The 61,094-nt window shown below is 47.7% G+C and overlaps 2 protein-coding genes and 1 non-coding gene across 3 annotated transcripts; 1 reads left to right on the top strand and 2 right to left on the bottom strand.

The window, feature by feature from the left end:
- Positions 1 to 13,503: 13,503 nt before the first annotated feature.
- Positions 13,504 to 13,576, bottom strand: TRNAK-CUU (transfer RNA lysine (anticodon CUU)). The gene has a single exon. It is a non-coding gene; the product is annotated as a tRNA-Lys (tRNA).
- Positions 13,577 to 14,785: 1,209 nt separating this feature from the next.
- MESP1 (mesoderm posterior bHLH transcription factor 1) lies at positions 14,786 to 16,083 on the top strand. Its single transcript, XM_052660093.1, has 2 exons — positions 14,786 to 15,481; positions 15,793 to 16,083. Exons 1-2 carry the CDS (start codon positions 14,786 to 14,788, stop codon positions 15,865 to 15,867), a joined length of 771 nt encoding a protein of 256 aa, XP_052516053.1. The 3' UTR covers positions 15,868 to 16,083.
- Positions 16,084 to 21,614: 5,531 nt separating this feature from the next.
- Positions 21,615 to 60,844, bottom strand: WDR93 (WD repeat domain 93). Its single transcript, XM_052660004.1, has 16 exons — positions 60,536 to 60,844; positions 59,073 to 59,265; positions 56,781 to 56,845; positions 49,400 to 49,478; positions 46,886 to 47,004; positions 44,794 to 44,832; positions 42,456 to 42,540; positions 38,177 to 38,348; positions 36,467 to 36,537; positions 35,418 to 35,504; positions 34,036 to 34,155; positions 33,264 to 33,477; positions 31,008 to 31,071; positions 30,445 to 30,601; positions 29,886 to 30,087; positions 21,615 to 21,714 (listed from the first exon to the last, which is right to left on the bottom strand). Exons 1-16 carry the CDS (start codon positions 60,836 to 60,838, stop codon positions 21,615 to 21,617), a joined length of 2,070 nt encoding a protein of 689 aa, XP_052515964.1. The 5' UTR covers positions 60,839 to 60,844.
- Positions 60,845 to 61,094: the final 250 nt, after the last annotated feature.

Raw genomic sequence — 61,094 nt, 5'->3', positions numbered from 1 at the left:
TAGCCTCTCTCGCAGATGGAATCATCAATGAAATGTGAGTAGAAATATAGTATGGGGTTTCTAGGAAAGCTTTTTAAAGCAGAGGTACACTCCTCTGACTCTTACTCTCTCATATCATCATCCTGGAAAATTTAAGTGATGGCTGGCGCTTCAGCAGCTTTTTTGTGACCCTCAAGCAATCTCAAGGACAAAAGTCACATCTAAGGAAAGACTTCCTCGGTAATCAGTGCAAAGAAATAGAGGAAAACAATAGACTGGGGAAGACTAGAGATCTCTTCAAGAAAATTAGAACTACCAAGGGAACATTTCATGCAAAGATGGGAACAATAAAGGACAGAAATGGTATGGACCTAACAGAAGCAGAAGATATTAAGAGGAGGTGGCAAGAATACACAGAAGAACTAGACAAAAAAGATCATCATGATCCAGATAACTACGATGGTCTCACCTAGTGTCAGACATCCTGGAATTTGAAATCAAGTGGGCCTTAGGAAACATCACTATGAACAAAGCTAGTGGAGGTGATGGAATTCCAGTTGAGCTATTTCAAATCCTAAAAGATGATGCTGTGAAAGTGCTGCACCCAATATGCCAGCAAATTTGGAAAGCTCAGCAGTGGCCACAGGAATGGAAAAGGTCAGTTTTCATTCCAATCCCAAAGAGGGGCATTGCCAACGAATGTTCAAACTACTGCATAATTGCACTCTTCTCACACACTAGTGAAGTAATGCTCAAAATTCTCCTAGCCAGGCTTCAGCAATACATGAACCATTAACTTCCATATGTTCAAGCTGGTTTTAGAAAAGGCAGAGGAACCAGAGATCAAATTGCCAACATCTGTTTTATCATCAAAAAAGCAAGAGAGTTCCAGAAAAACATCTATTTCTGCTTTATTGACTATGCCAAAGCCTTTGACTGTGTGAATCACAACAAACTGTGGGAAATTATGAAAGAGATGGGAATACCAGACCACCTGACCTGCCTCCTAAGAAATCTGTGTGCAGATCAAGAAGCAACAGCTAGAACTGGACATGGAACAACAAATTGGTTCCAAATTGGGAAAGGAGTACGTCAAGGCTGTATATTGTCACCCTGCTTATTTAACTTCTATGCACAGTACATCATGAGAAACGCTGGGCAGGATGAAGCACAAGCTGGAATCAAGATTGCTGGGAGAAATATCAATAACCTTAGATAATCAGATGACACCATCCTTATGTCTAGAAGAAGAACTAGAGAGCCTCTTGAAAGAGGAGAGTGAAAAAGTTGGCTTACAACTCAACATTCAGAAGACTAAGATCATGGTATCCAGTCCCATCACTTCATGGCAAATACATGGGGAAACAATGGAAACAGTGACAGACTTTATTTTGGGGGGCTCCAAAATCACTGCAGATGGTGACTGCAGCTATGAAATTAAAAGACGTTTGCTCCTTGGAAGGAAAGCTATGATCAACCTAGACAGCATATTAAAAAGCAGAGACATTACTTTGCCAATAAAGGTCCATCTAGTCAAAAGTATGGTTTTTCCAGTAGTCATGTATGGATGTGAGAGATGGACTATAAAGAAAGCTGAGCACCAAAGAATTGATGCTTTTGAACTGTGGTGTTGAAGACCCTTGAGAGTCCCTTGGACTGCAAGAAAATCCAACCAGTCCATCCTAAAGGAAATCAATCCTGAATATTCATTGGAAGGACTGATGCTGAAGCTGAAACTCCAATACTTTGGCCACCTGATGTGAAGAACTGAGTCATTTGAAAAGACACTGATGCTGGGAAAGATTGAAGATGGGAGGGGATGACAATTCAAAGATTGAAGAAGGGGATGACAGAGGATGAGATGGTTGGATGGCATCACCGACTCAATAGACATGAGTTTGAGTAAGCTCTGGGAGTTGGTAATGGATAGGGAAGCCTGGCGTGCAGCCGTCCATGGGGTCACAAAGAGTTGGACACGACTGAGAGACTGAACTGAACTGAAAGAGATTCTGTTAGGCTGGAATGACTCATGAGATCTAATTACTAATAAGGTGGAATCAACACAGCGCTATGTACCCCCCTTCTAAGTTCAGGGTCAGGAGGCATCGTGTAACCAGCAGCAACTGTGAAACGGGCATGGTTGTTCATTGCTTTCCAGGTACCAAGGGTATGAAAAATGTGATTCTGTTCCTATTTTCAAGAAAAAGGGGATCTTAATCAAGGCGAATGAGATGATCAGATAGCATCACCAACGCAATGAACATGAATCTGAGCAAACTCTGGGAGACAGTGAAGGACAGGGAAGCCTGGCGTACGGCAGTCCATAGGGTCACAAAGAGTCAGACATGGCTCAGGGACTGAACAGCGACAACAGATCAGGAGGCGGTGGTCTTCTACTGCCTACGTGGGGTGAGTGGCCACACCTGGGGGCCACAGTTTATGAGGGCATGGGACAGACCTAGCTTAGGGGAGGGAGCTTAGTGAGGGGGTGTGACTCTGGGTCACCAGAGAAATAGTTGAAGGGCTCGGGGATGTTTCATGCAAAAAGGAAACACGGGATGTGAGCATCGTTTCCAGGTGCTGGAGAAATACTCCAGGGAGAGTCTGAAGGACTTTCTAGATCACAGGGACTGTCTTGTGGGGGAGTGAGTGGCCTATTCCTGGAGGTAATCAAGAAGAGGCCAGATGAAGGGACTTCCCTGGTGGTCCAGTGGCTAAAATTCCATGCTCCCAAAGCAGGGGGCACAGGTTCAATCTCTGGTTGGGGAAGTAGATCCCATATGATGCAACTAAGAGTTCACATACCGCAACTGAAGACCCTGTGTGCTGCAATTAAGACCTGGTGCAGCCAAATAAGTAAATTATATGTGTGTGTGTGTGTGTGTGTGTGTGTATTTTTAAAGAGGCTGGAAGAGTACACTTAGGAGCTGGAGTGGATGGCTGCTACTGCTTCTGCCAACACTGACCAAAAGTACCATAAAATGAGGGGCTTGGACCTGATGACCCCTGAGGAACTTTGAGAGCCGAGGCCAAGAGTCAGCAGCTGTCCCCTCAGGGCCCTGGGCAGTCTCAGGGCCAGGGAGCCACCGGAGACCTGGCTTCAGGACGTCTTGGGCGAGGGGAGGGCAGAGCGAGGCCTCACAAGCGTTTCAGCACTCGGGACACTCCTGCCCCTGCTCTTCTCTGTGCCTGCGGCTTGGGCTCAGCTGGGCCTGCTCTCAGGGCCAGCACCACAAGGCCCTGAGTCAGCTTCGCTCACTCGTGTAGCACCAGTCAGCCGGGCGCAGAGGGGCAGGCCGCGTCCCCGTCAATACTCCGATTATAAGTGTTAGTCGTTCAGCTGTGTCTGACTCTTTGTGATCCCACTGACTGCAGCCTGCCAGGCTCCTCTGTGCATGCGATTCTCCAGGCAAGAATACTGGAGTGGGTTGCCATGCCCTCCTCCAGGGGACCTTTCTGACCCAGGGATCAAACCTGTGTCTCCTATGTCTGCTGCACTGGCAGGTGGGTTCTTTACCACTAGAGGCACCTCAGGCCCCCGTCCATCATCCCCTGATTGATGCCCCAGACCCCGGTCAGAGGAGAAGCGCAGAGAGGCCCAGGTTGGAGTCAGAGTGTGCTTTTAGCTCCGGCCCTGCGAGGGGCTGGGGTAGGCCGTGCCTCTGGTCGGCCTGTGTTCGCTCGGTGGCTCAGCGCAGACCCCAGCCCTGATCCCAGAAGTTCTCCACCTGCTCCTTCCCCCTGGGCAGACAGTGCGGGGCCCTGGGGAACAGGCCCGGGCCCTGGAGTTGGTTGCAGGGCTGGCCTCTGCCCCGCAGGTCTTCTTCCCTCCTGCGTCTCTTCCCGGCCCCGGGGTGGTCAGGCGGTGGGAACGTGGGGGTGTGGGGCAGGGAGGCAGGCTGCTGGGGGCTGCAGGGGCTGCCGTGTGGTATTCTCATTACCAGCCAGCGCGAGGGCTGGCCTGGCCTCCCCCTTGGCCACGGTGGCTGCCTTCACACCTCCTGTTGCCTGTTGACACAAGGCCGCCTCCTCCTCCGGGGCAGAAGGTGTCGACTTGGGAACCAGGGTGTGCAGGGGCCTCCAAAACAGCCTGGCAGCAGGTCCCCTTAGAAACCCCAGAAAGCACTTTGGGGGTAGGGGCGGGAGGCTGCAGGCCCCCCTTGTGGGAGTCTCAGGGTAAGGGCAGAGCCTGTGTCCCTGGGTTGGTGGCGGCGGGGCGGATGTGGTGGGGGTGATACCCAGGGGCCTGCGTGTGCCCCTTGCTTGCTCCAGGAGCCCTGAGTATCCAGCCCAGAACCCTGGACACTCTCCTCCCGTGGCTCCAGGGACGGGCATGTGACTCTGGGCATAGCCAGGGAAGCCCAATGACCAGGCCCTGCCAGGCAGAGCACCATCAGTGTCACCTGGGGGCGCCCAGAGGCTGACAGCCACCCGGGAAGGGCATGGAGCAGCCCTGGGCACTGTACTCACCCCGACCGGGCCTGAGCACTTCCACACCCCACAGTGCCCAGCGTTGCCCACAGAAGTCTGTTCAGTGCTCAAACCCCAGGCATGAGAGCCTGCTATTCCCTGTCTTGCTGAGTGGGAAAATTGGGCCCAGAGAGGCCCCTTCCTTTGCTTTAGGGCATCCCAGAACCAGAATTCAAATCCATAAAGGCCATGCACACCCCCATGAGGAAACATTGTTCCTGACCAGGGGGCTGAGACTCGGGGTAGCGGGGGTTGGGGGAGGTGGTCGAGTCTCTGCTGCTCTCTGGGAGCTGAGAGTTGGAGGAGGAGAAAGACGAGTTGGCTCCAAGAGTCTGTGGGGGCCTGATGTGTTGGGAGGCCATGGGCGACAGAGAGGTGCTACCTGGCCAGGTGATCAGGGCGGTCCCAGGAGGGAGGGCCCTGAAATTGTGGATTTTCTCCAGGTGGGGGTGGGGTCTTCCTGGCCGAGGGGAAAGGTGTGAGCCTGTCTGGAATCAGGGACGCTCAGGGGTAATTTGGGCGATGCCAAGCCGTCTGGAGCCCTGGGACAGAGGTGGGGAGGTTGGGAGGGGTGTGGACAAGAAAGTGGGAGCCAGGTGGGGTTGGAAAGTCCTGCTGAGTGAAGAGTTTGGACTCTTGGGGAGGCAGTGAGATCGCACAGAAATTCTGAGGAGGGGGAGGGGTTGGAAGGTAAAGAGATGGAGGCAGGAAACAGGAGACTGCAGTTACATCAGGGCAAAGGCTGTCTAAATTGGGTACAGGCAGGGGCCCTGGGAGTGGGCCAAGGATACCATAGGAGGTAATGTGGGAAAAGATGGCTGGGGGTGCATGGGAGAGGCTGGGGCCACAGGCATCCAGGGAGTGCCCAGCAGGCTGAGGGCAGGGAGGTGCATGCCATGTTCTTCCTCCAACAAGAAGGGTAGGCCAAGGAGGCTGGTGTGCAAGGGCTTGCAGAGGCCCCAGCGTGGCCTGGTCCAGCTCCTGGGGCAACAAGTCTCAGCAGAGACGGCTCAAGCCTAGGGCCAGCCATGCTTGGGCTCAGTGCCCATCTTTTAGCCTCAGTCTCCTCATCTATGAAATGGGTGTCCTTGCTGGGAGGATTAGATATAGCATCATATGTTCACCATGGGGGACTCCACGAGTATTGCCTGCCTGTCCTGCTGGAGAGGAGAGGCCATCTGTGGTCCTGCAGCTCTTGGGAGGGACAAAGTGGGAGAAGGAGAGGCACTAACTTCTGCAGGTTCTGAAAAGGAGAGCCAGCCACCCCAGCCTGATTACCGAAAGCCTTGAGGGGGCCTGGGTCCACTGTCTCCGCTACCGGAGTGCAAACAACAGAGGCAAAGGGGTTGCGAAGTCTTGTTTCCTTCCCTCCCTTCCTTTTCTTTCTTTTCTAATTTGTCAAACCAATAATAATCATTACAGAGAAGTGAGACTTGGGCTTCCCTAGTGGCTCAGTGGTAAAGAACCTGCCCAATTCAGGAGACGAGGGTTCAATCTCTGGGTCAGGAAGATCCCCTGAAGAAGGCAATGGCAACCCAGTCCAGTATTCTTGCCTGGAGGATCCCATGGACGGAGGAGCCTGGTGGGCTACAGTCCGTGGGGTCTCAAAGAGTCAGACATGACTTAGCGACCAAACATCAAGAACGTATAGACAATCAAAATTAAGGGAATTTTAAAGCCCCCACGTCCATCCACCCAGAGGACCAGGGTCACACTTAGCCTATATCTCTGCATCCTAACCTTTTCTAAGCATCCCTACAAACACAGAACATGGAGATGGAAGCATTAAGGGAGCATACTGAGTTCTTTGGGCTTCCCAAGTGGCACAGAGGTAAAGAATCCACCTGCTAATGCAGGAGACACAAGAGATGTGGGTTCAACCCCTGGGTTGGGAAGATCCCCTGGAGGAGGAAATGGCAACCCATACAGTATTGTCCTTGGTGTGTCTGGCTTATATCACAATGTCATCAAGGTTCATCTGCAGGGTAGCATGTGGCCAAGCTTCATTCATTCCTTCTTATGGTCAAATACTATCCCATTTTACATTTATACCACATTTTGTTCACTCATCACTTGATAGACATTTGGGCTGTTTCCACCTTTTAGGTGTTATGAACAATGCTGCGATGAGCGTTGGCTGACAAACATCTATTTTAGCCTCTGCTTTCAGTTCCTTTGGCTGTATAAAGTGCGTGTTGTTTTGTGACCAACTTCTCTCACTAATGCATTAATAACTTTCAAAAAATTGGAGTGTAATTGCTTTGCTATGTTGTGTTAGTTTCTGCTGTACAACGAAGTGAACGGGTATATGTATACATATGACCCTCCCTCGCGGACCTCCCCCCCACCCCCTCATCCCACCCATCCAGCTCATCACAGAGCACTGAGCTGAGCTTCCTGTGTTACACACAGGCGTGTGAATAACCTTTTCTAGATCGCTAGATTTATTTCTGCAATGAGATTTTAAAGTACTCCCTGGTGTGACAGTAACTGTTTAGGTGACACATTTTCTAGTATATACTAAGATGCCTCCAAGTTTTGCACGTAGGTATACATCCGTATACCTATACTTTTAAATTGCACATGTCGCATGTGAATGCCAACTCCTTGTTAAAATTGTAAACCTTATAGATATGATCTCTTTATATCAGCCCTGAGAACCCAGCCCTGCCCCACCCGCCTGCCAGATAAGTCCTAGATCTTAGCCTTGGTGAGTATGCATTTATGCACACACCTGCTGTGGATCCTTGCAAAATGCACAGTAGGGGTTGGTTTTTAGATTTTTGTTCTCTTTTGCTTTTCCTTATATCAATCAAGTCACATGGAAGGAGTTTTTCTTCAGTTTGGATCTGTCACTCAGCAGCAAGTCTTCACTTGCACCTTTAATCTTTTCTTATCAGGATGAATTCCCCATCAGGGAAATCGCTGGGCAAAGGGCATGCTGAGGCTGTTCTGAAGCCTGGGGCCAGCCTTGGGGAGGGTCGGTGAGGGGGCAGAGGTGGGGGTTGTAGAGGCCAACCTGGTTGTGGGAGGCAAGCAACAGGTGTCAGCACTCCTGGGGGCCTCCGCCAGACGGGCCGCCCATGCTGGGTGCTGACTGTGCACTCCTAGGGCCTGGGGTGAGGCATGATCTCCAAGGGTGAAGGAACTTCCTGGGCTCTCCCAAAGGCTAGACTTGGATTTCTCTTGGTGGGTTTATCCTACCCTCTGCTGCTGCTGCTAAGTTGCTTCAGTCGTGTCCAACTCTGTGCGACCCCATAGATGGCAGCCCACCAGGCTCCGCAGTCCCTGGGATTCTCCAGGCAAGAACACTGGAGTGGGTTGCCATTTTCTTCTCCAATGCATAAAAGTGAAAAGTCAAAATGAGATCGCTCAGTCGTGTCCGACTCTGTGACCCCATGGACTGTAGCCTACCAGGCTTTTCCATCCATGGGATTTTCCAGGCAAGAGTACTGGAGTGGGATGCCATCGCCTTCTCCGTATCCTACCCTCAGTAGGCACATAATCAGTACTGACCATGTAAGACCCTTCTTCTGTTTATAATCTGGTCAACTTAAGCCCTGGCTTCCCACGTGGTGCTAGCAGTAAAGAACCTGCCTGGCAGGTTCTTTGCAAGAGACATAAGAGACGCAAGTTCTAGCCCTGGGTTGGGAAGATCTCCTGGAGGAGGCCTGGCAACCCACCCCAGTATTCTTGCCTAAAAAATCCCATGGATTGAGGAATTTGGAGGGCTACAGTCCATAGGGTTGCAAAGAGACCCGACTGAAGCAACTTGGCATGCATGCACGCAACTTAAGCTTTATCCCCACCCCCTACATGTTCTCCACTCAGTTCAGGGCTGTTTCCCAGTCTCTGACAAAGGATACTATGCTCAGAAGCTCTTCACTTCCCCAGACCCTACACAGACATTGCAGCCCACTCCCAGGAGCCCCCATTCTGCTCTATATTAGGTCTGAAGTTAGATACCCCAGGAGAAGGGAGGTGATGTGCTCCTTCCCCAGCCCTTGGGAAGGACAACCTGGAGCTGACTGAGGCCCGGAGCCACCCAGTGACTTGGCTGGAGCCTCACCATTGTCCTGGTTCCTTACTGTTCTGCTATGCAGTCAGCCAGGGCAGGCATGGGGTTAGAAGCCAGCAACCTGTGTATCCTGCCCAGAGGAAGCGCCATTCTGTGCTTTCTGCAGGTACTGGTGCTGGATGTGCCCAAAGTTGGCCGCTGAGTTGGGCGTGTAAATCCTTAGGGGGAGCTGGTGAGCCTAGAGTTTTGGTCAGCTTATGGTCTGATTGCTTTCAACCTCTGCTTCCAGGGGTATGTAGGGAAGGCAGGGAGACCTGAGCCCTTCTGCCTTCTCCTCATTCCTCTGGGTTCCATCTTGCTTTACCTTTGTGCACACAGGTGTATGTTTTTCCCAGTGGACAGATAAGCAAACTGGGGTCTAGAGAGAACAAATGGACTTTCTGGGGTCACATAGCCCATCACACTGGCACGAAGTCAGCCTCACCCATTTCTTAAGCCAGCCTCAGCGTCTCTGACATATCTGCTTAGCTCCCAGTGCCCACCACCTCCACCCAGCATGGGCCCTGGCCCCAGAAAAACAAATAAATAACGTCTTCTGACAATGGCAGGAGGTCCGCCCAGCCCAGATCTCAAGATCCCAGGTAGCTGGGCAGCGCCCTCTGCTGTCTGTGGCTGGGAATGCAAGGACCCTGGACACCCAGGGGCAGCTCTCTGACCTGAGACCATGCTTTGCAACCAAGGCATGCAGTCTCCCAGGACATCTCAGCAGGCAGTTGGGAGTCCTTGCTCCATTTTACAGCTATACTAACTGAGGGGCCGTGTGACAAGTTTCCCTGTATTCACATGTCTGCATCTTTGCTTTGGGCTGGTTCAGCTACTTACTTCACCCCGTTCATGCCCGGTTTCCCCATGTTTCACTCTAAGGCTCAGAACTTCCTCCACTTACCCAGATGAAGAAGCATAGATGTGACACCTCTAAGGGGAGAGACACGATCTACTTTCCCTGCCTTCTCAGCCTGGCCCGGCTCCCAGAACTGGCACTTCCTCCCCAGCCTTACCAGGAATCTGACAGATCTCTCTCCTTTCTTCCCACCCCCTCCCTCCTCATCACCCCTCTGCCTCCTTCCTGTGACTTTCACTGGCTGTGCATTCCAGCTGATCCATGACCAAGATAATCAGATTATCATGGGTCCAGAATAATCTATTCCATATGGCTTGCCAAGCCAGTGGCTCCGGGAGCTAAAGGTGTGAGGGGAGGGTGGTGATCTCAGTTGGAAGGGGCTTCCTGGGAGCCTTGGGGGCCTTCACTGGGAGCTGATGGGGAAGGAGGGAGGTGGAGGAGAAGCTGGGAGCCTTCCTGCTGGGCCCTCTGATGGCTCTGGGCTCCAGGCGGCTGCAGCCCCACCTCCAACACAAGCATGGCCTCATCTGTCCATGACACAGTGGAGTATAGGCTCCATGGTGGGGGCTGGGCACTCCCCATGCCTCTTCCACTCTCTGGATTCGGGGGGCTCACTGTAGGGCACGGCTTCTCAAAAGTGGCTGAGCTTCATCGTTCTCGGGACATTTCACTTTACATACTCGGAATCTCCTCCAGGGATTCTGGCTCAAGCAGGTCCAGGGTGGATCTGGAAATGCTTTACATTTTTAATATCTCAACAGATCCGGGTGACTTGTAGCGAGGTTTCAGGGGGCCTTGAGGACTAGGGGGCATTGCCCCCTCTCTGCACCCTCATTCTTGAGGCGGCCCTCCAGGAGTAAGGAGCCACTGGAGGTTTCCAGAGGAGACAGGGGAGCTGGTGGGAGGACAGGACACTGGCTTGGGTCCCAAACAGCGCCAGATGGACCCTGGCTCTGCCCCTACTGGCCATGTGACATAGGACCACCCCCTGCGCCTCCATTTCCTTAACTAGCAGGTGAAGCGGTGACATCCACATCACAGCGCGCTTGTGAGCTGCGATCTGGCCGAGGCCAGGCCCCAAGTGGCAGCAGGGACATGCATGGGGCACTGCTGGAAGTATGGTCTGTGCAGGATGACTTGACACCCTTGCAACATCAGCACAGCAGGCAGGACTCATGGAAGGGATGGAGACTGAGTTACCCAAGTGACACAGCTGGTACGTGGCAGAAGAGGGATTCGATTCTAAGCTACACCCCTAGGAGGGGTGTCCTAGGCTGCCTAAAGGTGGGGCTTCATGAACAGCAATTACTCTCCTTGAAAGGGCCTTTCTCTCAGACTTGTGCCGAGGTGTGGTGGGAAGATCCCTGGCAACAGGGAACACCCAAATTAGGAGCCTCCCAGGAGGTGTCCCTGCTGATGCTAAACAGGCTGGCGGTAGGAGAGCCTCTTCCTTCTCCTGGGGCCTCTGGCTTCCTTCTCCTGGGGCCTCTGGCTCCGGCGGGGTCGGGATTAGGGGCTGCGAGGGGAAGACTGACATTGCACCTTTGATTAGCACTCTCCTGTCAGAGGGGCTGGCCGGGGAAATGAGGGCACTGAGGCTGGGAGGTGGGAGGGGGCAGCGCCCAGGATCCAGGCTCGACCCGAGGCAGCCAGCTGGCTCCTAGAAGCAAGGCTGAGACCCAGGCCCCAGCCCAAGGGGGTGCTGCCCTGTCCTGCCTGCCCCCACCCTGGCCTAGGACCCGCTGAACTCTCACCTCCGCTCAGTGGGGCTGCCCCAAGGCCTCATTTCCCAGCCTTACACGTTGGCAGGGGGAGGCAGGCTCGGGCCAGGGGAGCAGGAGCCACTGGTTCTGGCACTTGTCAAAACACAGGCCCCAGAGGTGTGAAGGCCTCAGCCCAGCGGGAGGGCGTGTGGGCCCTGCTGCCCGGAGAACTCATTAACTGGGGCAGCTCCCTAATGAACCCACCGGAGGGGCTGGCGATAAGAAGATCAAAGGTGCGAGAGGCATGGGGACTCGGGGAAGAAGGAGGCCAGCTGATGGGAGCCCGGAGAGCCCGGGCTCCGGCTTGGGGGTCCCTCCTTTCCCCCCACTTGGCTTCAGCAGGCCCATAGCCTTGCACACACTGGGCCTTGAGGGGTCACGGGAGAGGGAGGGATTCCAGCTGGCACCTCCAATTTGTCAGCCTTGGAGCTGAAGATGGAAAGATGAAGACGGAAAGACTGGAGTTGGGGGCGGAACCACCCCGCCTCTCTCATGCCGTTTTTTTGTGTGTGTGAGTTCTTGGCCTCCATGGACACCCCTGAATCCTTTTAACCCTCTCTCAACCCTGACACCAGAGATCTTCCCATCACACGCCACGCATGGTGTCCCTCTCTTGCTCCACAGCTTTCGGTGGTCCCCACATAAGTGAACAATGAATGTTAACTGTTGGCTTTCAGATTTGAGCATCCTCAGGGGCCAGAGCTGTGTTTTCAGGATCAACAGTCTACCTCCCACACACATATGGCCCTTTGTTTAAAGAATGTCTAGTTGATTTTGTACTTAACAAAAATTCATTTTAAGAGCATTGTTGCCCACAAACCAGTCATGATGGTTTCCCCTGGACTAGGAATTGGAGACCTCAGAGGCAGAAGAGTAAAGAGATTTGATATGCCCTCTGTCCTTATTCAACTTTTAATCACATGCATGTATTAGATTTTCAAATAAATAATATAAGAATACAATAAAAGGGTGGCTGATTTCCTAGGAGCTTTTGGTCATTCTGAAAGTGAAAGTATTAGTCACTCAATTGTGTCTGATTCTGTGTGACCCCATGGACTGTAGCCCACTAGGCTCCTATATCCATGGGATCTCCAGGCAAGAATACTGGATCGGGTAGCCATTTCCTTTTCCAGGATATCTTCCCAACCCAGGGATCAAACCCTGGGTCTCCTGCATTGCAAGTGGATTCTTTACTGTCTGAGCCACTCGGGAAGCCTGGTCATTCTGAGTTTTCTCAATTATTAGCTACAAAGTGGAAATCAGAATTGTATGGGAACTGGAGGAATTTGTTGACATTCAGAGGTTGGCAACAGCATGCCCAGAGCCCCCTGGGATCCCACCCCTCCTACCTGACCAGCTTTGACTCTGCACCTCCTCCTACAACCTGTTTCCACTGTTTGTTAGCTCCAGTCAAGTGGGATTTAGGGGGGGTCTAATGCCAGGTTCTTGGCTTGAATCTAGAACCCCATCCATTGTCCAGGATCCAGACAGGGCAGACCATGCTGACAGCTGCAGGCCCGGGAGGGTCCTTGTAGCCCAGGCTCTCCTATGGAGCCAATGGGCCCTGTGGCATGTGCTCATGGCATGGAGTCTACCCCTTCTCTCCAGGGGTGGGTTGGCACTGTCTCTCCTATATGTGATCATGGGCATAAGCATCTGGGGCTGCTGGGACAGACTGCAGAGTAGGGGGTATAGAGGGTGTTAGAAGAGGCCAAGGGCAGTAGAAGAGAAAGGAGACAAGGGGAGATGGGTGGTGGTGAGCAAAGATGCTCAGGAAGAAGCTACCAAGTCACTTGGCTTTCTTTGCTACAAAGCAGCTCACCCATGAGTCTCACAGAACTGGAAGCCTGGGGGACGCAAAACAGTAGACCTCTGAAAGAAACCCTAGACACCACTTCTTTGGAAGACATGATAGCAGACACCAAATACTTCACAGTCCAGCTGGAGAGCAGACTTCCATGCTTGAAGGAGCTATTGTGACAACGTGTAAACTCAGACCCAAGGGGTCAGGCAGGCGATGCAGACACTCTGAGCTTTCCCATGTGGACAATCATGTTGTCCATAAATGCAGACAGTTTTATTTCTTCCTTTCCAATCCATATGCCTTTTATTTCTCTTTCCTTATTCCACAGGTGAGACCCCCATCTCCCAACATTGACAAGCTATGGGTAGGAGCCAACATCCTCGCCTTGTTCTGAGTTTTGAAGGAAATCTTTCAGTCTTTCCCTAGTTAGTATGCTGTGAACTGTAGGTTCCCTGAGGATGCCTTTCATCAGACTGAGAAAGTTCTCCTTTAGCCTAAATTTGCTGAAAAGTTTTATCATGAAGGGGTGTTTTTTGTTTTTTGCCATGCTGTGGCTTGTGGGATCTTATTTCCTGACCAGGGATAGAACCTGGGGCCCCTGCAGTAAGAGTGCTGAGTCCTAACCACTGGACCACCAGGGAATTACTCTGAATTTTCTTAAGTGCTTTTTCTGTGTCATTGTCACTCACATTTCATTGGCAAAACCCGTTATATCTGCCCCAAAGTGGTGGGATACCAGCTAAAGGCCAGAGGTGGCAGCTGTGGCAACAGGCCAAGCCCTTGACCCTGCCAGGCTGAGGGTGTCCTGGAGGGCAGCAGGGCTCCTCTCCTCCAGCTCAGATGGTTCACCAGCCTGCCCAGATCCTGCCAGCTTGCTGGATTTACCTAGGATAGCTTCGTCTCTCCCACTCACCACCACCAGGGAAGGCTGCACCCAGGACCAGTCTGCCCTGGAGGAGGAACGTGGAGTCAGGGCTCCACTCCCTCCTGGCCTCTACAGGAGTCCAGGGACTTGCTGCCACAGTGTGCCTGTTAGTCACTCAGTCATGTCCGACTCTGTGCCACCCCATGGGCTGTATTAACCTGCCAGGCTCCTCTGTCCATGGGAGTCTCCAGGAAAGAATACTGGAGTGGGTTGCCATTTCCTTCTCCCCCATTATACAAACTGGAAACGAAGGTTAAATAAAACTTTTTTTTTAAGCATTTATTTATTTCTGGCTGTGCTGGGTCTTGGTTGCTGCGTGGGCTCTTCTCATTGCGGCGGCTTCTCTTGTTGCAGAGCCCTGGCTCTAGGGTGCGCGGGGGCTTCAGTAGTTGCCGCTCCCAGGCTCTATCTGGAGCACAGGCACAATAGATGTGGTGCACTGAGCTTAGTTACTCCGAGGCGTGTGGGATCTTCCTGGACCAGGGATCGAATCCATGTCTCTTGCATTGGCAGGCAGATTCTTTACCGCTGAGCCACCAGGAAAACCCTCAAGAAAACAAGAAGGCAGACCCAAACCTAGGTACCAGAACTTGCAGTTCCCTGACCTGGCTTCCTTTAGCCTGCTGAGCTGGTCCAACACCCTGGACAGCGCCTGCCACTGGCGCGAGCAGAAGGCCGGAGTGTCCGGGTCAGGTTCCATGCGAGGGCCCAGGTGGGGCCAACCTGGCGCAGCCAACAGGCCGACACCTTCGCCCCCCCGCAACCCCCACCCCGACGTTGGTTCAAAGGGTCAAGCCCCGCCCCCGCCAGGCCCCCCGAGCCCCCTTTGAAGTGCTGATGCGGCCTGGAAGAGGCCACTTCACACTTCGGGGCTCGGGGATAAAGCGGTCGCCGGCCGCCGGCCCCCAGACACGCCGCCGCTGCCATGGCCCAGTCCCTGTGCCCTCCGCTCTCTGAGTCCTGGATGCTCGCGGCAGGCTGGGGCCCAGCTCAGCCGCCGCCGGCCGCCGACGCGGACTGCGGCTGCTCCCCCGCTTCGTCCCCGGACTCTTGGGGCAGCGTCCCGGCCGGCAGCCCCGTGCCGAGCCCCAGGAGCTCGGCCACCCGCGCCGCCCTCCGCGCCCCGGCAGCTGGGAGGCGAGGCGCGCGGGGCGGCCGCCTGGGCGCGGGGCAGCGGCAGAGCGCCAGCGAGCGCGAGAAGCTGCGCATGCGCACGCTCGCCCGCGCCCTCCACGAGCTGCGCCGCTTCCTGCCTCCGTCCGTGGCGCCCGCCGGCCAGAGCCTGACCAAGATCGAGACGCTGCGCCTGGCCATCCGCTACATCGGACACCTGTCGGCCGTGCTGGGCCTCAGCGAGGACAGCCTGCAGCGCCGGCGCCGGCAGCGCGGCGACGCGGCGCCCCCTCGGGGCTGCGCGCTGTGCCCCGACGGCGGCCCCGCGGAGGCGCAGACGCGAGGCTGCTGCTCCGGCCCGGCCGCCGGCGCCGCGGTGTCCTGGGGGTCCCCGCCCGCCCGCCCCGGAGCCCTGGCAGCGCCCGAGCTGCGCGACCCTCCGGTGCTTTACGACCGCGGGGCGGCGTGCCCGGAAGGACCGGCGATGGAGCCGAGCCCCTCATCCCGGGTTAGTATCGCCCTCCTTCGCGCGGAACTCCCTCCCGGCCCAGCGCCGTCGTGGGGTGGCACTACCTACCGTCTCATATCCCCACCTCACACTCCGGGGACCAGCCCCCGTGGGGCTCCCCCACCGGCGGCCCGGCTCGCCTGCTCCCTCTCTGGAGCAACACGGTTGGCGTGCGCGGGGCGCCCGAGCGGCGAGGGGAGGGAGGGGGGCACTGGGGACGCCGAAGGCCCCCGAGAGCGGAGCTCGCGAGCGCGGACACCCAGGCTCGGCGGCCTCACGCTGAGGACCACGCTGTCTCCTGTCTCCTCCAGCTCTTTCCCGGCGACGTACTGGCCCTGCTGGAGACCTCGATGCCCCTCTTGCCCCTGGAGTGGCCGCCGGCCTGAGAAGTTGAAGTGACGGCGAACATCTGGCGCCCGATTCTGTGAGCACCGACGCCTTTTTGGCCTCCGCGCCTTCGAAGCGGTCCCTCTCCAGACTCCCTTTCCTGAAAGAGGGCACCGGAGATACCGGCATGGGCATCGCTGAAAGTGAGAGCCGGTCCCCACCTAGGACGGACTTCCGCAACCCCTTCCGCGATGGAGGGACTCAGAGGGTAGACACTTGGAGACAGGCAGGAGGTCTGCCTAGTATGTATTTATTTATTTGTGAATAAACTCTGTGCTGGTGTCAGTTGGCAAGTTCTTCCTTCACAGGGACACAAAGCTTCCCTCCCCTCCTCCAAAGGACGTCAGGGATTTGGGAGTCCCCAAAGCACACAGCCTCAGACCCCTTCCTCCTTGCCCCCAGCCCCGTTTTAGCACCCCCTCATTCCCGATGGGCCCTCCTGAAGGGGGCGGGGTTTTATTTGAGAAAGCGGCCGCAAGCTGAGTCTGTCCACCTTTTCTTTGAACCTGGATAAAACCAAGTATCTCTGTAGAAAATGCGTTCGTTAGTGCATACTTACTGTGCACCGGGTCTTTACACATTTTATTCCTAAGTAATTATTTTACAGAAGGATAAACCAAGGATCAGCACTCAAACCCAGATATGACTTCCAGAATCCGAGCTCTCGGGCCTGGTTGGGTTTTGCCTGCTCCATTCTTTCTGGGGTCTGGCAGGACGCCAGCTCCAAGGGCTCACTGCATGCCTCTACTGCCCTTGTGCTGGAGCATCAAGGCCTAGACCCTGGGATTCTCCCATCTCCCTTCACTGTGGTTTCTCTCCCATGTTTAGGGACATAACACAGGTGGGTCAGTCCCAATTTTAAATAGCTGTGACCTCCCAGAGGCCTGGCTCAGGCCAAGATGAGAGGTCCATCGGTTGTATCCAGATCCACAGAACTGACCTGGATCTAGGCTTGGATTCAGATGAGGGAAATGCTGTATGGGGGAAGGGGAAACCTGGGTTCAGTCAGGGGGTCTGGTGAGCAGTCAAGCCTGGGGGTTGGTGAGGTGGGTTAAAGGGTCTCTCAGCCGTCTATGAATGCTCAGTTCTCCTCCTCTGCCCCCCTCAAGCATCTTTGAAATACTGACCTTGGCATTTTTAAAAAATACCTTTTTTTTTTTTGACTATTTATTTATTTATTTTAATTTTACAATACTGTATTGGTTTTGCCATACATTGACATGAATCCACTATGGGTGTACATGCGTTCCCAAAAAAATACCTTTATTGAGGTATAATTTATACCATGAAATGCATTCAAGTACATAATTCAATGGTTTTAGTATATTCATAGTTAGGTAACCACTGTCTTATTTTGGGTCATTTTTACTACCCCTCAAAAGAGACCCTGTAACCATTTAGCAGTGATTCCCTGTTACTCCATCCCCCTATTCTCTAGCCCAGCCCACTCATCTGCTTTCTTCTAGCTCTACAGATTTGCCTATTCTGGACTTTCATATGAATGAAAGCATCGTATTTTCTCGTGTATCAGTACTTCATTTATATTTTTTGCTCAGTAATATTCCATTGCATGCGTGTAGCACAGTTTATCTATTTATAGGTTGATATTGATTTGTTTTGAAACCACTTCAGAGATCATTCCCAATGCTCTGGCCCAGGCCAGGAGGGGCAGTAACTCAGAGTGGGGTGGGGGTCACAGTGTGTAATTCAGGAGTCCTGGCGCACCCTCGCCAGCATTTGGTTGTAGGGAGTGGGATCCAAAAGCAGAGGCCCTGCAGGGGGCGGGACCTCACACCTTCACTGATCCACCCCCTTTCCCGCGCCTCCGCCCCCAACTCTCTCTTCCCTCCCAGGGCCCTAAGGAACTGAGTGGGAAGTCTTCTCCAGGACCCTGCCCAGTTTAGAAAAATCTATTTGCATAGTAAAGGCCCCGTGGTTTAGGATGGGGAATTAAAGTTATTAGCAAGTCTTTTCATAGATAAGTGGGGCTCATCGGCCAGCCCCCTCCCCTGGGGTGCGCCTCCCCTCGCTCTCCAGCCCAGGAGCGGCCCACTGTTTATTAGCACCTGGGTGTGAATTTCCATTAACACGTCCCCGCTAATAAGAGGGCTGGAGATGGGAAGGGGCGCCTCCCACCCCTCCGCACCCCACTCCCTTCCTGGGGGGCCCCGCTCGCACCCACCGGGAGGAGGGCAGAGAGCGGCTCCCAGGTAGGTGAGCCCTGGGCGAGGGCGCGCTGTCAGTTCTCTGCTAACCTGTCGAGCTTTTTTAGCGCGGCCGTTTGGAGGATGGGAAGTTGAGGACGATCAGGGGCCGCGTTGAGACTGGGACCTGGGTGTGACTCCGGGGCCGGTGTGCTTCCCCGCGGGCGCATCGCCTATGCGACAGCTGAGCAGGGACAGACGCGCTGGGTGGCGCGTCCCCTCACCGTGGGGGGCTGGTCCGGAGCGGGCTGCGCGCAGGCCTGCTGGAAGTGGGGTGGGCGTGGGGGTGGGGGGGGGGGCGGAGGATGGCATCAGCGGCGGATCTTGCCCGGCTCTTGTCGCCGATGGCCGCCCTCGCAGCTCCCAGGGGTCAGAACTGTCATGGTGGAGAAGCACATATATACGGAGCAACCAGACGAGCCGGGGCTGTGTTTAAGGCTTTAAATTCACCAACTGGGGGCGCTTTCCTGGTGGTTAAGACTCCAGGCTTCCAATGCGGGTTCCATCCAGGGTCAGGAACCTAGATAGAATTGCACATGCCCTGAGGAAAGTTCAAAAGGTTAAAGGAGAATGCTATTTATATATACTGTTAAAAAATAAAATGTTTTTTAAAAATAAATCCAACAACTAATTTCAAATCATTTTAGCCTCAGATCCACAGGCAAGGTGGGCAGGTGGTGGGGCACCTGTAGCTATTTTACAGATGAGGACACTGGAGCACAGAAAAAGAACAAGGAAATTTTCGCAAAGCTAGTATACCTGGTTGCGGCTTCCCTGGTGGTGCAGTGGTAAAGAATCCACCAGCCAATGCAGGAGATGCAAGAGACATGGCCTGAGAAAATCCCCTGGAGAAGGACATGGCAACCCCCTCCACTATCTTTGCCTGGAGAATCCCCATGGATAGAGGAGCCTGGCAGGAGTCCATGGGGTCTCAAAAAGTCGGACACGACTGAGCGACTAAACAACAACAAAGTGTACCTGTTCATTGGGTGGCGACATTGGTGAGTGGTACGCAACAGATCTGGGCTTTGCTGTAGCCTGTCAAGCAAGTAGTATGTATGTGTGTTGAGGGGTCTGAAATAAAGCTCCTAAAGCACATGGGCCACCAGTGCCATCACCGGCAGGGACCTGCCGCTGCCTGCTGACCACATGTGTTGCTCCCGTGAGACAGCCGTATTTTGTAGATGCTGCTCTCCCTTCCTTAGTTCGGGTGGCCATGACCTCCATGCCCCTCTAGGGATGGGCGCGTGTGCAGGTTTAAATGGTCATCACAGTGAGTGGTTCAGGGACGTGACCACGTGCAGGCCAGTGAGGAGCAGGCTCAGGACTTTGCTGGAACCACTGAAAAAGGGACAGTCACCGTGGGTGCTGTTAGTGGTCATTTTGCCACCCAAGCAGAAGGGCCTACCTGAAAAAGGGAATCAAAACTGGGGGTTGGGGACTTCCCTGGTGGTCCAGTAGCTAAGACTCTATGCTCCCAATGCAGGGGACCCAGGTTCAATCCCTGGTCAGGGAACTAGATCCTGCATGCTGAAACTAAGACCTGGTGTAGCCAAATAAGTAAATAAAGAAAAATAGATACGAAAACAAAACAAAACAAAAATAAACAACCTGACCTGGGGCCAACCACATGGAAACATTATGTCTAGACTTTTACACTCCATGAGCCAACAAATTCTCCTTGTTGCTGAAGTTAGTTTGAGTTGGGTTTCTGACTTTTGCTATTGAAAAAGTCCACCAGGATTTGATAAGATTGTTCCAAGTCTTAACTGCAGTCTCAATTTCCCTCCTTGGTAGATGGGGATAATCATACTTACATTTCACAAAGTGACTTAAGGCTTTTATCTAAAATACAGAGACCCCGGTAGATGCCCTGTAAATGTCAGTTCCCCGTCACATTTAGGTGGCGTGTAAAGCCAAGACAATCATCCTAAATTTTCCTTCCTCATCCCAGAGAGACCTGCCAGCCACCATGCCTACTGTGTAGAGGAAAAGGATACTGTAGAGCGTTCTGTTTTTGTGGGGTTTTTTCCTGCTGTGTTTTCATTCTCATGGAGAGGATGGCGAGCGGCAGAGTGTCTCGGGTGGGGATCTCTTCATCCAGGGGGCATTCAACTAGTCAGGTGTCATGCCCCCTGCCATGAGGCAGGGGTCATGCCAACAAAGACTGTGTATGACTCAGGGGAGAAGGTGGATGGGGACACAGAAACAGTTCAGTTCAGTGCAGTCGCTTAGTCGTGTCCGACTCTTTGTGACCCCATGGACTACAGCACACCAGGCCTCCCTGTCCATCACCAACTCAAATTCATGTCCATTGAGTCAGTGATGCCATCCAACCATTTCATCCTCTGTTGTCCCCTTCCCCTCCCATCTTCAAACTTTTCCAGCATCAGGGTCTTTTCAAATGAGTGAGTTCTTCACATCAGGTGGCCAAAGTATTGGAGTTTCAGCTTCAACATCAGTCCTTCCAGTGAATATTCAGGACTGATTTCCTTTAGGATGGACTGGTTGGATCTGCTTGCAGTCCAAGGGACTCTCAAGAGTCTTCTCCAACACCACAGCTCAAAAGCATCAATTCTTTGGCACTCAACTTTCTTTATAGTCCAACTCTCACATCCATACATGACTACTGGAAAAACCATAGCCTTGAATAGACAGACCTTTGATGACAAAGTAATGTCTCTGCTTTTTAATATGATGTCTAGGTTGGTCACAAACCATGCAAGCATTCAGCCTTGGGAGAGGCTGGGGCGCACTAACCACCTGCAGTTCTCAAAGGCACCACACGGTGTCCTCAGAGAGACAGGCCTAAGCTTTGAGCGGCAGGGGACTGACTCCACCCAATTTTCCTGGGAAGTGCAGTTTCTAGAAAAGAAAAAGGTAGGGCCCAGCCCCCTAGTCTCCTCTAGGGTTCCCAGGCAGCAGACAAGAGGCAGCAGTGGCAAAATTCCTGCGTGCACCCACTTTGCCTCTCACACCTGTGTGACCTCAGGCAATCAACCACTCTGAGCCTCAGCCTCTCCAGAGCGATTCCACAAAGGTTATGAAACAGCAAAGAGAGGGCAAACAAGTGGGCCAAGAGAAAAGGGGGCCATACAGAGCCCGGTGGACTGGGTGTCTTGCTTATTTGAGCAGAGTGGCTTCTGCTCTCCTTGTGGGCCTATGAGGCAAACGGCCTCACCAGGCCTGGGACTCTGGCTGACCTCATTGTCTGGGGCCTGCTGGGGGTCTGGACTGAGTGGGAACGAAGGATACACACCACAGCAGCTTTGGAGTCTGGAAACAATATCGCTGTTTATTTAGGTGACATCTGCTCTCCTGAGCATTCTGACAAGTGGCTTATAGGTTGAAGACCCCCCCCCCCCACCCCGCCACCCCGAAATCATGTCTCTCCCCTTGCTGGCTTGCAGAGGTCCCAGACTGCAAGGCAGGCCCCTGAGGCCTACTGAGCTGCAGCCCTTTGTCTTGTCTCTTGATCTCAGAGCATTCAGGGCAAAGCCTGCCTGCTGCCAACCTCTTCGGAGCCTAGGGCCGCAGCCCGATCACTTCTTAAGGTCCTCTTTTTGGAGAAGCAAGGAATACCTCCGCAGCCGGGTCCAGTGCTCTTCCTCTTTCACCTTGTACTTCGCCAGGTTCTGAATACTGTGGGACAGGCCATTGATGAGAGGAACCAGCTTTGTACCGCGTCCCCCCACTCCCTATTCCCCCCCACCCCACCCCCCACTCAGGGCTTCTAGGTCCCCAGGGCAGACCCTGACCACCCTGGGCTGATATGAGAAACTCCCCAGATGACACTTCTGCTTCCTGTCTGTGTTCTCAGGACTTGGCCTGGAGCACAGAAGGTACCTGAATCAGCTTTGCAGAAGGAATAATGGGAGAGATGGAAGGTGAATTTATGATCTAAAAGTCTATTTGCAGGACCAACGTTAAATACATCCGAATGCCACTAGTTACGTGTCACATTTCTTGAGCACGTACTAGTGACCAGCACTGGGGGAAGTGTTGGAAAGATCAAAGTGACTAAAACGGCTGCCCTCTCCCCGACCACAGTTTAGTGAGGTGATCAGTCACTAAGTCGTGTCCGACTCTTTGCGACCCCATGGACTGTTAGCCCGCCAGGCTCCTCTGTCCATGGAATTTCCCAGGCAAGAATATTGGAATGGGTTGCCATTTCCTACTCTAGAGGATCTTCCTAATCCAGGGATCAAACTCTTGTCTCTTGCTGTCTCCCGCATTGGCAGGCAGATTCTTTACCACTAGTGCCACCTGGGAAGCCCAGTTTAGTGAGGTGACAAGAGGAAAAGAACATTCATAACAGGAGGCAGTTAGAAGCAATAGAAGAGAGCTGTAGAGGAGGGCACCTCCTGCCTGGGGAGTGCTCCCAGAGGATAAGATTTCGGAGCTGAGTCTTTAAAAACATAAATGCACAGTCAGTGTTGCAGAATCAGAGAGCCCAGGGTCGCCCTTCAGGCTGCATGCAGAGCTGGCCACGGGGAGCAGGCAGGAGAGAGCTGGCCTGCCTTCTGGGGAGGGTGCCACCGCGGGCGCCTGAGTGAGCGGACAACGTCTAAAAGCTTAGAGCAAATGGGAAGAGGGACACTTCTGGGGGGAAGACAAGGACCACAGGTTTGGGTATGTTCTGCGGCTCTGCCAGTGGGGCAGCGACACGGAGATGTCCGGTACTCAGTGCATTAAAGCATTTTTTTTTTTAAATGTAAGTAACCTATGCTTTGCTTTAAAAAAAAAAGCAAAGGATTCAAAAGTGGGTATACAATTAAAAGTAAACCTCCTTTTCACCTCAGACCCTTATTTTCTGTTCCTGAAGAAACTGTAACGAATGGCTCCTTGTAAATCCTTGAAAACTGTTCAGACACACAAGTACAGACATGCATATCATCTCTCATTTTAAACTTAAAAGGAAGAGTGCAGCACACTGTCTGCCTTTTTCACTGAAAATGCATCCTGGCGGTTGCTTCCCGGCAACACTCAGATCTGCCTCTTTCTCTTTCCCTATTGAAGGCCCTTGGAGTTTTCAGTTCCCGTGTGTGGGGTGTGTGTGGGAGTTGGTGGGCAGGGGGCAGGCAGAAGGTGTGCAGGCCTTGGCCCCTCACAGCTCATGTGCAAACCCAGCTCCCTCACTTAGAACCTGGTGACCCTGGACAGGCGACTTGACCTGTCAGTCTTAGCTTCCTGGCTGTACTGTGGGGATAAAGTTAACCATAGTAAGAAACAAGATGGGCCTCAAACTACTTAGCATAGTACCTGGTACACAGCAGGTGCTCAGGAAAGGTTAATTCTTTTCATTTTTTAAAACTGAAGAATAGTTGATCTACAATGTTGTGTGAATTACTGCTGAACAGCAAAGTGATTCAGTTACATACCACCCATCAGCAAAGCCTGAGGGAAGAAGGGGAAACATCTCACTCCACAACTTCTGTTTGGCTAAACAGGCAACCAAAATTACTCCTAACCAACATCATGAGAAATGCTGGACTGGAAGAAACACAAGCTGGAATCAAGATTGCTGGGAGAAATATCAATAACCTCAGATATGCAGATGACACCACCCTTATGGCAGAAAGTGAAGAGGAACTAAAAAGCCTCTTGATGAAAGTGAAAGTGGAGACTGAAAAAGTTGGCCTAAAGCTCAACATTCAGAAAACGAAGATCATGGCATCCGGTCCCATCACTTCATGGGAAATAGATGAGGAAACAGTGGAAACAGTGTCAGACTTTATTTTGGGGGGCTCCAAAATCACTGCAGATGGCAACTGCAGCCATGAAATTAAAAGACGCTTACTCCTTGGAAGAAAAGTTATGACCAACCTAGATAGTATATTCAAAACCAGAGACATTACTTTGCCAACTAAGGTCTGTCTAATCAAGGCTATGGTTTTTCCAGTGGTCATGTATGGATGTGAGAGTTGGACTGTGAAGAAGGCTGAGTGCTGAAGAATCGATGCTTTTGAACTGTGGTGTTGGAGAAGACTCTTGAGAGTCCCTTGGACTGCAAGGAGATCCAACCAGTCCATTCTGAAGGAGATTAGCCCTGGGATTTCTTTGGAAGGAATGATGCTAAAGCTGAAACTACAGTACTTTGGCCACCTCATGTGAAGAGTTGACTCATTGGAAAAGACTCTGATGCTGGGAGGGAAAAAGACTCTGATGCTGCCCCCTGATTGGGGGCAGGAGGAGAAGGGGACGACAGAGGATGAGATGGCTGGATGGCATCACTGACTTGATGGACGTGAGTCTGAGTGAACTCCGGGAGTTGCTGATGGACAGGGAGGCCTGGTGTGCTGCGATTCATGGGGTCGCAAAGAGTTGGACACGACTGAGCGACTGAACTGAACTGAACTGAAAGACAAATCAGGCAAAATGATTTACAAGGTATTAACAAAGAACTCTTTAAAATCAAAAGCAAATGAGGACTTCCTTCGTGGCCCAGTGGCTAAGACTTCCCGCACCAAGTGCAGGGGGCCTGTGTTCGATCCCTGGTCAGAGAACCAGATCCCACGTGCCACAATTAAGACCTGGCAGAGCCATATACATAAATAAAAAGAACTCAGCCATGAGAAAAAGAGCCAGGTCAATTTGCAGAAGGAGACAGAGAAACATAGAATAGATATAACATAAAGATGCTCAACCTCCTTAATTTCCAAATTAAATTAGTTACGAACTATGAGTTTTGTCTCTCATTTCTTGGCCAGTCTGGGGAGGGCGTTAAGGACGCAGGGTGAATCTGCCCTTTCAGACGTACCTCCCCTGTAACTCTGAAAGCCCACCTCCAATTTATCCCACAGAAATACTAGGAAAAACTCACAAAAATGACTGTGGGAGGATGTTGGCTGAGAAATGGGGCCAGAGTGACCCCCGTGGTGGAGTCTGTAGTGGGCCAGGGCGCAGATGGGGGAAGAGGGCTTCAGGAGTGGGGTGTAGTCACTGGGAGCTGGGCTCTGGGTGGAAGAGGAATAAGGCGGCTCAGAACTGGGAAGGCGCTGGCTTGTTTCCTAACTCGGGAATGCAGTGGGGACACATGCCTGTGACTAAGAAAATGGAGGGAAGAGGTCACTGGCCCAGTGGACAAGAAGGTCTGGGTGCCTGGGGGAGGAGATAGCCGTGGGTATGAGCAGGAGGCCGCTTTCTCTGAATCAGGAGGGAGATGGGGTGTGGGGGTGGGGGTGACTGGGGTGAGAGGGCAGCCAAGGTCCTGGGTGCTCTGGGAAGTGGGAGGCAAGTTTATCCACCAACGGCACCGCAGAGGTGTGGGGAGCGCGTGGAAGCTGGGCGGGTGGCTCCCATGGCACCAGTGCCCTTTCCTTGGGCTGAGTGCCGGTGTTCAGCAGCAAGGAGGGACCCGGGAGGATACCTGGCCCCCTGAGGCTAGGTACTGACTGTCCCTGGGGACAGCCCTCCCTGGAGCTCCGACACCCTCCATCCACCATCAGGCAAAGAAAGGGTTTTCCTTCCCCATGATGGCATAACAAATATGACTGCAGTCTATTGTTTTGAAGCAATGTGCATGCATCCAACTTCCAAAAAGATCGGCTGTCCATCTGCAAAGTGGGAGAGCAGACGGAACATCTGTAAGGCCTCAGGCAAGACCTCTGAATTCCAGTAGCCTTACAGCCTGCACATGTGGGGTCTACGGGTCTATAAATAATTTTCCAGAGGTTTGTCCCTCTGTTTCTCGAGAAAAGCAGAACTTCCCTGGTGATGCAGTAGTTAAGAGTTTGCCTGCCAATGCAGGGGACACGGATTCAATCTCTGGTCTGGGGAGATTCCACATGCCACGGGGCAGCTAAAGCCCATGTGCACCGCAGCTGGAGAGAAGCTCCTACTCACGACAGCTAAAGAAAGCCTGGGTATAGCAACAAAGACCCAGCACAGCCAAAGTAAAATAAATATATTAATTAATCAATTAATAATAATAAAAGAAAGGCAAAGGAAGGTTAGGACAGGCCCACAATTTCCCTCCTAGGGACAATGAAGATGGGGCAGTGGGTGTATTCTTCCTCCACCCTCAAGGGAAATGTCATCTGGTGTCCACATGGGATCTGCCCAATCCCTCGCCAAGGGAGTGTGTGCTCTGTGGACATGGGACTGTTGGGTCAGCCCAGAAGCCCACCTTCTGCTTGGCTACAGGGAATAAAGGGGGCATGGAGGGAAGAAAGAGGGGTGAGGGGGTTGTTTCTAGCAGCTTCCTGTGTCCTAAAATTTCTGTCTTGTGATCAAAAGTCTGATCCAGCCAAGACGGCAGACCTGACATCAGGGAGTGGTACCAGATGGGAATGGTGCCCTGGAGGCCCAGGAGGGATGGGAACAGAAGCCAGGCCTGTGGGAGGGGCGGGCGGTGGCGCACTGGGTGCTAACTGGCCTTCTTCCCAATTCCAAAAGGCATGCTTCAGTTTCACATTGGCTATTTATAAAAGTCCCAAGTGCATGTTTTGCAAAAACACTTTGGACAGACTATCTCAAGTTTGAACTCTGAATCTATTGCCGCATAAATCCATTGCCTTAAAGTTTCACCTAGTTTTTGGGCCAAGGGAAACTGTTTCAGTCACAAGGAGTAAACAGAGACCAAAAAAATGATTAAAATCCTTGAACATATTTATGTGCAAGAAACAATGAGAGTAAAATGTTAATGACAGAATCTAGGTTGTGGGAATATAAATGCTTACCGACTTTTTTCGAAACTGAGGTCTATTTAACATAATAAAGTATTGGAGGCAGGATAATCTTTGGAAAAGCCCCAGACATCAGACCTCAGAGCAAGCAGAACAGGGAAAGTGGAGGCATCAGTTGCTCAGTCATGTCCAACTCTTTGCGACGCTATGGATATAGCCTGTCAGGCTCCTCTGTCCATCGGATTTTTCAGGCAAGGGTACTGGAGTGGGTTTGCCATTCCCTTCTCCAGGGGACCTTCCTGACCCAGGGATTGAACCTGGGTCTCCTGCACTGCAGGCAGATTCTTTACTGTCTGAGCCACCAGGGAACAGGAAATGCCTTGTCTAAATCAGTGTTTCCTAATTTATCTCTGGGACCGAATCCTGTGATCAGGCCCAAGTAAACGCCCTTTCAAGCTGAGCTGCCGCAACCACACCATGCAACCCCTCCCGGCTCCTGCTGGGTCCTTGGACCGAGGGAGCACTTCCCTGAGCTTTTCCCTTCCCCAAGCTCTCACTGCTCGCTCAGCCCTGAGCCCTGCACCTGGCCCCCCAGCCCCGCACCTGGTCAGCCATGCTGACTCCGGCCCACTTCCCAGCAGAAGGTTCCCTGGGAAGGCAAGCCCTTCCACCCGACCCCGCTTCTGCAGTCGCTCCTGGGGAGGGGCTAGGGTGTGGGACCTAGGAGCTAAGATATGTCAATAAAGGAAGAGACACGGTTGGGAAAGGGATATAGAGGAACACCTTCTATACTCGATGGGGGCCAGGATGGGTCTCTGGAGACTGGAGGGGGTCAGGGCAGAAGGGACTGCCTTCTTAAGAGAGCAGACCCAGCCATGGGGGAGTGGGGAAGGATATTATAGACACCCTTCCCATGGAAATTTATGTACATAGACATTAAAAACCAAAGCAACAAGGAAGGTTTTCTTAAAATTAAAAGTCATTAAGTTGTATTCTGGAGTGACATAAAGCCAGAAGAAAAAAGTGAACATGATCTCAACATAGTAAAAATGCTAATGATAAAAGCTTAAAGAAATGTACTGATGCATTAATGGCAGCGCTGGGATCTGGGGTGTTGGGGTGATATTAACTTAAATAATAATTAAATTATTATTTAATTTAATAAAGAAATTAAAGTTCATTTATTGTCCTGTTTCCCAAATTTCTATAAGTGCATATATATATATAAAGCGTAGAAGGCTGAGCACTGAAGAATTGATGCTTCTGACCTGTGGTGTTGGAGAAGACTCTGCAGAGCCCCTTGGACAGCAAGGAGATCCAACCAGTCAATTCTAAAGGAAATCAGCCCTGAATATTCATTGGAAGAACTGACGCTGAAGCTGAAGCTTCAATACTTTGGCCACATGATGCAAAGAGCTGACTCACTGGAAAAGAATCTGACCCTGGGGAAGATTGAGGCCAGAAGGTGAAGGGGGCAACAGAGGATGAGATGGCCGGATGGCATCACTGACTCAATGGACATGAGTTTGAGCAAACTCTGGGAGATGGTGAAGGACAGGGAAGCCTGATGTGCTGCAGTCCATGGGGTTGCAGAGTCAGACACAACTGAGCAGCTGAACAGCAACATAAAACTGAGAAATAATGAGTAACATTTTTTCAGCGGGTAATTACTCTGTTAGGGTAGTAGCGCTACATGAGGAGCAAACTTCTCAGGCTAAGCAGAGTTAGTTAAGCAGATGTCTGAGTGGTAATGTCCACCTGCGCCCTGACTGAGGGAGGAAATGGTCAGGGGCTAAGGCATCATGAGTCGCTCAGGTCCTCGGCTGCCAGGCAGGAGGTGAGCTGCCCGGAGCTGGAGCCACTGGCCTCTGGTCCCTTCCCACGGGGAGGGCAGTCAGTTGGATTTTGGGTGAAGTGGGAAGGCTCACTCTTCCTGGGCCAGTGAAAGGAGGGGGTTAGACAGAGAGAACAGAAAGGGGAACATGCTCATTAAACAACTTCTCTGAGCCTTATCAAGCAAGAGCACCAGGAAGCTCCCTCAATCCAGGAAAATGGCCCCACTACAGCCATGACCCAACCTCATTCTCTCGACTTTTTTTTTTAAGCCATTGTTTGAAATTTTCCAAAAACATCCATATGTTGGGTAGAAAAGTTGCAAATAGGAAAAATACAAAGAAAAAACATCACACATCCTTCATTATCCAATATAATGTTGTGGATGGATTAGAAGAGACCCCAGCTGGACTTGTCCAGTGATCCAGTGGTTAAGAATCTGCCTGCCAATGCAGGGGACACAGATTTGATCCTTGGTCAGGGGAGATTCCACATGCCTCAGAGCAACTAAGCCCACGGGCTTCAACTACTGAGCACTCACTCTAGAGCCCGGGACTGCAACTACCGAAGCCCGTGTGCTTAGAGCCCGTGCTCCACCACGAGAGAAGCCACGGCAATGAGAAGCCCTCACACCGCAACTAGAGAAAGTCCCATGTGCAGCAAGGAAGACTCAGCGCAGCCAGAAATAAATAAGTAAATAAATGAAATTTTTAAAAAAAGAGAGACCCCTGCTTTCTCAGAATGGACTGCGTACCATTAGTGATGCTTTTATAGCAGGAAGGAACACCAGCAGAGTCCCCTTGGAGCTGGGGGTTACAGACGGGGAAAGAGGAGAGGCGTATCACGTAATTGTTTCTATGGATGATGGAGAAAGGAAAGGGAGCTCAGACAAGGGGCTGGCAAACATCTTCTCAACAAGGCCAGCTAGGAAGTGATTTAGGCTTTGTGGGTCATAGCGTCTCTGCTGCAGCTGCTCAGCTCCTCTATAACTCTTACATAAGCAGATGAGACATAAAGCAGTGGGCATGGTGTTTTCCAGTGAAATTCTAGTCACAAAAACAGGCAGTGGGCCAAATCTGGCTGTCGTTTGCCAACCCCTGTCTTAGATGACCATGTCTGATAATCCAAATCTACTTAAAAAAAAAAAAAGAATTGAAAAGGCAACAAGAAAAACACAGCCTTGACAGGAAGAAAACACCAGCTTGAAGCCTTTCTTTTCTACCGGCCTGAATTCATTACTCCTTTTCTTCCAACCTGAGTGGGGTTTAAATGCCATAAAGGATCTTATGATCAAGCAAACCACTTATTCCATGGTCCAGAGACCACCCCCGGTGCAGAGACCCAGAACTTTACCTCTTTTGGAAGAATTTCTCGCATCTCTCCTCCAGGGGCAGTGCCTGGGCAAATGTCGGGTGGTCCAATATGCTAGCTTGAGGAATGGTGCAGTTTCTTGACAAGTTTTCTAGGAGTGGGTAGTCCTCGAAATTAAAATAGAAAATAGAATTTGGGATGTCTTCAGCTTTGCTGGCAGATCCAATTTCATCTGGATGGTCTCCTGGGATGAAACAGGAACATGGTGTTCTGTTATAGTGATTACCTTTTCCGTGCACCTTGCGGTCAGGGTGGGTGCGAGGGGGCTGCTCTCTGCTTACAAAGCCTGGATCACTGGGGTTGGGCTAAGAGGGCCTCACTTGATCTGGAGCAGCAGGAGTCCAGATGGGAGACTTGCCCAGCATTTTATCTAAGCGCCAGTGAGGACTGAGTGGCGGTGTCCTGGCCTGGGGGGGGCCGGGATGAGGAGTGGGGAGGAGACTGGACGGGGTCACCCTAGCTTTATGCGAGGACTGAGAGAGCTGGAGGTGGTCAGCAGGCCGCAGGTCTGGGCGGCAGCCCTCACGGGCCCGCTCCGTACCTCGGAGCAGGAAACACGGGTGGTGTGAAGACACGACAAACACTGGGTTCCAGGGGGCCGCCAGGGAGTAGGATCTGGGGAGAGCAAAGGTGCAGACGATCTGCGACTTGGCCACGTCCATGAGGAGCACAGAGCCGTCTCTGGAAAAGGTCAGCACCTGGGGAGCAGAGAGGGTGAGTGGGGACTTCTCCAGTCTGCCACTCATCCCAGTGTGAAATAAGAGAGGCAGCTAGGAATAAAAAACAAATAGGGAATTTATTCACCTTGGGCACCCAGCCTCTGGACCCAGCTGGAGCCGTTCGGGGCGGGGGGCGGGGGGGCGGGCAGGAAAGCGGGTGTCTGCTCCTGTGGAGCTGCGGCAGCAGCGGTAAAGAAGCCACCTGCCGGGGCTCACCTGTCTTCCCCACTGAACTGGGAGCTCCACGAGGGCAGGGGCTTTCTCCTCCCACTCTGTGCCCAAAGCTGCTCTAGTGCCCAGCACACAACAGGCCTTCAGCAGAGATTTTTGGGAAGGAATAATGAACACATTCACTAAAGAAGAATGAGGGGCCTGAGGAACCTACCATGCCAGGTAAGGCTTGGACCGGGGCCACAGCACAGATGGCTTCATCCAGGTACTTCACCGGCCTGTAGCAAACAGACACACAGACATCCAGACTCGGGGAGCTTTCAAGTTTTGCCATCCTCTGCTAGGCATATACCTATATCCAATACAGACAAGTTCTTCTCTAGAAGCATCAGGAGGTACCATCTAAATATCCATTGGTAGGAGAGTGCTTAAGTAACTGTGTTACATTATATGATGGGATACTATATAGCAATGAAAATAAAAGAGCTGGCGCTGCACACAACGTGCACCATTCTCCTGAACAATACTGCAAAGCAAGTCACAGAATAAATGGCAATGGAAAACAAATTGGAGAACACACAGAATATGATCCCATTAGCAAGTTCCCTAAAATATGCGCAGCTAGACTGTATATGGCTTGGAGATACACTCATATGAATGTGGTTAATTCTTGAAGGAAAACAAAGAAATGATGAATTTAGGAAAACAGTGTGGTAGATTGAAAAAAAATTAGACATAATATTTGGCAGTAACTCCCATTTAAAAAAAGGTGGAGTCTATCACACAGAGTGAAGTAAGTCCGAAAGAGAAAAACAAATATTGTACATTAATGCATATATATGGAATTAAAAAGATGGTCTGATGAACCTATTTACAGTGCAGCAATGGAGACACAGACAAAGAGAACAGACTTGTGACACAGGGTGGGGAAGGAGAGGGTGGGATGAATGGAGAGGTCTGCACGGATACGTATACACTAGGGTATATAAAATAGATAGCCACTGGGAGTTTGCTGTATGACTCAGGGAACTCAAACCGAGGCTCTGTGACAACCTAGAGAGGTGGGATGGAATGGGAGGTGGGAGGGAGGCTCACGAGGGAGGGGACATATGTATACCTATGGCTGATCCACGTTGACGTATGGCAGAAACCAACACAATACTGTAATTATCCTTCAATTAAAAATAAATAAATCAAGGGGGAAAATGTGGAGTCTGCTTTTCCACTGCTTAAATGTGGGCACGGCCAGATGACATGCTGTGTCCAGTGTAACACAAGCAGTGCACAAGGCTTGGAAAGCCTCAGTGAGCCTCAATGGCAGCTGGGAGCCCTGAGGTTTACTGAGGAGCCTGAGACAGCCTGCAGGAGAGGCTGCAAGGAGGAGTGCCTTGGCCACCAGCTGCCAGCCGCCTGTATGTGAGTAAGCCCCGCTAGTCGGCCCCTTGCCCATCTGTGAGAGTCAAAGCAAGCCCAGAGCAGGTATTGTCCAACTGAGCCCTGCCCCAACTGCTGACCTACAGCATCAGAGGCTAAATGGTGACTGTTTCCTTAAGTCACTAAATTGTGGAGTGGTTTGTTACATGCAGCAATAGATAATTAAAATCAGCCCTGAATATTCATTGGAAGGACTGATGCTGAGGCTGAAGCTCCAATACTTTGGCCACCTAATGTGAAGAGCCGACTCATTAAAGACCCTGATGCTGGGAAAGATTGAGGGCAGGAGGAGAAGGGGATGACAGAGGATGAGATGGTTGGATGGCATCATTGACTCAATGGACATGACTTTGAGCAAACTCTGAGAGATGGTGAAGGACAGAGAAGCCTGGCATGCTACAGTCCATGGGGTTGCAGAGAGTTAGACACGATTTAGCGACTGAGCAACAACAACCACTTTTGAGGTGGAGGAGAGAAGGATGTGATCTAGGAGAGGCACACAGAGAGCCTTAACTGAACTGGAGATGATCTATTTCTCAAGCTTGGTGATGGGGACAGTGGCATTCCCACCCCCGCCCCATATGTATGCTAAATACACACCCTCACGATTACTATACAGGTTATTTGCATGCATAAAATATTTCACAATTTAAAAGAGGGAGGCCTTTGTAGAAACTGATTACAAACAATATTTTGGCAAAAATGACCCTTTTCTTGGTCACGTGGGATAGGAAAGATGTCATGTGTGCCAACACACAATTTATATACATAGAACTCATATATATATATATCCACATGTATAGGGTTGGCCAAAAAGTTCATTTGCGTTTTTCCATAAAATGTTACAGAAAATAAACCCAAATGAACTTTTCGGCCGACCCAATAAAAGACTTTAGTGATTCTGAGAAGCTCACTGAGACAGTGATGACCAGAGGGAAAGTGAACTCTAGTCTGAGAGGTTGTTTCAGTTTTTTACTATTAAATAGGGCACTATGTCTGGCAGATCATGTACCTCGCCCTTCCCCCAACCACCCACCTCTCCACCAGCAGACTGATGGTGGAGTTCTGGATCGCCGAAGCTGTCACCAGATGGAGAGACGCGTCTGTACACAGCACCACGCATTTCATGTGGCATTTCACTGAGCCCTCGGGATACACATTCTGTCCTTTGTGGACTAGGAAGTATTTCAGGAAGTGGATGCTTTGGCAGAAGCAATTTTCAGGAAGAGCCACAACTCCAAGAGTGAGTCCTGGAGGAAGGGAGGGCACGAGCAGGTCAGGCAAGGGGCAGAGGGAGGCAGCCATGCGCCCGAGGTCTGTGACCAGCGAGTGTGTGAGGGACAGGAGGCAAAACCAAGCACTGAGGGGCTTCCCTGGTGGTCCAGTGGCTAAGAACCTACCTTCCAGGGCAGGGGATGTGGGGTTTGATCCCCGGTTAGGGAGCTAAGATCCCACAGCCCGCGGGGCACCTAGAGAAGCCTGTGTGCTGCAGTAAAGACCCAGCAGAACCAGAAGAAAAACCGAACAAAACCCAGGCAGCGAGCATCCTTCAGAGTGAAGGCAGCCTGTCCACTAGGCTGTCCGTGTTTTAACTAACATTGCCTACAGAAAGGGATTCCTAGCCAACGCCCACGGGGAGAAGGGAGCCCCCTTCAGGAGGACCCCTTCTAAATATGTGGGGGAACCAAACCCAAGGACGGGGACCAGTCAGCACCGGCGCAGAAGGGAGGAAGTGTTAACCCGGGCAGGTCAGGGTGTGTAACGGAGGCGCAGCGGAGGAGCGCGGGGCGCGGCGGGGCGGGGCTTACCTTGCGCCAGGTCCCAGAGCGAAAGCACGCCGTCCTCGCAGGCCAGCACCAGGTAGGAGGAGCAGGGACTGAGCTGAGACACCACGATGGGCGCGGCGCACGGCCACACGCCCTCGGGGTCTAGAGGGGAGGACGCCACTCACCAGGCCGCCCCCGGACCCCTGTCCCCACCCATCACCGCCACCCGGACGACTTGAGACCCAGACTGGTCTGCCTGTCTGGACTCACCATCTCTCTCCTGTCTGTGCCATGCTGTCTCCTTCCTCAGGATAATATAACAAGTTATATGATTATTATACTACAGTTAACAGGGATCGGGGCTTCCCCGGTGGGTCAGTGGTAAGGAATCCGCCTGCCAAGCGGGAGACATGGGTTTGATCTCAGCACTGGAAAGATTCCCTGGAGAAGGAAATGGCAATCCACCTCCGTATTCTCCTGCAGAATCCCATGGACAGAGGAGCCTGGAGGGCTACAGTCCATGGGATTGCAAAAAAGTCCCACAGGACTGAGTGACTGAGCATGAGCAGGAACACTGAATGAGTACTTACTAGGTGCTAAGCACCGGAGCGGACACTTTACGGGCTTTATTTCATTTAATTCTCACAGGGATCCTATGAGGTGGGTCCTATTAGAACCCACATTTTACAGATGAGCAGAATAAGGCAGAGAAACAAGTGACTTGCCCAAAGTCACAAGAGCCAGTCAGTACAGCAGTGGAGATTAGAAGCCAGGTTTCCTGGGAGAGGGATGGAAGGAAAGAAAGTCTTCCTTTGTGAGTTTTTAAACATTACTTCTGAGTATAACTCTGAAGGACAGCGTAGTGTTAGCTCAAGGAATTCACACAAAGTGAATTTGCTCGTGGAACTGCCTCCCTGAGTTTGTCAAAAACAAACCACCACCACTCATATTTCTTAAGTGCCTTTCAACTTCAAAAGAACCTTCACGTAGAGAAACTGGATTTTGCTATTCACGACTAATGCGTGCAGTACGTAAGGATGGTGTAACTGAGTGGTTTTCTGCTTTGGAGGAGAAAACAGGGGATTGGGGCATCAAGTGACTGGCCTGAAACCACACTGATTGCAGACACATGCTGGAACCAAGCCCCCCCCCCCCCCCCGCCCCCGTTTTTTACCTTCACTGCCTAAGGAGCCCTGTAAGCCAGACGGGGCTCTGTCCCCATGGACATCATCTTTAAGAAACATGACAGATCAGAGACACAGCCTTGGGGTTACACCACAGCTAGCAAGCCACCCACTCTGTCTGCTCAGCTCTGGTCCCCTAAAAGCCACGGGACTGTCAGTCACGTGCTCTTGGCTAAGCTGAAGAAGGACACGATCTGAGAGCCCCGAGCTTAGGCGACTCCCATCCCAGCAGTAAAGTACCAACTTTATCCTTCAGCGTCCGGTTAAGTGAATAGAAGAAGAAGTTGTGATGATCGGTCCAGTGTACACCAAGGGCACAGGCTAGCCCTGGGAAAGAAGAGAGGAAAGGGGCGTCACGGAAGGAGTCTGGGTGGACTTTGATTTGGGTGGAGGGGTTTGCTGAGGAGGAGGTCAGTTTGAAATGGTTTGTGCCAATGGGCAGCACCCAACTGAGGGGTGAGCTACCAGCTGAGGGGCTGGGCACCCCCAGGAGGGCTGCTCCTGGGGCCAACTCATCTTCCTATGCAGGGAGGATGGTCACTACTACCCCTCAGCTGCTTTCACATCTTCTAGATAAATTCCTGTCCACTAGGCTATCAGTGTTTTAACTAACATCTTCTACAGAAAGGAATTCATATCCAGAGAGTTGGACCATAAAAAAGGCTGAGTGCCAAAGAACTGATGCTGGAGAAGACTCATGAGAGTCCCTTGGACTGCAAGGAGATCAAACCAGTCCATCCTAAAGGAAATCAACCCTGAATATTCATTGGAAGGACTGATGCGAAAGCTTAAGCTCCAATACTTTGGCCACCTGATGCGAAGAACCGATCATTGGAAAAGATCCTGATGCTGGGAAAGATTGAGGGCAGGGAAAGGGGGTGACAGAGGATGAGATGTTTGGATGGCATCATTGACTTAATGGACGTGAGTTTGAGCAAACTCCGGGAGATGGTGAAGGACAGGGAAGCCTGGCGTGCTGCAGTTCATAGGGTTGCAGAGAGGGGGACATGACTTAAAAGACTGAACAACAACAGAAATCTAGAAGCAGCCTGGCAGGATGTGTGCACACCGTCCTCTGTGGCAGCTCACACCCTGAAGACGGTGCCAGCGTCCATCATCAAGGAATCTGGGCTCGGGTCACAGGTGTAACTAGAAACCATTAAGCTGCAGCTGGCAACCCACTTTCCACCTCAGTCCCTCCCAGCAGGCAGGGTGTGCTGAGCAGAGCTTCTCTAGGAGGGCTTGCTGGGCATTCCCCCGGGATGACCAGCTGCTTCCTCTTCCTTTACCTGGGGATCTCTTGACTCCCGCGGGCATTGGGATTACGCGACTGGGAAGGAGGAAGTAGAACGTAGCCATACTGGGAAAGAAAGAGACACTGGTCAGAGCAGTGGCGGACTCCTTGGCAAAGAGAAGTGCTGGCAGCGTCTTGGTATTAAGACCAGAAGTGAGTAGTTCAGAAGGACCTTCCAGGGCGTTCAGGGCCATGAAGCAAATCATATTCTATGCGCTGGTCCTGGTGGGTGTGGACCCTTGGAGTTTGGCGAGGGTTGGACAGGCAGAGTGGTGGGAGTTACGCCCAGGCCAGGAAGAGCACCCAGTATGGGCAGAGCCATTCCTGTCCTGGGGGAGGACCCCTTCATGATCAGACTTGGGTGAAGTGTGTAAATGCTCCTATCCCGGGTATACTAAGTTGGTACTTTTTTTTTTTTTTTTTAGTTTCTGTTAGGGCCTAGCTAGCCCTGGGACTTTGTGCGAAGTGAGAAAATTCAGGTCCATGTGACGGCAAGATGAGAGGTTTCACTCCCCAAGTGAAGCAAGAACATTTCTGGGACCTACAATAGTTGTGAGGAAAGCTGCCTGCTGAACCTGCTCGACCAGATACTTCAAGGACTCAGGGTCAAGTTTTACAATCACTGAGGCCTAGCTGCTCACTGAGATTAGAAAGTAGCGTGTTTTAACAATTACACATTAATGTATTACATTTAGAAAGACTGGATGGAAGTGGAGGAAAATGTTATTAGTGGTCAATTTTCTTTTTCTCTCTAGGATCATCTGTGTTGTCTAGATAATCAGGAAAAAAAATTTTTTTTTTAAAGGAGATGCTATCATACAAAAAAATTATAAAATAGGGAGTTCCCGGGTGGTCTAGTGGTTAGGATTTGGTGCTTTGACTGCCATGATCTGGGTTCAACCCCTGGTCAGGGAACTGAGATCCTGTAAGCAGTACTGCATGGCCCCCCACCCCATCCCCCAAAAAGAAATCTAAAACTACTTTTCATCTGCATAGATGCCTATTCCTTCTTTCAAATCAGTTCTAATGAGGTGGATGAAACTGGAGCCTATTATACAGAGTGAAGTAAGCCAGAAAGAAAAACACCAATACAGTATACTAATGCATATATATGGAATTTAGAAAGATGGTAACGATAACCCTGTATGTGAGACAGCAAAAGAGACACAGATGTATAGAACAGTCTTTTGGACTCTGTGGATGAGGGCAAGGGTGGGATGATTTGGCAGAATGGCATTGAAACATGTATAATATCAAATGTGAAACGAATCACCAGTCCAGGTTCGATGCATGATACAGAATGCTCAGGGCTGGTGCACTGGGATGACCCAGAGGGATGGGATGGGGAGGGAAGTGGGAGGGGGGTTCAGGATGGGGAACATGTGTACATCCGTGGCGGATTCATGTCGATGTATGGCAAAACCAGTACAATATTGTAAAGTAATTAGCCTCCAATTAAAATAAATAAATTTATATTTAAAAAATCTATGTTGTCATCCTTTGTTCTAATTATATTTAAACAACCTCCATCCAGCTTTTCAAGATTTTGCTGAAGCTCTCAGAGAAGTCCCCCAAACCATCAAGAGCTTTGAGACTGAATTAATTCAGGCCCTTGGGTTGATTTCTGCATGTGCCCACGGAGGAGAAGCTGCCAGGGATGGGTCGTTCTGGTCTCACCCCCACACCCCCCCACCTCCAGGCTCACCTGACAGGTTCAGGCTCCCATTCCCCATCCAGGTACTTCTTGTAGGTGGCTTTTAAGATTGCCTCCCGCTTCTCCCACTGGCTCGCCTTGATGTAGTGATTCTGCCCAGAGCCCAGCCCGCGGCAGCCCGCTATCTTTGCAAAGGCTTCCAGGGGGCTCTTAAATGTGGTACCTAGGTTGAAAATATCCCAGCATTGGTTAAACCATCTGACGTCCTCCTTCCTGTTTCTCCCTCCTCCTCTGTGCTTCCTGGTTTCCTGCAGAATCTCTCTTCCTCAGAAATCTGTGCTTCCTCTGCCCAGGTGTTCAGCCTTCTCCCCGGCCTCCCTCCTACTCCACTGGCTCACGGAGCACAGGTGAAGGGCAGCTGCTCCCCCTCCTCCCACTCCTCCATCTCCATCCTGCTGTTGTTTCCTGTTTCCAGACTACAGAATGTCCAGAGGCCAGGGAAATTTCACAATGTCACTAGAGACCTTAGATCACCATTGCTGTCTCTCCAGCCAGGCAAGGCCCCAAACCTTCCAGTCACTCGCACTATTCAGCCGTGGCTGAGGGCCCTCAATACACAATCCCAGCCTCCTCCTCTGCTTACACTGATCCAGCTGCCTTCCTTTAAAAATTCTCCTTTCTCTGCCAATCATTTTTATCATTCTCCTTCCCAATAACCTTTCATTTCCTTCTTTCTCATCTGCTCCTAAACCCACAGTGAGGACTTCCCAGGTGGCTCAAGTGGTAAAGAATCCACCTGCCAATGCAGGAACCACAGGTTCGATCCCTGGGTTGGGAATATCCCCTGGAGGAGGAAATGACAACCCACTCCAGTATTCTTTCCTGGGAAATCTCCTGGACAGAGGAGCCTGGTGTTGCTATAGTCCATGGGGTTGCAAAGAGTCAGACAAGACTGAGCGACTGGGCATGCAGACCCACAGTAAACCTAGGCGATCTATTTTCTGGGCATGAACCCTAATTTTCAGAAGAGGTGCCCAGGAGGTCCCACAGGGCCCCAAGTCCCGTTCTCCAGAGGCAACCACTGTTCTCTGTTCTTGTACAACTTTCTAGAAACAGACCCCTTCTAGATGGCAGCATGTGTGTGTTAGTCGCTCAGTTGTGTCCGACTCTTTTGCGACCTCCTGGATTGTAGCCCACCAAACTCTTCTGTCCATGGGATTCTCCAGGCAAGAATACCGGAGTGGGTTTCCATTTCTTTCTCCAGGGAATCTTCCTGACCTAGGGAATCAAACCCAGGTCTCCTGCACTGCAGTTAGACTCTTTACCATCTGAGCCCTCAGAGAAGCCCCAGATGGCAGCATATTAGTACATTATATAATGTATATAGTGTAATATATATCATTATATGTATTACATGTACATTTTGTATGTATTTTTTAAGACAAATGATATCATGTATTAACTAGCAGTTCTTGAAATGTGGTCCCAGATCAGCAGGGTTAGAAATGAAACAGAAACGCTGTGTGTAGGGCCCAGCAATTTGGGTTTTTATAAATCCTCCAAGTGAGTCTGATCCAGCTAAAGTTTGAGAATTGCTGTCATATCCTACACCTCTTGCATTTTGTTTTTTTTGGTTTGTTTTGCATTTTGATTTAATGAAATATCTTAGGAGATCTCTTTATTTTAGTACTATAGATCTTCTTCACTGTTTGTTGCTTATTTGCATTTATTAAACCCTTTCCTTGTTGTGAACCATAACACATTCAGAAAGAAGCATAAAAATGTATCTTTTCCTTTAAATACATCTTAATAAATTATGCTAAAGAAAACATCTGTCTCTCCTGAGGTCAAGAAACACATTATCACATCTCCCTACTAAAAGCTTCCCAAGGGCCCTGCTCCAGTCATAACCCCCTGAGAAAAGCAGCAACAATTCTCTTGGCTTTTAGGTAATTGCTTCATGACATTTATGTTACTTCATGACATTTATGTTACTTTTATGCTACCTAAATATGCATCTAAACACTACAGCTTTGTTTTGCCTGATTTTTGAGCTGTACACAGTGGAATTACACAGTTTCGATTCTATATGTGCCCTCTTTTGCTTAATATTGTGAGATTTATCCATTTTGTTGTGTATATTTGTGGCTTGTTCCTTTTCATTGCTGTATAGTATTCCATTGGGTGGAAAATATATACATATATTAAGGTTTATTTACATGTTCTTTTGTTGATGGATTTTCAGTTGTTTCATGGTTTGTGGTTATTGGAAATCATGCCATTACTATTATTCCTGTACATTCTTCCTGAAATACCTTTACTTTCAAGCCAATCAGGTATACATCTAGAAGCAGGGTGACTAACTCATTCTGGTTTGTGCAGGAGTTTCCTAGTTTTAGCACCAAAAGCCCCATGTCCAGGGAAATCCCTTAGTCCCAGACAAACTGATATGGTTGGTTACCCAGTGTAAATGCTGGGTCAGAGGATGTAACTTTTCTTTAACACTAACACTAAATTGTGTTCCAAGGTGGTTGTACTGATTTTCATTGCTATCTATGTATGGGAAGTTTGATTGTTTCACATCCTCACCAACTTGGTATGATCAATATCTTTTATTTATTTATTTTTAAACAATATCATCATTGTTTTTTATTAGCAGAATTATTCCTTACTCCTTTTGTTAGAAAAACACCCTGCAGTGTGTGTGCAGATCTGTTTATAATCTATATCTTTTAATTTTAGCCATCCTGGTACGTGTTAAGTGGTATCTCATTATGGTTTTTTTCTTCTCTCATTACGGTTTTAATTTGCCTTTCCCTGATAACTAACTATGCTCAACATCTTTTCATATGTTTATTGGCCATTTGAATAATCTCTTACCTATTTTATACCAAATTACCTGTCTTTTTCCTAACGATCTGTAGGAATTCTTAATAGAGTCTGGATATGGACCATTCATAAGTCTTATGTGTTTTGAAAATGCCTTCTCCCAATACATAATTTGCTCATTCATGCTGTTAATGATGTACTTGGATGATTAGAAGTCCTTAATTTTAATATAGTCAGACTTATCAACTTTTCTTTTATCTAAAGTACTTTTTGTCTTTGGTCTAAAAAGTCTTTCCCTACCCAGAGGTCATAAAGATATTGCCTTATATTATTTTCTAAAAGTTTTATTGCTTTATCTTTCATATTAACTTTCATGATTCATCTGGAATTTAATTTTGTATATCATGTGAGGCAGGGGCCATATGGACAACCAGCACCACTTACTGAAATGACCATTCACTGCTCTGTACCACCACCTTCATCAGATATCAAGGGCCCATTTCGGCCTAACTCTGTCCTGCCCTCTTGATCCTGTGTTTTTCATCTAATCTTTAAATCTACTCTATTCTATCAACTATTTCTATGTTTTATAATATAGAACACATAAGACTTATGAATGGTCCATATCCAGACTCTCTCTGTATATTTTATATATATGTTTCCATCTATCTGTCACTCACCTCTTTTTCTACCTTGTTTTAATTACTGTGACTTTGTAATAAATCTTGATGGAGAAATCATATCACCATGTTCTGTGAAAGTGAATTGTCTGTTCTTGGCCTTTTGCATTTGTCTTTTTGCTTTTAATGGCTGCAAAGTACTCTGAGTGTACCAGATTTACCTCACTAGTCTTATGCCTCTGTAAATAGGACTGCAGTAAACATCCTTGTAGGTATATCTCCAAGGTCATGTGTGAATATTGAGAGGATAGACTGTATGTCCTCTGTCTAAAGTGTGGACTTCCCCTCTGGTCCTCTTAGCCAACTCCCACTTAATTCTTAAAACCTTCTCAAATGTTCCTTCTTCTGAAACAGCCTGTGCCTATTCCCCAGGCAGAGTTAGCTACTCCTTCCTCTATGTTTTTATGGTCCTAGATGTTCCCTACGGCTGCACTTCATCGACTCCTCCTATGATGGTTTCCTCCTAGTCTCCCTTTGTTCACCAGCAGCTTCTAGGGCACGGGAGATGTGTCTTACTCATCTTTGTGCCTGGTGCATTATTGGCCCTCAGCAAATACTGGTGAATGAAGTAACACAGGAATGTACGAATGAGTGAACCCCACCAGCACTCGGGAAAGGTGTCTCTTTCCTGATGTCCCAATTCTTTTAGTTAATTATATCCTTGTAACATTTATATTTTTAATCTTTAGGTCCCAGAGCCTATGACTTGTAAATCAGATATTGCTGCTAATAAATGAAAAATGTGGAGAAAGACAGAGAAAGAAAAAAAACTAAGAAATCAATGGCAAAAGGAAAGACAGTATTCATGGAGTTATACGTACCTGTAATTGGTTTGGGTGGTTTGATTTTCATTATTTGAACTGGAAGACTCAACTTAACATCTCCTCTAAAAGAAATGTTCATATCCTACAATAAGGAAAAAGCACAGATAATAAGCCAACAAAGGAGATACAACAGGATCATTAGAAACACTCATTTCAAAAGAAGGTGAAAAAAGAAGAAAAAGAAAGAAAAACAGGTGGAACAAATAGAAACTAAACAGCAAAGCGGTAGATTTAGACATAAATACATCAAAATCACATTAAATATAATGGCCTAAATGGCCTAAACACCCCAATTAAAAGGTAGAGTTTGATAGATTGGATTAAAAAGGCAAGACCTAGTGATATGCTATCAAAAAGAAACTTATCTTAAATATAAAAATTTTTAAAGTATATAAAAAATGTATCTTATAAACTAATCAAAAGAAAGCTGAGGTGGCTACATTAATATCTGACAAGATAGATTTCTGAGCAAAAAATGTTACCAGAGATCAAAGGGTCATTGGATAAAGATAAAATGGTCTATTCTCAAGGGGATATAAAATTCTAAATGTTTCTTGCCACTAATAACAGGGCTTCAAAATACATGAAGCAAAAATTCTTAGTGTGAAAGCAGAAATAAATCTACAATCTCATAGATTTCAACACTCTTCCCTCAATAATTGATAGGATAAGCAGACAGAAAATCAGTAAGAATATAGAGGGGAAAGCAGTAAGGATATAGAAGACTTGAATAACTTGGACCAATGACAGCCGACTGCATGTTCTTTTCAAGTGCACATAGAATACTTAACAGAATTAATCACATTTGGAGCACAAAACAAGTCTTAATAAATTTGAAAGGTTTCAAATTATATGAAGTGTGTTCTCTGATCGTAACAGAATTCAGTTAGAAACCAAAAAAAAAAGATATCTAGAACATCTCAAGTATTTGGACACTAAACAACATGCTTCAAAAATAATCCACTGGTTTTAAAAAAGAAGTTAAAAAATGCAAATTAGGAAGTATTTTCAAAAATGAAAACTAAAATATCAAAATTTGAAGGAAGCAAAGTTAACCAGGCTGTGGAGAAATTGAATGAATGTAAATTGTCATGTCATTTTTGGAGGACAATTTAATAGGATCTATATTAAAACTAAAATTGCACACATCCTTCAGAAGCACTCAGGTACACAAAGAAGAGTTTACAAAGATTTTCACTGCATTATATACAAGCCACAAGTTAAGAAAACCTTCAATAACATCAATGGATGAACAACCAAATAAACTACGGTACATCTTTTGACAGAGGATGTCAAAAGAACAAGGTAGGTTTGTTTGACATTGCAAAACTTTGCCAATAAGTTAGTTAGTATAAAAATGCAAGTTCATAAGAAAATCTATATAGTATGATGCCACTCATATAGAAGAAAATTCCCCATAAAATGAAAGTATATTTTTCAAAATAAACTGATATCTAAATCAAACTATATACTAAAGGCCTACAGAAAACACACACCAAGCTAATAACGGTGATGATCTCTGGAAAGGGCTGCTGAGTCTGCATTACTTGGTTCTTCCCAAAGCAATGTGTTCACATAGCATTTGTATAATTTGAGACAAAACGTAATTTTAAAAGGGATACAGGAAAGGCCTCTGGAGAGAGACTTCCATGTGAAAGTTCACCATTTCTCTTCTGATAGGCTTGAATCCCAAGAGCTAAGCCTCTGGAAAGCATGGTGTGCTCTTTGCCTCAGAGGCAGAGTCAGGAAGCTCCAGGGAAGCCAGTCTGTGCTCTGCTGTATCCCAATACAAACGTGACCTCCAACACCAAAATAGAACAAAACCCCCCAAACATCGGTTTGGTGGATTGGGCTGCTTACACTGGCAGAGGCAAGTTGGATTCTATGGGGCCTGAAGTATATATGATTTAGGGGTCTCTGTAAGAAAGAGAATACAAAGTGCCTATGGCCACCTAATACAACTCAGTTTGGGGGCCACTGTGACAGAGGGGAAGTCTGAGTGAGAAGAGATGGTGGTGGTCTTAAGTGATTATGGTTAAAACATGTTACTTTTTCCAATTTTACAAAAGTCCGTGGCCATGTGAAAACACTGGTAGGGCCCCTATCTCAGGGAAACCCACCCCTGAACAAATGACTTGGGTCAATTATCCTCAAGGATAGGGAGCCATCTTCAAGACAATGAGGCACAAGATCAAATCACAGAGAATCTGAAAACAATGCCCTGGTAAGAATATTTTATTAATATATTTGACATTTAAGGTACCTTTAAAATGAAAATAAAAATTTCTAACATGCAAGTTAAATCTCTTTGGAGATATTCGTTAAAGTTTCTTACCATATCTAAACTATCTGCAGGCACAGAATCAGGAGTGTTCTGGGGAGAAAAATGAGAAATTAATTTATGATGGGTTTGGTATATGCTCCCCTTCTTCCTTTAATTTTTTGAGTTGCTCCTTCTTCCCCTCAATTACTCTTGTGAGAAGTGAACTCATCCCCATAGACATGGAGGGCCAGTATTTGTGTGGTCCTCTGGCCTGTAGGATTTTAATACGTGATACCCGTTCTCTAGGATCTTAAAACCTATCTGGGGAAACAAGAAATCATTAGTGACGTTAAGAGAGAATATGAGTAAAAAGGAGAGGGTCAGCTAGGAGACTATTACAAAAATCTAAGTTAAAGTGAATATTTCTGATTGACAAAATATATCAGTGATGTTGACAATTATTATTTATAAGTAACTCTAAATATAATTCATGGTACAAGAGCTACCACTGTAACTGGCATTAGTTGATTGCTTCTATGGTTTTTCCTGTGGTCATGTATGGATGTGAGAGTTGGACTGTGAAGAAGGCTGAGCGCTGAAGAACTGATGCTTTTGAACTGTGGTGTTGGAGAAGACTCTTGAGAGTCCCTTGGACTGCAAGGAGATCCAACCAGTCCATTCTGAAGGAGATCAGCCCTGGGTGTTCTTTGGAAGGAATGATGCTAAAGCTGAAACTCCAGTACTCTGGCCACCTTATGCGAAGAGCTGACTGATTGGAAAAGACTCTGATGCTGGGAGGGATTGGGGGCAGGAAGAGAAGGGGATGACAGAGGATGAGATGGCTGGATGGCATCACGGACTCGATGGACGTGAGTCTGAGTGAACTCCGGGAGTTGGTGATGGACAGGGAGGCCTGGTGTGCTGCAGTTCATGGGGTTGCAAAGACTTGGACACGACTGAGTGACTGAACTGAACTCCCAGTGTATAGAAACTGAGTGAATTATGCTGACAAATCACCCCCATTCCAAGGTCCTTTTCCCACTTGGATAATAAGTTAATCCCTCAAAAAATGTATCTGTTGGGCACTGAGTAGGATGCCATGGGGATGGTTGACAAAAAGAAGCAGAAGGTACAACAACCTAGAAATTTACCATCTAGTTAGGAGAAAAAAACTTTCATGCACAACAGGATAGTATATGAGAAGTGTCAAAGAGAGGTACAAGAATAGATTCTGTAAGAGTTTAGAGGAGGAATGTCTCTGGGCCAGTAACTCTCCCAGAGATACAAAAAATCACACCTTGCTACGAAGACATTCACTGGAGAAAAAGGGCATTTATTCAAAGCCACTCAATGTACTTGGCATTGAATGTGAGTCTCAATCTTGGTGTCGTAGATTAATTTCACTAACACTTTATAGCACATAGCACAATATGTTTTAAAGGTGTCTTCAATTGATATTTGTTGTTGTCGATTAAAAAAAATAATAAGTACACTTTGGGAGTTCCCTGGTGGTCCAGTGGTTAGGACTGTGCACGTCTACTGCGGGGGGCATGGGTTCGACCCCTGGTCAGGGAGCTCAGGTCCTACATGCCACACAGAATGCAACCAATACATATAATAACTGTACATCAGATAGGTGAGAAAATTGTCTTAAAATCTTTTGTGCTTAAATATCGTATTTTAAAGAGATGGCATGAGTCCAAGGGATTACATATAATTAAACTGAAATAGTAGAGTTCTACCTACCTTCTAAGAATAATATGAAGAATACATATATTCCCGTATTTTTAGAACAACTCCTTTATACCATAATCTGGAGAGTGTAGTGGAGAGACATGGAAGGATTATTTCAGCCCAGGATGGGAAAAAAATATATCTATTAGTCAGAGTGAAAAAAAAACAAACCACTCTTCCAGAGAAATGCCTGGGAGTGTTCTTGGTGGAGAGGCATCTCCCGGATGAGAGAGATACCATGTTCCACTGTTTAAGACCCCTAGGCTTTTTATTTTAACCAAAGCAAACTGACTTGAGGGACACAGGCCAGGGTGCGTCTTGTCCTGTCTTACAGCCTCCAGACAGGCTCCTTCATCTTGAAATTGCAAGGAGGAGGTGCGCTAGATGTGGGCAGGGAGGAAGATATCAGTTGAAGACAGGTGTTACCTACCAATTGCAGCTGCTGTCTGACTTTTTTCTTTGTATTTACGGCAAGTTGGGGGTACTGCACTTCCTTGATCCAAGACTCCTTGGGCAGCTTATACACATCCAGCCAAATGTCCCCGGCCCCTGCATTGGGAAACCAAGGAACCACTGAGCAACCGCGAGCAGGCAATGAGTTTCCCCAGAGAAACGGCCCATCTTCTCAGAACCACTGGCACAGAGGCCAGTGGGCACCTTCGGAACAGCAACTTTGACAAACGGAAGGAGACGTGGTTCTGTAGTGGTTGTTGCCAGTCCTCATTCGCAGAGAGCCCTGAGCTCCTCTCCCCAGGCCACTGCCTCTAACCGGAGATGCGCTTCTCACCCTCACTGCGCCAGTGTAAGGTTCAACCTGACTGTCCACGCTGCCTGGTCCCCACGCTTTCTAGGTTCCAAATGATAAATTCCACTGATGTTATGTGTTACAGCTATTCCTACCTGGGGAGGAAAGTGGCATTTACAGAATCAGTAACTGAGAGGGGTATGGCTGACAAAGGGCTAGAACTGAATTGTGAGAGATGCCTCAAGAGAATTCTTCTGACCCATATTTGAGGAGATGACAACCCATGGGGTGGCTGTGAGCACTTTATCTTGTCAAAGAAACATGCTCAGCTTCTGTATGGAATACCTGCCAACCCAGGAAAAGTTACTTTCCTAGGATGGGATTCTGGCTAAATGTTTCCTTAAAAAAGCAATCATACAGACATCTTGCTTTCAGACCTCTGGACTCCAGAGCTGTGGGGGAGTAAATGTCTGTAATTTTAAGCCAGCCAGTTTGTGGTACTTGGCTATAACAGCCCTAAGAAACTCCTACAGATAGTACAAAAGTTTCCTTTGGTGCATAAAGCATTACAAAATATGTATCTTTCTCCAGCGCCTAACATCTGAGGGACCGGGAGCAAGAATCTAAATAGAGGCCGAGACGCCAAATGTCTAATTATTTAAAAGTTAAATGTCAAGCTGATAATCACTTGGATAAAATACTTTCTATTACCACAGGAATAATTGCAACAAGCAAGATCCAATGTTGAATGCTAAAACTGGTGGGCAAAACTTTAATGACAAACAGGATATTTGCATAATCTCCAAGTGAAAAGTGAAAGTGAAGTTGCTCAGTTGTATCTGACTCTTTGCGACACCAGGGACTGTAGCCTATCAAGCTTCTCCATCCATGGGATTTTCCAGGCAAAAGCACTGGAGTGGGTTGCCATTTCCTTCTCTGGTAAATCTTCCTGACCCAGGGATCAAAACTGGGTCTCCTGCATTGCAGGTAGACGCTTTACCCTCTGAGCCACCAGGGAAGCCCCATAATCTCCAAGTATCTCCCCCTAAATGTTTATCAGTCACTGTGGAAGGTTTCAACATAGGTCTCAAAATTCTCTGATCATCCTACATCCAGAAAATGGTGTTTACATTCTCTCCCCTCGACTGTGCTCTGGACCTAGAGCATGGGAAGGGAAAAACAGTCGCTCAACAGTGGAGAAAGCTGGCAGATCACTTCAAGTGATCAGGGTTAACATCAGCAGTGGTACTATCACATACCCCCCAGTATAATTCAATGAAAAGAGTATTTCACCTCTGTGAGATCTTCCCCCAAATCCTTAACCCCAGTTTGAATTATGAGGAAAACTTCAAACTGAAAATCAGGGCCATTGCACAAAATACCTGACTGGTACTCCTCAAATGCATTGAGGTCATGAAAAACAAGGTAAGACCAAGGTAAGACATCACACATATAGGTACAGTGTAAAAAGATGATGACCGAATACAATATGATATCCTGGATTGTACCTTGGAACCAAAAAAAATCATCTAGGAAAATCTGGCAAAATCTGAAAAAAAAAATGTGTAATTTATTGTATTATACCAACGTTATTTGCTTAATTTTGACAAATGTACCATGGTTATATTAAATGTTGGTATTAGGGACACTGGGTGAAGGATATAAGGGAATTCAGTCATATCTTTGCAACTCTTCTGTAAATTATTTCTAAATAAAAGGGTTGGAGGGCTTCCCTTGGCTCAGTGGTAAAGAATCTGCCTGCCAACGCAGGGGACACGAGTTTGATCCCTGGTCTGGGAAGATCCCATGTGGTAAGGAGCAACTAAGCTCCTGTGGTAAGGAGCACCACACCACCGAGCCTGCACTCCAGAGCCGGGGAGCTGCAACTACTGAGCCCACATCCTGCAGCTACCGAAGCCAGCACATCCTAGAGTCCACACTCAGCAACAAGAGAACCCACCACAATTAGGAGACCACACACTGCAACTAGACAGGAGCCCCTGCTCTTCAAAACTATAGAAAAGCACACGCAGTAGCAAAGGCCCAGCACATCCAAAAATAAACAAATAAAAGTATTTATTTATTAAAAGTAAATTTTATTTTATTTGTTTAATAAAAGTAAAATGTTTTTTGGGGAAAGTGATTATCTGGAAGTTACTAGAAATGTGAATCTTCTGAAGAGGCTTTGGTTAGTCTTACCTTGTAGGAGCAACGCTGCAAAGTTCCCTCCTTTAGAAATTTCCATCTTTATACAGGTGGTTTGCTTGCTGGCGTCCTCCTAAAAAGAAGAGAGAAGCTGATAGAATAAGTTCAGCCTGATGATAGAGGAGAGTGTATTTCAGGGCCTTTTGTAGTTCACATCAGGAAAAAAATCCTTCTAAAGATTGAGGCATAAAAAGATGCCTCAAATTGCTTCAGACTTTCAACCCACTCCAGTTTCCTTGCCTGGAAAATCCCATGGACGGAGGAACCTGGTTAGGCTACAGTCCATGGGGTCGCAAAGAGTCGGACACGACTGAGCGACTTCACTCACTCACTCATAGGAATTGGACAAGACTGCATGTAAAGTAGAACTCAATTTTCCATCTAAAGGATTTTGGACTTATTTCCTGGTTTCATAAATACTCCTGATCATTTGAAGTGATTTCATACTATCTGATCTGGTCAGGTTGCAAAACCTACAGACCTATGAACAGCTCTTTTCAAAATATGTTGAAAAGAGCTCTACATGACAATGAAAACTGGGGTCAGTTGCTTGAATAAAGGGCTCTGTCTAGGCTATAGTATGGCCATAGTCTGATTTGGCTCATAAACAACATCTATTTCTCACGATCCATGATTTCTAAGGATTTCTGGCAGATTCAGGGTCTGCTAAGACCTAGCTTCCTGGCTCATGGACCGCCTGCCACCTCTGTGTCATGTGGTGGAAGGGCTGAGGGAGCTCTCTTGGGCTGTAATTCCACTCATGAGAACTCTGCCCTCATGACCTAATCGCCTCCCACAACTGGGGATCAGAATTTCAACATGAATTTTAGGGGCACAAAAATATTCAGCCCATATCAAGTAGAGGCTGAATGGAACCCTAGTATGAAACCTGCTTGAATTTTCAGCAAGGTGAAAAAGACTCAATGTATACACATGTGCTATACCTTTCAGGGGCTCTGCTGCTGCTGCTGCTGCTGCTAAGTCGCTTCAGTCGTGTCCGACTCTGTGCGACCCCACAGACGGCAGCCCACCCGGCTCCCCCATCCCTGGGATTCTCCAGGCAAAAACACTGGAGCGGGTTTCAGGGGCTCTAAGACTAGCAAATTTAGGTGCCAAGAAGAACTAGGCTAGTAAGCCCCCTAAGTTATTTAAGGAGAGGGAGTTTTAAATATTTGGTTTCTCTTTCACTTTCTTGTTTAAAAATGGAAGTATATTTGATGTACAGTATAGTGATTCACAATTTTTAAAGTGTATACTCCATTTATAGTTATTATAAAATATTGGCTATATTCCCCATATTGTTCAAAATATCCTTGTAGCTCATTTTACACATAACAGTTTGTATCTCTTAATTCCGTAATCCTATATCACTCCTCCTTACTTCTCTGTACCCCTTGTAAGTACTAGTTTGTTCTCTATATCTGTCTGTTTCTTGGTTTTTTCTTTGTTGTCATATTAACTAGTTTGCTATATTTTTTAGATTCCACATAAAAGTGATATCATACAATATTTGTCTTTTTTCACTTAGCATCAGTTCAGTCGCTCAGTCGTGTCCAACTCTTTGCGACCCCATGAATCACAGCACGCCAGGCCTCCCTGTCTATCACCAACTCCCGGAGTTCACTCAGACTCATGTCCATCAAGTCGGTGATGCCATCCAGCCATCTCATCCTCTGTTGTCCCCTTCTCCTCCCGTCCCCAATCCCTCCCAGCATCAGAGTTTTTTCCAATGAGTCAACTCTTCGCATGAGGTGGCCAAAGTATTGGAGTTTCAGCTTCAGCATCAGTCCTTCCAGTGAACACCCAGGACTGATCTCCTTTAGGATGGACTGGTTGGATCTCCTTGCAGTCCAAGGGACTCTCAAGAGTCTTCTCCAACACCACAGTTCAAAACATCGATTCTTCGGTACTCAGCTTTCTTCACAGTCCAACTCTCACATCCATACATGACCACTGGAAAGACCATAGCCTTGACTAGACGGACCTTTTGTTAGCAAAGTAATGTCTCTGCTTTTGAACATGCTATCTAGGTTAGCATAATAACATCCAAATCCATCCATGTTGCAGCAAATGGCAAAATTTCATTCTTTTTATGGCTTAGTAGTATTCCATTGTGTGTATGTATATATGTATAATTTTGAGTTTATTTTTGTATAAGTGTTAGAGAATGTTTGAATTTCATTCTTTTACATGTAGCTGTCCAGTTTTCCCAGCACCACTTATTGAAGAGACTGCCTTTCCTCCATTGTATAATCTTGCCTCCTTTGTCATAGATTAACTGACCATAATTGCATGGGCTTTCTATCCTGTTTAGTTGACCGATGTGTCTGTTTTTGTGCCAGTACCTACTGTTTTGATTACTGTAGCTTTGTAGTATAGTATAAAGTCAGGAATCGTGATTCCTCCAGCTCTGCTCTTCTTTCTCAAACTTGCTTAGACATTTGGGGTCTTTTGTGTACTTCCATACAAATTTTTAAATTATTTATTCTAGTTCTGTGAAAAATGCCATTGGTGTTTTGATAGGGATTGCATTGAATCTGTAGATTGTCTTGGGTAGTATGATCATTTTAAAAACATTTTTATTTATATATTTTAATATCAACTTGTAGGTTTTATAGAAATTTCAAATGCACATGAAGACAGAAAATAGTATAATGAACCCCATGTATCCATTACTCAACTTCTTCAGTTATAATATATGGGAAACCTTATTTTATTACCTCCTGACTTCACTAAACATTTTTATTTAATTAATCCTAACTTTTTAATATCACTTACTAGCCAGTATGTTTTCAAATTTCCTCAGTTGTCTCATAAGTGTCTCTCCACAATTGGTTTGTTCAAATCAGGATTCAAATAAAGTCTATGTAGTACATTTAGTTAATTTATCTCTTAAGTCTCTTTTGATTTATAACTGTCACCTCATTTGTTTTCCTTTTTGCCATTTTTTTTGTTGAATAAATCAGGTCATTTGTCCTATGGATTTTTTCACTTTCTGGATTGGACTGATTGCATCCCATGGCATTATTTAATATAACCTTGAGATCCCATGTATTTCCTATAAACCAGTAACCAGATCTAGAGTTTTGATTAGATTTAGGTACAATTAAAACAAAAGGCAAGCATACCACACAGGTGTCCTGTGTCTCCCTCCAGCATCACACCAGGAGGTTCATAATAGCTAGCTTGTCTTTCTTTTAATACAGTTCACACTGATCACTGACAACAGGTGTCATGCTGGCTCATCAATTATAAAGTTCCCCATTAGCACTGATGTAATGATCTAGACCATTCCTCTGCAAAATGGCTAAAAATTGAGATAGTCTAGTTCTATCATTCCTTCCACATTTGTTGAAATTAAAAGTGAAAATCACTCAGTCGTGTCTGACTCTTTGTGACCCCATGGGCTATATATTCCATAGAATTCTCCAGGCCAGAATGCTGGAGTGGGTAGCCTATCCCTTCTCCAGGGGATCTTCCCAACCCAGAAATTGGACTGGGGTCTTCTGCATTGCAGGTGGATTCTTTACCAACTGAGCTATCAGGGAATCCACATTTGTTAGAATTCTATAAAGAAAATCTCTCCATTTTTTCTGTCATCATTGATTTGATTATCCAGAAGTACGGCCTATGTGGGAAAGTCAAGAGAAATGCTTGATGCTCTCGCTGATGAGTTTTCAGAATACAGACTTTGTACCCTAGCAACTTCCAAAGGCAATAATGAAGTCTCTAAAAGATATATACGTTATGAATTAATTTTTTAAACACTATTGGTGTGTTGTAATTCACTAACATTACTTTGTGTATAATGTCCCTGTCAAGTTTAGATATCATGGTTCTGCTGGTCACAGTTCTGAAACGAGTTGATGAGTATTCCTTGTATCTTTTTTTAAAGAGATTTCTTTTTACATAAAATTTAAAAACAGTTTTCCCTGGTGGTTCAGACGGTAAAGTGTCTGCCTGCAATGTGGGAAACCTGGGTTCGATCCCTGGGTCGGGAAGATCCCCTGGAGAAAGAAATGGCAACCCACTCCCGTACTCTTGTCTGGAAAATTCCATGGATGGAGGAGCCTGGTAGGCTACAGTCCATGGGATTACAAAGAGTCAGACATGACTGAGCAACTTCACAAAGGCACAGATATTAAAGGTACAACTTGATGAGCTTAGACATATTTACATGATGAGTTTGGACATTTTATAGTATAGGGTCACTGGGCAGGGCAGCAGTGGGGTTTCTCAGAGCTCTCTGGGGTCCACTCTCTGCCCCTAATACTGATTAAACTCTAACAGCATCTTTTAATTATCTATTTTTGACTGTGCTGGGTCTTCACTGTTATGCACGGGCCTTCTCTAGCTGGGCAAGCGGGGGTTACTCTGTTGCAGTGCGTGGGCTTCTCACTGTGGTGGCTTCTTTTGTTGTGGAACATGGGCTCTAGTGCCTCCGCAGTTGCAGTATTTGCTCGTGGGCTCTAGAGCTCCGGCTCAGGAGTTGTGGTACTCTGGCTTTGCTGCTCCGCGGCATATGGGATCTTCCCAGACTAGAGATCAAACCTGTGTCCCCTGCATTGGCAGGCAGATTTCAATCTACTGTACTACCAAGGAAGTCCCCAACAGCATCTTTTGATGAGCATACATTTCAAATTTGTTTTATTAGGGATATGATAATAACATAATAAACTGCACATATTTAAACTGTACATTTTGATTAGTTTAGACACATATAGATCCCTTGAAACCAGCTCCACAGTCAAGATAAGGAACATATCCATTCCTCCCGCCCCTTTGTAAGCCTTCCTTCCATCCCTCTCCTAACCTACCCCAGGCAAAAACAGGCATTCCCTGTCCCTAGATTAGTTTCATATCTTCTTGAATTTTATAGAAACGGGATCATACACTATATATGTATTCTTTTTTGTCAGACTTCTTTCACTCAGCCTAACTATTCTGAGATGTAGCCATGTTGTTATACGTATCCCTTTTTACTGCTGAGCAGTATGTGCCAAGATCGACTTAGCCATTTACCTGTTGATGGGTGCAGAGTGGTTTCTGGTTTCTGGCTATGACAAAGAAAGCTGCTAGGAACGTCCATGTACAAATCTTCATATGGAAATATACTTTCATTTCTCCCAGGCAAATATCTGGGAGTGGAATGGCCACATCATATGGTGGGTGTACGTTTAACATCTTTTTAAAAAATAACTGCCAAAGTGGTTGTGGCACTAGTCTTTACCACCAGCAGTGTATGAGAGTCCCAGCTGTTCCATAGTTCTGCCAACACTTGGTATGGTCTGTCTTTTCAATGTTAGGCATTCTAGTACACATGCAGTGATAGGTCATGATTTTAATTTGCATTTTCCCTAATGACTAATGGTAGTGAACATCTTATTTATCTTCTATACATTCTTTGGTGAACTTTTTTTTTTTCTTCAAGATATTTGCTCATTTTAAAAACCTGTGTTGTTTTTCTTATTTTTGAGTTTTGAGAGTTCTTTATATCTTCTAGATACAAGTCTTTTATCAGATATGTGATTTGCAATTATTTGCTCCTAGTCTATAACTTGCCTTTTTATTCTTTTAACAGTGCCTTTTGTAGAACAGGAGGTTTTAGTTTTGATGAAGTCTGATTTATCAATTTTTTTTCTTGTATGAAATACAGTTTCGGTATTGTAGTTAAAAAAAACCTTTGCTTCACAAAGGTCACAAAGACTTGCTCCTATGTTTTCTTCTAGAGGTTTTATAGTTTTTGATTTTTCATATAGCTCAAATGATTCATTTTGAGTTAATTTTTGCATATCACATGCGGCCTGAGAGCTTCCTGATAGCTCGGTTGGTAAAAAATCCGCCTGCAATGCAAGAGACCCCAGTTCAATTCCTGGGTTGAGAAGATCCACTGGAGAAGGGATAGGCTACCCATTCGAGTATTCTTGGGCTTCCCTGGAAGCTCAGCTGGTAAAGAATCTGCCCACAATGTGGGAGACCTGGGTTTGATTCCTGGGTTGGGAAGATCCCCTGGATAAGGGAACAGCTACCCACTCTAGTATTCTGGCCTGGAGAATTCCATGAACTGTATAGTCCATGGGGTCACAAAGAGTCAGATGCAACTGAGAGACTTTCATTCACTCACATGAGGCATGAGAAGTTTCTTTGATGAAGTCCCATTTCAGTTTTTTTCTCTTACAATCAGTGCCTTTTATGTCCTAAGAAATCTTGGCTTGCTCCAAGGTTGCAAAAACCATTTCCTGTATTTTCTTTAAAAAGGATAATGTCTTTGCCCTTTAAAGTTAAGTCTGTAATTCATCTCTAATTTTTATATATGATGTGACATAGGGTTGAGCTTCATTCCTTCCCTCAATTTGTTTATCCAGCATTCCAGCATCATTCCAGCATCCCACACACACACTGAATTGCTTTGGGCTCATCAGTAATATTTTTTTATAAAATAAACTGCAATTAAAAATATACTCTTAGTAATACCTCCTCCTTTTTTGGTTTGTTAATTTTAAAAAAACACTTTCAAAAACCTACAATATACAGGCGAGTTACTAGGAATAAGAAATATATGGGTCCATGTCCTGTGCTCTCGAGGAACTTACCTCCAGGAGAAGAAACAGTCATATAAACAAATAAGTATGGAGGGTGGAGAAACACTGTGATAGAAATTCTGTCTTATATGGCAGTGACACAGGAGGGAAAGGTCAACTTCTCTTGGGAAAGTATCTCAGAGAAGAGGATGTCTGAGCTGGTCTTGAGGAATGAGAGCAATTTAAGAGGCACACATAGTAGGCAGGAAAACAAGGAGTGCTTTCTAGGTGGAGGGAAGAGTATGGATAAGAGAACAGGATGTGAAGCAGCCTAGAAAAAATTAGGGTCTTGTAAGTAGTTATTAGGGCTTCCTTGGTGGCTCAGTGGTAAAGAATCTGCCTGCCAATGCAGGAGACATTGGTTCGATGCCTGGGTTGGGAAGATCCTCTGGAGAAGGAAATGGCTGTCCATTGCAGTATCCTTGCCTGGAGAACTCCATGGACAGAGGAGCCTGGTGGGTTATAGTCCATGTGGCCACAAAAGAGTTGGACATGACATAGCAACTAAACAACAACAAAGTCGTTATTAGATATGTTGATCTGGTGCTCAATTTGGACCGGAGTTCTTGAGTAATTTTGTTCTCTTGACAAGAGGGTAAATAAATCCAAGGCATTCAGTGTGTACTCTCTGATGGTGAGGGGTCTTTCAGTTGGATATTCTGGAGGAGGCTCCCTGGCCAGGGAGGTCTTTACTTCTCTCTACTCTAGGATAGCTGTAATCGCCTCCATGTTAAAAGTAAACTTGATTTACTACAGCTTTTGGCCCAGCTATCGATGAAAGAACAGGAGCTTACCGATTCATTGATGGCTTTGATGAGGTAAAGACCATCCTTATAAAAATAAAACAGTCGAACGATACCTGAAACAGAAAAATAAGGAAGATTGAGAGACAGACAAGTGAGCTGACGACAAATTGGAATTTTATATATTTGACTTTCTGAAACATCATAAGCTCGTGCATTATTAGGCTTCCTCCCTAGCCCGTTCACTGCCCGTGATCATCTTGGTTTCCTGGCCTTCTTTCACCCCTCACTTGAAATGTTCAAGCTGTTCCCGTTCTTAGGTCATCTCTAGCTACACTGGCCCTACCTTCTTCTTTTAGGATCTGTTTGTAAGCACTTCTGCTACACCGATCCACTCCCTGATTTCCGTCCACCTGTTTTAGCACATCACATTGTCATCCAATCACTTCCCACGGCCGTGGTGGTTTAGCCGCTAAGTCCTGTCTGACTCTTGTGACCCCATGGACTGTAGCCCACCAGGCTCCTCTGTCGATGGGGTTTCCCAGGCAAGAATACTGGAGTGAGTTGCATTTCCTTCTCCAGGGAATCTTCCAGACCCAGGAATCAAACCCAGGTCTCCTGCATTGCAGGCAGATTCTTTACTGACAGCTACGAGAGAAGCCCTCACTTCCTGAGAGTGTTCATTATTCCTCTGTCAAGTGCATGGATTCTCTGAGGGAAAGGATAGTTTCTTCCTCTTCACTGTGCCTCATCTCTCAAACCCCAGCAAGCTCCTCATGAAGTTAATTTTGTTGATTCAGTAAGTAATTCGGTCATTCTAATTCCCATTTAACCTAAGGGCTCTAGTATATGATCATCACCCACAAATTTCTTGCCACTTTCTTGAGGTGCCTTCCAGACACTCATAATTTACCTCTATTGCCATAATACAGACTTTGAAGAAGCACCTGGCCCGCTGTGGGCGAAAGTCTAACTCAACCCAATAAATATTCATGGGATATCTGCTCCATGACTGCAAAGGTGCGAAGGACAACCAAGGCAGTCTCCGCCCTCCCGTTTATCACATTCAGAATCACAGAGACAGGAAACTAACTGGATATAATGCAGTGTGATAAATGCAATCCTATCGTCAGACCAAACTCCTCCTGAATATCAACATTCCTACTACAGGTGCCTCAAACATGTACATGCGCAAACGGAAGCTTTCAACTCATAGTCCCCTGGAACGTTACTCTCCTATAACTGCTTCTCAAGGAATGGTATCATCTTCTACCCCATTATCTAAAGGCAGAAAGGAGTCATTTTTCTTCACACCCCAAACTCCCCAACTCCCCAACTCCACACATATGTTCCATCTCTCACCAAGTTTTTCCATTATATTTTCCTTTTCATATTTTAAGCTTTTATTTTGAATTAATTTTAGACATATAGAAAAACTGCAAAAATACTACAAAGGATTCCCTTATACCCCTCACCTCACTTCCCCTAGTGTTAACATCTTACAGAACCACAGTGCACTTTTCATTTAAACAGCTCCTGCCTTAGTTCAGACCTTCATAATTTCTCTTCTCAATGGATGCACTAGCTCTTCCTGGTCTCTCTACCTTTCCATTTGGGTTTTTCAAACTCCTATCTGGGTGCTCTTCCTAAAACGTCAACGGAATCAGGTCGTTCTCCTACAGAAAGAGTATCCTCCAGGACACCATCCATAGTTCTCTGCACAAAGGTTCCTCTGCCTGGTTCATCCTCAGGCTGAGGGGGGAAAGCAAGCCTCGTGTATGTGAGCAGCAGGACTGCTGAGTGCTGGAAAGGGTATGGACTCTGGGGCTACACTGCCTGGTTCAAATCCTGCCTGTGCCACTTTCTCTGTTGTTATTTAGTGGCTAAGTCATGTCTGACTCTTTGCAAACCCATGGAATGTAGCCTGCCAGGCTCCTCTGTCCATGGGATTCTCCAGGCAAGAATACGGGAGTGGGTTGCCATTTCTTCCTCCAGGGGATCTTCCCAACTCAGGGATCAAACCCGCATCTCCTGCATTGGCAGGCAGATTCTTTACCACTGAGTCACCCAGGAAGCCGGCTTTCTGAGTTACCTCTTCTGAAAAACAAGAATAATAAACTATACCTATCTCCTAGGCTATTGAGGGTGAAATGGACCAACATATGTGAAATGTTAGAACAGTGCCTGGCACACCACACTGTCCTGCAGATGTTGGCTGCTACTACATGACCAGGGAGAACTCTCCATGTCTGGTCCCTCCCATGCCTGGAAAGAAGATTAAACTGAACAACAGTCTACAGGTACCTGTAAATTAGGCTAAAAAGGAAAGAGAGGAACATGTACCTGTTTCATCCACAGGAGCAATAAGTACTTCACTCCCCAGATCTGTGACCAAGATGGAAATGACATCAACCTTAAGTTTCTCCCAAACATATAATTGTTTAGCATTATGCAGATTATAGATAGAGAATCCTTTGCTTCCTCCAATAAACACATGATCTTGGGAAACATCCATGCAGTTTGGCGTTGTGCTGAGCTGGAAAAAGCAAAACAAAGAGAAAAGGAACACTTTTCATTTACTGCCATCTGCAAGTAATATGAGTGAACTTTTCTTTTTTGGCAGCGCTGTGCAGCTTGTAGGATTCTCAGTTCTCCAGCCAGGATGGAACCTCTGCCCCCTGCAAGGGGAGTGTGGAGCCTTCACCACTGGACCACTAGGGAAGTCCTGAGCTAACTCTTCAAAAAGGGATGCAGGTCCTTCCTAGTTATCCCACCCAAATGCTGCTGCTGCTGCTGCTGCTAAGTTGCTTCAGTCGTGTCCGACTCTGTGCGACCCTGTAGACAGCAGCCTACCAGACTCCTCCGCCCCTGGGATTCTCCAGGCAAGAACACTGGAGTGGGTTGCCATGTCCTTCTCCAATGCATGAAAGTGAAGAGTGAAAGTGAAGTCTCTCAGTCGTGTCTGACTCTTTGCAATCCCATGGACTGCAGCCTACCAGGCTCCTCTGTCCCTGGGATTCTCCAGGCAAGAAGACTGGAGTGGGTTGCCATTGCCTTCTCCACACCCAACTGCAGTGCCCATCTAAATATCTTGCCCAGGTATCAAGAAAGTCATAGTATTCTACATTTAGGGGAAAGGGGCAAGAGAAAGCAAGGAAGTTGAGAAGAAATGCTCATTCACAACACCAAGCGTGGCCATAGCCCTGCGATAAGTGGACCAGTGGCCCCATTCCCTGTTCTTCTAGAACACTGTGGAAAGAGCTGTAGCTGACACCTGGGCAGATTCTCAACTACCAAGCAAGACAGTGATTGATACACTCCGAAAGATTTTCAAATAACAATAGGATGTAAAAGGTAGATGTGCATAATCTTCAGTTAACCAGAACACCCATTTACCCAGGCAACAACTAGATCCGTTTCAATCAACATCAGCATGCCTGTAATCGTTCCAACATGCGCCTGTCCTACAGGTCAATGAAGATTCCTGGCAGGAATTCCTTCCCTGGATCAGGTGTTTTCATTTATTACCTTAACGCTCAGTTGAGGGGACTTCCCTGGTGGTCCAGTGGTTGAGACTCTGCCTTGAAATGCACGGGACACGGGTTTGGTCCCTGGTCAGCAAGAGAGCCCACATGCCCCAGTTAGTGAGCCCCTGTGCTGTAACAAAAGAACCCGCATGACAAAATGAAGATCCCACATGGTGCAACGGAGACCCAGCACAGCCAAATAAATAAATAATTAATAAAATAAATGCTCAAACCACCACTCAGTTGAGAAACAAGGTCACCTTGGCAGCTGCTCCATACCTTACTTTCTCTAAGTGGATGGTAGATGGTGGGCTGGATCCGGTGGAGCTCAGCTTTGCTTGAGGTGTCCCTCGCCTCAATAATTTCCCACGAACGGTCAAACAGTGAGTTCACCATCTTGTTGATCATTCGATATGGCTGGGGTAGGGAATCTTGCTCTTCATCTGGATCCTTGAAGGCCCAATCATCTTCATTGTCCTTAGACCAGTCCTTCTCTGTCGGGGACGGCACCTCCAGTGTCCCCTTTCGAGTAAAGATGGGAAGCTTCATCTTCTGACTTCGACTTCCTTTGGGACTTGCCATCACAGAAGATAGCGTTGGAAATTCTATGAAATTCTGAAAAGCTGGTCAAAGAAGTAAGCCGAGGTACTTAAGAGATAAAAGGGGGAAGTTATCAGAAGACAGCACATCATCCTCCTTAGCGTATTCACTTATGGGCACTATTTATTCTAGAGCCTGGCACCTTCCTCATTACCACATCACTAAGATATGCTCTTCATTTTAATAAGGATATCAGCAGAGACAGGCTTTGACTATTCATATCTTTCAGGCCACCCCA

This window comes from Budorcas taxicolor, chromosome 21, assembly GCF_023091745.1.
Source record: "Budorcas taxicolor isolate Tak-1 chromosome 21, Takin1.1, whole genome shotgun sequence".
Taxonomy (NCBI): domain Eukaryota; kingdom Metazoa; phylum Chordata; class Mammalia; order Artiodactyla; family Bovidae; genus Budorcas; species Budorcas taxicolor.
The sequence above is the reverse complement of the archived record's forward strand: the minus strand, read 5'-3'. Positions and strand labels throughout refer to the sequence as shown.

Excerpts from the sequence above, each read along its gene's own strand:
- MESP1 (XM_052660093.1), top strand. The coding sequence starts at position 14,786 with ATGGCCCAGTCCCTGTGCCCTCCGCTCTCTGAGTCCTGGATGCTCGCG. Across the intron at positions 15,482-15,792 it reads AGCCGAGCCCCTCATCCCGG|CTCTTTCCCGGCGACGTACT; the intron begins GTTAGTATCGCC and ends TGTCTCCTCCAG.
- WDR93 (XM_052660004.1), bottom strand. The coding sequence starts at position 60,838 with ATGGCAAGTCCCAAAGGAAGTCGAAGTCAGAAGATGAAGCTTCCCATC. Across the intron at positions 31,072-33,263 it reads ATCAGTCTGCTGGTGGAGAG|GCCGGTGAAGTACCTGGATG; the intron begins GTGGGTGGTTGG and ends TGTTTGCTACAG. Across the intron at positions 30,602-31,007 it reads TCCAAGCCTTACCTGGCATG|GTGCTGACCTTTTCCAGAGA; the intron begins GTAGGTTCCTCA and ends TCTGCTCCCCAG.